The following is a 72,089-nucleotide window of genomic DNA, read 5'->3' on the forward strand; positions in this document are numbered from 1 at the left end:
CTGAAATATTCACTAATGGCTCCATTGTTCAAAATTGAAATCTGAGATGCAGATAAAACATTCAGAATCCAATCTCTGAATTGAATAGAGAAACCAAAAGCGTCCATCACGGCAAGTAAAAAATTCCAATTTAAAGTGTCAAAAGCTTTCCTGATGTCAACCTTCAAGGCTAAGTTCCCTCCAAAACACTTTTTACGAAGCATATTAGTGCCTTCAGAAGCAAGCGAAATGCATTGGTGAATACTTCATCCAGGAATAAATCCAAATTGATTCTGAGAAACAATGCGAGATGCAATAGAAGCGAGTCTATCAGCCAAAATTTTTGCAATTATTTTATAACTAAAGTTGCTCATTGCAATAGGCCTATACTGATCAAGAGATATCGCACCCTCCACCTTCGGGATAAGGACCATAATACTGGAGCACAGGCCAAGATGTATCATGCCACTCATAAAGAAGCTTTTGACAACAGCAAACACATTAGCACCAACAATATCCCAAAAAGACTGAAAAAGGCCCCAGAAAACCCATCAGGTCCAGGAGAACTACTGCTATCCATTGCAAAGGCTGCCATACGAACTTCATTCATATCCGGGAAACGAGTAAGCAAATCATTATCCAAGTCAGAGATAAGATGTGGAACAACCTCATAAACTAGATCATAATTTTGCGGTAAGACCTCATCATTTTTAAAAAGACTTGAATAAAATTCAGCAATATGTGTCCCAATTTGATTCGGATTAAAGACCAGCTCATCCTCAATTTGAAGCACTGAAATCCCAGAGGCAGCAGCTCGAATAGATGCCATACGATGGAAGAAGCTGGTATTTCGATCTCCCTCCTTAATCCATCTAACTCTGCTCTTGTCATGCAAAAAAGCCTCCTTTCTATGCAAAATATTATCCAAGTGTGCATGAGCATTCATCTCCTCATGATGTAGTTCAGGAGTAAACCCATTCTCAAAGATTTCTGCCTGCACACGGGCCAGATCCGTCTCAGCATCAGTAAGACACATATCAATGTTACCAAAAACCACTTTATTCCAGTGACGGAGCACCGGCCGAAGTCGCCTGAGTTTATCGCATAAAGCTTGCATAGGAGGTAAGCTAGGATGCATTCCATTCCAAAAATCAGCAATCACCTCCCTAATCCCCGGATGCAGAATCCACATAGACTAAAATCTGAATCTAGAGATAGGGCGATTCCCCTTGGAGCAGCTAAACATCAAAGGGCAATGGTCAGAGTGATGTCGCGGGAAAGCCAAACTGCAAATCGATTCCCAGAAGTCCGAGAATAAAGCAGATAATAAAACTCTATCCAGCCGACATTCAACCCGCGCAGAGCCAGACCTACCATTAGACCAAGTAAAGAAGGCCCCATGAGTAGGACCATCAACAAAAGAACCAGAATCAATAAAATCACGAAACTCCCTACATGGACGCAAAGTAGGAGCCCGTCCCGATTTCTCATGAGATCCAAGGACAGAATTAAAATCTCCAAGAAGCACCCAATGCCCATTCAACCTATTTTGATGAGCCAAAATATCATCAAACATAGTGACACGTCTATTTGCCCAAATGCTCCCGTAAACAAAGCAGACAAAAGTATTTAAATTAGACAAACTCAGAATAACAAATTGTTCATGTCTGAAACAAATATTGGTAACCATGGAAGAATTAATCTTTGCAAAAACCCATAGAGTTGGAAGCTCCTTATTGTTCATAGCAATTAAAGACAAATCAAGCCTTCTCCAGAAGGCCTCATTAACAGAACTGAACTCCACCATAGGCTCAGCTAAACAAAGAAAATCCGGTTTATGAAGAGAACACAAATGATGCAAGTAACCCTGAGTATCCCTATTAAGAATACCCCTACAATTCCAGTAAAGAAAGATCATTTAAAACGAACCGGAGGTTTACTGGCTCGTTTGTTTCGAGCTGGCAAATTCTCCGTTGTTGTCATAATTTTTTCCCTCCACCTTACTTTCTTAGTGCTAATTGTGCTCCAGCTATTGTCATCCTCCTCTGCCATATCAGCCCAGGATTTAGTACGGGATGATGATTCAGATGTTGAATCAGCACCCTCATATCTAGTGAGAATATTGTCCATTCCAGGTGAATCCGGCCTATCAGTTTTATCACAACTGAATTCATCCTCCTTCCTAAGTTGCGGGCTGCCAGGTAGAACAACCTCCACCACACAACCAGTATCAGCAGGAGGCCTAAGCTCAGAAACAATCCGTGAAGTGGCATGTTGAACAGGCACCTCGGTCTGAATTGCATTAGGCTTTTTCACAAACTTCCTCTCCTGTGAAACCATTGTACGTTTTCTTTCAATAACCGGAGCCTCTAGAACCTTTTCCAATGGTTTTTTATTTTTCCTGCAGTCATAAGCCATGTGGCCAATGTTTGAACAAACTTTACAGAAGCTTGGTAATCTCTCATACACCACATCAATCCAAATTTGTTTTCCTTCTCTCTCAATACCCATTTTAACAGGAAGCTCATTCATCAAATCCACATCAATTAACATTCTAGCATAATGACCAACCTCACCTTCAAGAGTGGTATTATCAAATCGTATAAGCCCTCCAATACCCTTTGAAATATATGAAAGAATTTGAGGATCCCAATACTCCCATGGAAGAGAATATAATCTAACCCAAACCTGAGCATTTGTAGACTTCTCAACATAAGGGTCAAAGTCCAGAACCCATGGTTGCAAACGGAAAGTACATGGCTTAGTATTGATAATGCCCCGCGCTAGCAACTGATTCTTGATCTCCTGGGATCCCAAAACCACGTGAAAAAAGCCTCTCCCGATAGATATCAGTCGCCAAGAATCCTTCAAACCCCAAACCTTTGTTAAAGTTTCCTTAAGAGAAAGAACCTTCCATGGGGGATCTCCTTTGTTTAAGATTAACCTGCCAATCAGAGATGAGGAGCAAAGGGCCGGACGCCTATCATAGGCAGATTGAGAAATTCTAACCGACCGAAGACCGCCAATATCAGAAATCACAGCAGACGAGCAAGGAGTCGGGTCCAGATTCCCAGCAAGGACCTTTGCAAATGACCTGCCCTGCACCGCCAAATTAGGCTTTCTCAAAGGATCCTGTGAAATCGAAGCAATCTGTGGTTGCGGGATACGCGATTGCGAATTATGAAAAAGGGCCTTTGGATTAAAGAGAACCTCTATACCGAGGTAGTTATCTAGATAATCCATGGTGGATCATAAAATTGGAGATTAATATTTATAAATTCGGTTAATTTTTTGAATTTTTTTTGTCCAATTCGTACAAAATACAGTATATTTTTTCTTATTTTTTTCACATCCCAACATATGTTTGTGATTTGTTACTGATAAAATAACTCATGTGTGAAGTGTAGATGACAAGATTCATGATCGAAAAGACAGTTTGATGAATTATTTCTCAAATTGACCCAATTTATCAATGTTAGGGATAAAATTGCTCTTGGCTTCCAACATTAGGGGTAAAATTGCTCCTGAGTATTTTTGCATCTTAACCCTTCTTTTTATATCAAAAACCCACAAGGCAAAACGACGTCGTTTTGGACTAAAAACAATTTTTTTTAATTTTATTTGGGATGAAGGGGGGCAAATGACCCCTTTGACCCCCTACATCCGCCCTTGATCTACACTTCGCATGTGCGTCAGGTTATCACTAATTAGTAACAAATCACAAACATATGATTAGACGTGTCAAAAAAAATTTAAAAAATGCATTCTATTTTCTACGACTTGGATAAAAATTTAAATATTTTACCAAATTTAAAAATATTAATCTTCAGTTCTATTACTAAATCAAAAAAAAAATGAATTTTTTTTTTAATAGCAACATACATACAATTGATACAGAATAAAGAACAAAATATATGTATTTTATAATAAATTTGAAATTTACCCAACTTATCAACTAGTGGTAAAATTGCTCCTGACTATAAATATTAGAGGTATATTTTTGCACGTTATCCCAAAAATAAAACAAGGACGTAAGTCGTGACTAGGAATTGAGAGAGACTCCTCAATAATAAAGAGAATATGAAGAGACTTTTAGTAATTTGATAAGTCACTAAAAGGTTGTTGAAATTGATTTTTAACCCTCTCTTTTCTAATTTTAACTTAAAAGTCAACTAAGAGACGGTTGGAAACATTCCGAGTTTAAGAATTGAGCTTCTGATCGATTAAGCCCTTGAAATTTCATAATTTTAAGGGATACGGTACCAAAATAGGCCTAAGGTTTTTGGGGAATTACCAATTTAGGCTCAACGTTCAAAATAGCACCAATATAGGTTTAACGTTTACAACATAATATCAATTTAGGCTTAATGTTTACAATATAGCATCAATTTAGTCCTCATGTATAAAATTGTACCAATATAGGCTTAACGTTTACAAAATAATACGAATTTAAGCTTAACGTTTTACAAAATATATACAATTTAAGCTAAACGTCATAATTAAATTAATCATATTATATTCTTTCTGTATTAACTTTATATGTTATCTTTTTATTTAGTTCTATATTCTTATTTATTATAATACAATTAATTAGTATTCTTGCCCATTAAAATCTTATATTTGTTTTTCATAAATGATTTCATGACTATTAAATTTCATTGCTCATGTAATATATGCAAACTAAAAGTAATTGAATATCAACAATATTTCGAACACTGACATGTATCATTATTATTTTAACTAATGTTCAAAATATTGTGGATATTCAATTACTTTTAGTTTGCATATATTACATGAGCCATGTAATTTCGGAGTCATGAAATGATTGATGAAAAACAAATATAAGGTTTTAATGGTTTATATTATAATAAATAAGAAAATAAAACAAAATAAAAAGATAACATATAAAGTTAATAGGAAAAAAATATAATATGGTTAATTTAATTATGATGTTTAGTTTAAATTGGATATATTTTGTAAACGTTAAGCTTAAATTCGTATTATTTTATAAACGTTAAGCCTATATTGGTGCTATTTTGTACGTGAGGCCTAAATTGATACTATATTCTAAACGTTAAGCCTAAATTGATATTATATTGTAAACGTTAAACCTATATTGGTTCTATTTTAAACATTGAGCCTAAATTGGTACTTCCCAAAAAACTTTAGATCTATTTTGGTACCTTATCCCTAATTTTAAGCATTAAGATCCCGATGTTTAATTTTTACAGGCTTTGACCTCCTCATCAACAACTCCATTAACTAAGCCGTTAGTGAAAATGCTCAACGAGTATAAAAATTAAAGATTAGTAGTTTAATCAAGAAAATTATAAAATCAAAGAGTTTAAATATATGAATTTTTACCTAAATACATAATGCAACGAATTTAACGTAATCCAAAGCATTTTGGGTTAATTGGCCTTCTAGGATGAGAAACGATTTGAATATCTACGCTCGATGGGAAAAATGTATATTATGAAACGTGTCTATCCTAGAGACCATAACCTCTATTTATAGTAAAATAGGCTTAAATCACTATTTGGTCCTTGGTCTATCCAAAATTTTATTATTTGACATCTGATCTATTATTTGGTCACGTTTTGCTCATGACTTATCCCAATTGGTGCAATTTCACCCAATTTAAATAGATACTTAACATAATTGTTATCATATTGACACACAACAATATTTTCACACTTAAATTTGATAAATTTTAGTTTAGAGATTTTTTTTTCTTTTTTAATCTAATTAATTATTTTCAAATAAGAGAGTTTATGTGGTAAATAAACTTTAAGACATGTGACATGCCAAGTTCGTATATGTCAAAATATCTATATATGAGAGAAAATAACGGTTTTTTCAAATCTCCATCTAAATTGGGTGAAATTTCACAAATTGTGATTGTTCATGAGCCAAATGTAACCGAATAATAGGTCAATGACCAAATGATAAAGTTTTGAATGGGTCGGTGGCTCAATAACACCTTAAGCCTAGTAAAACATAATGGGTGTAATTAATATTCCACTTATCATCAAATTAGATAATTACAACCAGATACCTAGACATAATAAATCCACATCCGTATATATGTATTCTCATAAACTAAATTAGATCACTTAAATAACTAATATAATAATAATAATTTATAATATTATACACGTACAACTTTATGAATTTTAATCCAACATAACTAATTTTACTGATATATATTTTTTTGTTGGTTCTTTTATATATTAGTTTTTAAGTAAAATTGTAAATTTAATTAAGATTAAATTTATATTTGATATTTGTGGTATCCAAAATTTTATCATTTGTCTCATGTGATAACATTTAGTAACATTTTCTCCTTAAAGTATTCTCATAGGTAACATTTTACTTATTTTGAATGGAAAACTAACCGATTTATTAAAAAATTTGCCACATTACACAATTTTGGACACGTGACATATACATGTGGCAATTAATTTGATTTTTTTCCATATTGATTTAATATATGGATAAATAAGCTTTATATATATATATATATATTAAAGACAATTAATCATTTATTATTTTTCAAAAAAAAAAAAACAAGATAATTAAGTAAATAAATCTCAAAATCTATAATTAAATTCTTCAAATTTTAAAGTTTTAAGGATTAGGTTATTAATCTTCAATTTTTGCCTATATAGAGTCATTCATTAATGATTTAGCTAATAAAACCATTAATAAGATGCTTAATAGAGAAGAAGGTGAATTAAACAATGTTGATTAAAAGGAGAATTTGGAGTTCTTTAATCTCCGCTGCTATTCAACGGATATGGGTCTTGTCATCTGACTAGTCTGGTTTTGTCTTGTCATTTGACAAGTTTCTTCTTTTCTTTTCAATTCTTGCATCAAAAGTTCTTTTTCCATCTATGACATCATCAAGTAATCACTCTGAAGAATGCATTCTAGCTAAGATGAGAGTTTTTCAAGAAAATCTCAGTCCTCAGCTAGCCGAGACCATGACTATTAAAAAAACTTTAAGTTTGACTAAAAAGCATTGCCCTAGTGAGAAAATTCAAATTCGGTCGGATTGTCTCATCATAGTTAGGCAATTTAAATGGGTTTAGAAGGTTTCTTCGTATTTAGTTGACATTATTTCCGATTGTATTAATTTATTACAAGATTTAGAGCTATGCTATATCTCCTTTATTAAGCGTTCAGCGAATTCGGTTGTCCATGCTCTAGCAAAAACGGTCAATTTTGTGTCTGTTCGGGATGAATGGACATGTCCACCACAATTTCTTAATAATATTCTTTCATCTGATCTATGTTAATAAAATTTAGCATTATTTAAAAAAAATGCTTAACATATGTACAAATTAATGATCAAATAATCCTTAAATATTTATAAATTTAATTTTATTTGAAAAAGAAATTATTAGAACCTCAATTTTTAAAACTACAACATTTTATGGGCTTCGGTATGAATACATATGTAAACCTTGATGAATATGATTATACTAACAAAAATTTAATTAATTATTTGGTTTCGTGCATATATAGGGTTATTTATTCTTCTAATTTGTTTTTTTTTTTAATTTTTTTTGGAGAATATGTAAATAATATTATAGTTCTTGACTTCAACCTAGAATAGTTATATATTGATATTTTAATAGTTAATAAACAAAGACTTTCCTGATCAAGTCAATGGACCAATCTATTTTTTTTTTAAACACAACACTTGATTAAATAGAAAGATTAGAGGCATCCCGGATTAGAATGCCTCGAATGAATATAGGACTAGACCAATGAATAAAAAAATTAACATAGGAACGAGCATTTCGTGCCATTGCATGAGCTGTCCCGTTCGCTAACCTTGACGCAAACTTCACCTTAAAACTCGGGTGAGAAAGAAGAAAATCTCTAATATCTCTAACAACCTGACCAAAATCAGTAAGGTCTCTATTTTGTGTTTGGATCGCGTCCAACACAGTTTTAACATCGCTTTCGATAATTACTGAGCTATAACCTAAAGACACAACCCACCCCATACTTTCCTTAATCGTCATTGCTTCCGCCATCTTCACTGAAACCGTTCCTGTCATGTGAGTGTTGTACCCTTGGATGAAGTTACCCGTACAGTTGCGTATTATAGCTCCTGCACTGATAGCATCATCACTTTGGAAAATCGCAGCATCTACATTGCACTTCACAAAACAACTAGGTGGCGGAGTCCATCGGGTAATATGTGGCTCTCTCATACTGCTGTCCGGATTAGTCTTACGTCCCACTTGAGTAAGTCGAATGGGGGATTCTTGAATGCTGTTGTGCGTGGTTGTTGTTGCTGTCACTCCGTCGCTTGGACACTCAGCCGTTCCGAAAATTTCGCCAAAGGCAACCTGCTCATGTTCGTCTTCAGTAATTCATGTTGCGGTTGTCACCGCATCGCTTAAAGGTGGCGGAACTGCAGAAATTCCGTCATATGGCCTGGAGCTGCTAGCGCCATTCGCTGAAGCGACTCCTCTACCTGGTTGTGCTAGGTCTCTGTCGACCGGCCCATGTGAAATAGAGTCAGCCGATGATCTTAAGGGGACAACAGCGCTGCTTTTGGTATTCGCCCCGCCACTGTCAGCTTCTTATTTGCCGATATTATTTCGTTGACGCTCTGGTGGACCTGCAAAAAAACAGCAGTTAGTTGAAAAATCCTCCCTCCCCAACACTTCAGTTCCATCTCATAATGGCTCCTCCCTAGCACCACTACCTCCAATATCGCCCCTCCCACTCTCCATCACGTCTCCTCCCACTCCAATCTCCGCCTGTCTATTTTTCTAGACTTCCTCCCATTCCTCAACAAGTCGAATAGCGGATCTGGTAACCATATCAGGCCTACTTCTCTCCTGCTCCCACAACAATCTATTTCTGGCCTGCCAGATGGCCCATAGAACCACAAAACATTTCTGAACAACACTTCTCTCAGAAACGGCACACAGGTTAAGTGCCCAATCCTCAATATACTCCCATTTCTCTCTAGGTGGTGTTAAATCCACAGCATGCCAACACAGTTTTGCAAAGCACAACCAGCAAACAGATGCCATCCATGCTCAATGTCATTAGGGCACAATAAACAGTTTGTTGCTATCGGAACTCTCCTATCTGCAAGTTTAGTCTGAATTGGAAAAATGCCTGACATTAGCTTCCATGCAAATAATTTAAACTTGGGAGGCACCTCAACCTTCCACAATGCCTTCCATCCATTCTTTCCCCTTTGATCGGTTCTAGCTGCTGCCTGTAGATTATATCCCGACTTTGAAGAATATACCCCATCAGCCTTATAATGCCATATCAACCTGTCATCATTAATATTTATGATTGAGGGTTTTGTTTAATCTATTTTTATACATTTGGCACCCAATCTACCTAGCTTTGTTTGACTACTATCACTAATATTTATAACATTTTATCTTTTATGCCTAGCAGTTATTTAATCAATGTAGGAATAAATGAAGTAAAAGGTCCTGATCCATTTATTATCCACCCATAACCTGATCTGTTAGGGTTAGGGTTAGCCTAGTTATAAATAGATAAACCTAATATACACTAGAGACAGAACATACTGCCTACACTAGTTTACCCTAAATTAAAATATCAGAGACTACACAAAGGCAATCTCTATGTTCTCTCTCTTTTAGCCGCCGCCACCCCTTTGTTCTCGGGTAGCGCTCTTAGTTCGTGGAACAACCGAGATTACTCATTGAGTGTAGTAACCTCCTAGATCGGTGATACGGAGCCAATATTGATTACTTCCGCTGTTGTACAACGGATTTGCACTACAAGTGATAAGCCTAAATCTGTTGATTTATTTATTGATAGATCCGGGTTCATTACTCGTCCCTTAGAGGTTAGAGAAACCCATTATGGCTCTTTAGAAAGTCTTCATATTAGAGCCCTTTTAGCTCTGTGTTCTATCTATTAGGAACCCTTTGTGCATGATTTATGATTCTATTAATTTGTTTGATTCGATGAATGCATGCTTGGTTGAGTCATGTCTCAAAAATATGTTTTTAATGTATCTCAGGATGTTTTTGATTTGTCGAAATCGCCCGTAGCTGCTGGAATTTTCTGGCGCGTTTAAGCGATTTTAGCGCGCGCCAATTAGAGTGTGTTTGTCATATTACGCCTATTTCCAGTCGCCAAAACCTGAAACTGACCACACCATCGAATTTAGAGACCCCGAAAACCTCCACCGCACAAAGTGAACTTAGTGTTGCATGTAGGCTTCAAAAAGATAGTTCTAGAAGGCATCACAACAAATGAACTTAATGTCGCATGTAGGCTTAAAAAATCTTTGTATGGCCTTAAGCAGGCAAGTAGACAATGGAATAGTAAATTGACAGAAGCATCACTTGAGTTACAGTTTAGGCAATCAGTTGCAGATCCAACCTTATTTGTAAAAGGTCATGGAAATGATTTCATTCCATTACTAGTTTATGTCGATGACATAATACTTGCTAGTAAGAATTGTTGGACAAACAATTACTTATGTCTTAAGAATGTTGGATGTGATTAACCAAAGAACAAAATGAACACAGAAAATAATATGAACAATAAAGTTCGAAATTAAAAGGAAAGAGTTAGACAAATCTGAGGCATGTATTGGCAGTTTCCTTAAGACAGATGTCGTCGCTATTGACGATCGTCTCCCAGGATATAACAGATTACGCAAGCGAACTCAAACCATGTGTAGCCTAGTAGTTATCACCGGAGTAGGAAAACAAGAACAATGTGAACAGACAAAGAGTATTTTGAAAAACTTCAACAACTTGTTATCAATTCATGAATTTGACAATCCATTCTATATAAATAGAACTCGAAAGGATGTCTTTTCACGAACGAATACGACTGTACACAGATAGATACGACTGTTTATGTATGAATACGAATGTTCACAAAGCCACGACTGTTCATGGAAGGAAGTATTTGTTATCATACATACATTCAACAAGTTAAAGATTATCATCATGAGAGATTTAGCATTAAAGCCTTTACTAATTTTGATTGGGCAGTGTGTAAAGAAACACGGAAGTCTATCACGGGGTACTTCATTTTCATTGGAAAATCCTTCAAAAAGAAAAGAAGAATACACTCGAATCATCTCTAGAGAAGCTGAGTATCATGCAATGGCTATACAAGTTGTGAGATTACTTGGCTTCTTTATCTGTTGAAGGATTTTCAAATTCAGCATTCCTAGCTAGGCAATTTATATTGTCACAATGTTTCGGCAATCTATTTGGCTAAAAATTTAGCGTTTCACAAGTGTACGATACATATTAAAATCTATTGTCACTTCATTCGATCGAAGGCTCAAGCTATCATTGTTCAATTACTTCTGATTCACACACAAAACCAACTTGCAGATTCTTTCACAAAGCCACTTCATGCTCCTCTATTTATTTCGTTTGTTCAACTATTAGGATTAGGGGTGAGCATCAATTCGGTTCGGTTACTAACCGAACCGATCTATTGATTAACCAAATCGAAATAAACTATATTTCAGAAACATAACCGATCCGAATAGAATCGGTAACTGAATATTAATTAATCAAAAATTTCGATTCAGTTCGGTTACCAACCGAATAACCGAAATATGTAAATTTTAATTTAAAATTATAAAATTTATACAAGAAAATATATTTTTTATGAAAAAAAACATTGTAATTTTTTCATAAATTTAAATTTAATGGAAGTTAACATTGATTTGACATATTCAAAACTAAATACATAAGTGCATATACTTAGATTTACGGAATATAAAATAAGATTATAATTTTTTTTGTATTATATAAACTTTGGTTCAGTTTCAGTTACCCTAATATATTTTATGAAATAACCGGATTAATAACTAATTACCAAACTTTGTGTAAATTAAAATCGAATAAAAATAACCAATTCAAATTAAAATTTTAATTCATTTATTAATTTGGTTATCGGTTATTTTTCTCACTCTAATTAGGATTGCTAGATGGTGGGATGTAAGAATAATTAATAATGTTGAATTAAGTTTTTCCATTGATTGAATTCTCAATCATAATTTAAGTCTTTTTAATAAATTATTGTAAAAATGACGTTATTTAGTGTTAGCTAGAAATCAGAATACAGACGTAACACACTTCACAAACCAACAAATATTAGGTAGAGAAGAAAAAATGAAGTCCATCTAATTAATTAGGAAAGAAACTTACTAATATTAATAAATCATGTACATTATCCAACTTGTACTACCTATATTATTGTATTTTTTTTTTGAAGTATATTTCAAGGAAAAAAGGGGCCAATTTTTTTTTTTTTTTTGTAAGAAGGGAAGAAAAAAAAAAAACAAACAAAAACCTAACCGGGATCAGTCTAGGAAGACTGACCCCAATCCTATCCTCAAGAAGAGAAGGTAACAGAAAAGAAGGAGGAACGGAAATGGTAGAAACACCTAACATCCCCCCATGCCCAGCAGCTGCCAAGCGATCCGCCACGCGGTTTTGCTCCCTATAAATATGGGAGAATGTAAGAGAATCGAAGGTAGGACGAAGCCTCAAGATGGCTTTAATAAGAAAAAAAAGGGGCCAATTAATAATTAATTAAAGGGCTTTTCAAAAAAAAAATAATTAATTAAAGGGAAGAAGAAAAAAAAGACTCAATGAGTCTTCTACCTAAAAACAAGGGAAATTTACAAAAATAAATAAATTTTGTAGTTTGGATTTTGTGAATTGAGATAAATGTTTAGTTCATGAATACTTGTAATTAATAAAAAAATATAAAGTATTTAATATTTTGACTATAGGTTTAGAGCATCTCCAAAAAAATTATTAATCGACTTTCTAACAATAATATAAGAATTTTACTCTTAGTGATTTGATAAGTGGCTAATATATATATGACCTGTTTGGTTTACCTACTGTTACAGTTTGTTGTTAGAAAAAGTTTTCCAAAAAGTAGAGATTCTTTACTTTTATAAAAAGCTATTTTTCGTATCCGTTTGTTTTCGATTTTCGAAACTGCTTTTTGTCTTTTAAGTTTAAATAGGAGATAAAAAAACGTTTGGTAAAATTCGAAACAACTGCTTTTTACAGAAAAATCAACTAATATCTACTATCTATCAGTAACAGCAAACAACAAACACGTGCATGTGAAACAAATGGATCATTTATGTATAAAAGGCAAACATGTGGTTCCTAACCAAACAACTAAAATTCTCATTTTTAGAGTGAAAAGACAAACATGAGGTAGAAAGTAGGTAAAGAAACATCCCCGTAATCTCCAACAATACTCCTCATGTTTATTCCTCATTTATTATTTTATTATTAAATTTATTAAGTATTATTATATTTGCGAATAGTGAAAGGAGAGAAACTCAAAAATAAATTATTAATAAAAAAATAAATAAGGAAGGACTATGAGTACAAAGAAGCTCATCAATAATGGGAGTTCTTATATTAAGCATCAGGTCTTCTATGTCACTCGGAGGACTTACAATTCACATTTGGACACGTGTATTGTGACCCTACATAATAAGTAAAATAGTAGGACTTTTTATAATATACGTGAGTCCATATTACACGTATCAAAATATATATGAAAGGTCTTCCATTTGATATGGAGAACCATGTGCTTCTAATAATTTGCCCAGTAATAGAGTGAATGAATATGCTCTTGGTGATTTTAGGAGTTACAAAGAGATTGTTGGAGTTGGTTTTTAACTTGCTCTTCTTAAAATTTAACTTAAAAGCCCAACTAATTGGAAATTATTAGAAGCACTCAGTTCTCCATGTCAAATGGATAACCTCTCATACATAATTTGTCATGTGTAATATGAACCAACGTATTATAAGAGACATACTATTTTATTTATTAAGTGAGGTTACACAATACATCTGTCCAAATGTGAGTTGGAGGTCCTCCAAGTGATATAGAAGGTACTTAATATAAGAACTTCCAACTAAGAGGATGTTCGATTGGAGATGCTCTAGTGCATCATTTGCCTATGAACTTATCCAAAAAGATTGATTAGCCTCTGAACTTTCAAAATATTCTGATAGATCTCTCAACTTGCTTAAAATATTCTGATAGCTCCCTCAACTTGCTTAAAATGAAATCAATTAATCAATCGGTTTCAAAAAAGTAAACTCCATATGGAAGAAATATTGCACATACCTTGGAAAAGTAAAACAACTAAAGTCTTGGAAAAGTAAAACGACTAAAGTCTGTGTACGAGGTTCTAATATGAGAGAGTATAAGTTTTACAATTGAACAAAATAAGAACTTCCTTTTTAATATGTTTAAATCTATTCTGTGAATTTATGCAATAATATTTCAAGGCGCGTGCAATATATTTTCTGCATGCAGCTTTTTTTTTTGCAACTAAATGCTTTATTGATTACACTTTAAGCAAGTTAAGAGGACAATCAAGACATTTCAAGCAAATTGAAAGAGCTACTTTAATCGAACCGAATCGAAATTTTTCGGTTTTATAATATTCGGTTATCAATTTTATTCTGTTCGGCTCCTAAAATATAGCATATTTCGATTTGGTTAACCAAACTGATGCTCACGCCTAGGCCTGATATCCCTCAAAGCCACTTGACCCGTAATTCTCGAGATTGGGCGTGATTATAGCAACGACTAAATTCTTAACTGAGTCTAGCGAGACTTCATGAGTCGGACATACCCTTCCAATTAATGGTGCGGTTTATATATTTTTACTAAGGATTCGTTAACTAAATTTCGCTAACAATACTTAATTTTTTAAAAATAGCGAATAAATACTTAATAAAAAATGGCTTAATACATAATTTATCTAAATATGACCAAAAAGTTTGATTAGCCCTTAATTTTTAAAGTGTTCTGATAGCTCATCAACTTATTTAAATATAGTGATAACCCTGTCAACTTGCTTAATATATAGTCCAGTAATCAGTTACAAAGAAGTAACATGCATGTGGAAAGTGGAATTCAAAGTAACCTGCATTGGAATATTATTACATAATTAACAAAATAGATGAAAAATATAAAAAATGCAGTTCTTACTTGCTCAATTATAAATCATGTCCTTTTTATTACTAGAACATCATACCCCACCTGGTTTGACTTTTTCAAAACGCATACAACACATTTTTCGTGTAGCTTACATTTTTGCAAACATGTGACTATAATTGACTATATTTTAAAGGTAAATTTCAAATAAAATCCATGTGGTTTCACTAATTTTCAGATAAAGGACTGTGGTTTACTTTTTGTCAAAACGAGGATTGAAGTTTCACACTTTTAAGAAAACAATGACCTTTTGGATTAATGCTATTAAAACCATTTTTAACGACCTCAAAATAAAAAATTTCAAGAATTAAAGTTGTTCAATGTCATATTTGCTGTGGAATTACATTTTCGATTTTCGAAAATCATATTTTTTAGAACTTTCTCTCTTTAAACATTAACTTTCCCTCTCTTTACCAAACATAATCTAAATAATCTCAAAATAAAAAAAAAAGTTGAAAAATTAAAGTTGCTTAGAATATTAGTATTTCTTAAAATATGTCATTTTGAAGTCGTCAAATGTGATTTTAATACTATCAATCGAAAAAATCCTTATTTTGTTAAAGTTGCAAAACCTCAGTTTTTATTTTGAAAAAAAAGTAAATTACAGTAATTTATCTGAAAATTAATGAAATCAGAAAGGTTTTATTTAAAATTTACCCTATTTTGATAGGGTTATTGAGACCTTTTAAATAAATTAATGTGGCTGTTGAGACACTTTAAAAGTTAAAGAGGTCAACCGAACTTTTTAGATAAATTCATGAATCAAATGATGCATTAAGCCATTAAAAATTAAAATCACAAGTTATAATTGGTCCCAAAAACTAAGTGTAGCAAAAGGAGACTCAACCTCGATTAGTCAAAACTTTATTTCCTATAGTACCTTGAAATAAATTGGGAAAAAAATAAAAAGGAAAAGTTATGTACTGCGTACGTCGGACCAATAATATATTTACACCTTATATATTTTAAAATTTAGAATTTTATATAATTAGTTAACTATAAAAAATGGTAATTAATTAAGTAATTTTTCTCAAATAAAAGATAGAGGTATATTTGAAAAGGGGAATAATTTTCTAAAGAAAAAGGGAAATATTAAAATTAATTAAAACTAGTTTGAGTCGGAGGGGGTTTAAGAGCTCATTTATTTTACCTGTTGCTGTTGGAAAAGATTGGTTTTTCAAAAAGTAAAATTCTATTTTTTAAGTGTAAAAGACAAATAGAAAGTTATTAACTAAACACCTAAAACTCTCTATTTTGAAATAAAAAGATAAACGGGAGTATGAAAATAAGCAACCAAATATACTTCTTTTTTTTTGAATCAGCAACCAAATATACTTCTAAGGTATTTAAGTTAAAATTTTTGAATTTAAATGTTAATATACGTAGCAAATTTTAATTAAAAAAATAATAATTTAATAAGTGCCTCAATAATTTTGGACCGATTGATCAAAGCTAAAAAAAAAAGATTAAAAGGAAAAATGTGTTTAATTAATTTTTCTTTGTTTCTATAAGAAATAGAGTCTAAAATGTGTTTAATTAATAATAAATAGTATTATTACTTAAGAAGGGTTAAGTAATCAAAAAAATAATAAATAGTATTATTACATCACAATAATAACGTCAAGATGCTTATGTCAATATAGGAAAATTTAGTATATACAATAGTGTCCATTTGATTAATTATTGATGTTTATCATTGTTATTATTAGTTGTTTATTATTGTTGATAATCGATAGATATAGATATTAATTGATTTTCTTTCAACATTAGTGATACGGTAGAATTTGTAAGACAGTGTTTTGACGTAAGAGAAAACTTAAGTTAGTAAAGTATAGGATGAGAAACTAAGCAATTGAGAGTAAATTGCAATAGATATATGTATGTACTTTGACTATGAAGTTACATTTTTATTTATACCGAGTCTAGCTAACCGTCAATCGGCATTGAAGCTTACCGTAGAATTCTCATAGGTCATGTTTAGTTTGTATTGGTGGACATATTTTAAGTAGTTAGTAATATATTTGAATTAACTCCGCCTGTGAGGGTCACTTGGTGGCCTTTACAGCCGGTCCCAAGCCCGGACAAAGGAGGAGGGTTGCAGTAGGTTTGTGGCGACCAGCGTAAAACTTAGCCACATCTTATGACATGAACCATACTATAAATACCGTTGAGGCGTTCCCTACTCAGCGACGCGCTGCACTTCCTAGACCCGGGTGTAGTGATAAATGCGCAAGGGTTGCTAGGTCGTCGCCCCGAAGCGGCGCGCCACCCCAAGACCCGGGGGTGGTGTCAAATATGCAAGGGTTGCGGGTAAATAAGATAGTCCACGGTAATGGTAGGGGTAGGGGTAGGGGTAAGGGTAGTAGGTTACGCTTTGGGACATGGAACATAGGTTTTTTGACAGGAAGATTAGCTGAATTATAGATGTTATGAAGAGGAGGAGAATAAATATAATGTGCCTACAAGAAACCAAGTGGGTTGGAGCCAAGGCTAGAGAGATAGCTCATTGGGGTTATAAGCTTTGGTACTCAGGAAAGGATAATGGTAGAAATGGAGTAGGTATTCTTATTGATAGGGAGTATATTGATGATGTAGTAGCGGTGTCTAGGAAGAGCGATAGAATTATGAGTGTCAAGCTAGTGATAGAGGATGAGGTTGTGAATGTCATTAGTGCATATGCGCCACAAATAGGATTAGATGTCTCTATAAGACAAGCTTTTTGGGAGGACTTAGAGGAAGTGGTGCAACAGGTTCCTAGGGATGAAAAAATGGTACTGGGGGGTGATCTCAATGGACACGTGGGTTCTAGGCGAGATGGGTTTGAGAGTGTTCATAGAGGGTATGGTTTTGGAGATAAGAATGAAGCAGGAAATGATATTTTGGAATTCGCATCAGCCTATGACTTGAGTATCATGAACACATGGTTTATGAAGAGAACATCCCACTTAGTGACTTATCGGAGTGGCGATAATGCGAGCCAAATTGACTTCTTCTTAGTAAGGAGTGCTTGGAGAAAGAGTTATATTGATTGTAAGGTGATCCCTGGTGAGAGTACGACAACCCAACATAGAGTAGTGGTGCTTGATTTTCGAAGTAGGAAATGTATAAGAAAACAAACACCACAAGTAGAGACTAAGATTAAGTGGTTGAAATTGCAAGGAGAGAATCAACAAAAATTTGTGGATGAGATGACCAAAAAAGATGTTTGGACTTGTAATATGGATTTAGATATAGATTCGATATGGACTAAGATTGAGCATAGTATAAGGGAAGTAGCGAAGGAAGTTCTGGGGGAATCTAAAGGTAGCATGCCACCGGGTAAGGACACATCTTGGTGGACAGAAGAAGTACGACAAGCAGTAAAGAGTAAGCGAGAATCCTATAAAATATTGGGGAAATGTAGGAGTGACGAGAACTATGAAAAATACAAAGAGGCTAAAAGGGAAGTAAAAAAGGTCATACGAGATGCTAGAGCAAAGGTGAATCGGGATCTATATACCAGATTGGATACGAAAGAAGGGGAAAGAGACATATATAGAATTGCTCGGATGAGAGATAGGAAGACGCGAGATCTCGGAAAAGTTAAATATGTGAAGGATGTGGACCAGCAAGTCCTAGTTGGAGATAAGGATATCAAGGAACGATGGAGGTCCTATTTTGATTACTTATTTAATGGAGATCGCAGACAAGATGTGGGAGATATAAGTATCCATCATGATTTGATAAATCATGAATGCATGCGGAGAATTCAAAAAGGTGAAGTCAAAATGGCATTAAGTAAGATGAAGTTGAAGAAAGCAGTAGGACCTGATGGCATCCCTATTGAGATTTGGAGATGTTTGGGAGAAAGAGGAATTGAATGGTTGACGACGTTCTTCAACAAAATTTGGAGAAACAATAAGATGCCATCAGAATGGAGGAAAAGTATCTTAATCCTTTTGTATAAGAACAAAGGCGATGTCCAAGATTGTGCCAACTATCGAGGAATCAAATTAATGAGTCACACTATGAAACTTTGGGAGCAAGTGATCGAACAAAGGCTAAGGATGATGGTGAAGATCTCGGAAAACTCTATTGGCTTTATGCCGGGAAGATTAACTATGGAAGCCATCCATCTAATGAGCCAATTAATGGAGCACTATCGAAATAAGAAGAAAGACTTGCATATGGTTTTCATTGACTTGGAGAAAGCATATGATAAGGTACCAAGGGAAGTACTTTGGTGGGCCTTGATAAGGAAAGGCATTTCGCGTAAATATATTGACATCATAAAGGACATATATGAGGGAGCATGCACGAGTGTACGTACTAGTGTTGGGAAGACTGAAGAGTTTCCTATTACGATTGGAGTGCATCAAGGTTCCGCACTAAGCCCATTTCTTTTTGCCATCGTTATGGATGAACTAACAAGTTCACTTCAAAATGGTATACCATGGTGCATACTGTTTGCAGATGATATTGTGTTGGTTGATGAGATGAAAGAAGGAGTGGAAAGGAAGTTGGAACTATGGAGACAAACTCTAGAATCTAGAGGCTTTAAGTTAAGCCGAAGTAAGACAGAATATTTGGAGTGTAAGTTTAGCGGCCATAGGAGTAGGGAGGCAGGGACAATCACCCTAGATGGGAGAGTTGTTCAGGTCTCGGATTGCTTTCGGTATTTAGGATCTATTATCCAAACGGATGGAGAAGTAGATGGAGATGTTGCTCATAGGATTAAAGCTAGTTGGTCGAAGTGGAAGAGTGCTACGGGTTTCCTTTGTGACCCCGACATGCCTAATAGATTGAAGGGGAAATTCTATCGACGGCAATTAGACCAGCATTGTTATATGGTACGGAGTGTTGGGCAGTGAAACACTGCCACATCCATAAGATGTCGGTGGCGGAGATGCGTATGTTGAGATGGATGTGTGGTCATACGATAAAGGATCGGGTGAGTAACGAAATAATTAGGACAAAAGTAGGGGTCACATCTATTGAGAATAAAATGAGAAAAAACCGACTAAGATGGTTTGGCCATGTGAGACGTAGAGTGCTTGATGCGCCGGTTAGGAGAACCGAAGAGTGGCAAAGGGATGTAGTGGTGAGGGGTAGGGGAAGACCTAAGCAAACTTGGAGGAGGGTGATCGAGAGTGATATGAGTTTACTGGGAATTGAGGAAAATATGGTAGTGGATAGGACGGAGTGGAGGGAGCGAATTTGTGTTGCTGACACGACTTGATTTCATGGTTTTATATGATGGTTCATGTTAGCCGACCCCGAATCATTTCGGGACTACGACTTTGTTGTTGTTGTAGTAGTAATATATTTGAATTAAGATTCCTTAATCTTATGCGTGATTTAAAGGTCCTAGCCCGAAAAGGATCCAGAGAGCATCATATTGGTCTGTGTGGCTTAATGATGTTTGTTCATGTTTGAAGAAATCCAGGTTAGCAGGATTTTATTGGCCCACAGCGGAACTTGATGCTCAAAAGTTAGTGGAGTCTTGCCATAATTGTCAGATTCATGCAAATGAATCACACACAGCTAAACACCTTCAAAGGCCCATCATCGAAGGTCGACCCTTTGCAGTCTGGGGAATTGATATCGTTGGACCCTTTCCTCCTACCAAAAGACAGAGGAAGTATGTGGTAGTGGCTGTGGATCATTTCACCAAATGGGTAGAGGCTGAAGCTGTCTCCTCTATCAATGCTGAACGAATGGTGGAGTTCATCAAAGATAACATCGTAGGAAGGTATGGAGTTCCCCACACGATTATCACTGACAATGGAACACAATTCAACTGTGGCGAGTTCAAAACTTTCTGTGAAAAATTGGGCATTCAGAACAGATTCGCCTCAATTTATTATCCTCAATCTAACGGCATGACCGAAGTTACAAATCGGACGATCGTTAAAGGGATAAAGAAAAGGTTGGGGGAGCATGACAAAAAGTGGGCGGATCAGCTAATGAGCGTCCTATGGGCGTATCGCACTACTCCCAGAACAGCCACGGGCGAGACACCCTTCGCTCTTTCTCATGGTGTGGAAGCTGTAATCCCAGTTGAAATACAGGTCCCAAGTGACAGAGTTGCATTCTATTGCGAGGATGAAAATGGTCAAAGGTTGAAGGAAAGTCTTGATCAAGTGGAGGCAAAGCGGGAAAAGGCATATATACGCATGGCGGCCTACAAGCAGCGGATCGCGGCTTATCATGACAAAAATGCAAAGCCCGTCAATCTGAATATGGGAGATCTCGTGCTCCGAAAAGCAGACAAAATCCAATCTATAGAGGGGAAAGGAAAGCTGGGGATCACCTGGACAGGGCCATACCGAATTGTCACCAAGATTGGATTTGCCACATTTAAAATCCAAGACATGGAGGGAAATACGCTGCCGCATACATGGAACATCCAGAACCTCCGCAAATACTTCACCGGAAAATAGAATGTAATCGCGGCCTTGAGTACTCTTTTTCCTTTGATAAGTTGTTATCCCATGAGGTTTTTCTTATCAAAGGTTTTAACGAGGCTCACATATAAGACCCACTTGCTGTAATAAGGCACATCGCCATTCAATAAGAAGCAATTTTTGTCCTATCATTCTTTTTTAAGTATTTGTTTTGTAGCAATATAAATATTCCAGATTTAAAAAGAAGGGGGGCCAACAAACGCATTCAACGCATTCAATGCTATCACGACACAACTACTTTCTTTATTTTCTCCTCAAAGATAGGAGAACAATCTCATGGGCGGATCAATTCTTAAATGATCACCATTAGAGATAGAGTTAAAACATTTCTCGGACGCGAGATCTTTACACTCTCTTACACCCTTTCCAAAGAAGGGTTCAAAGTCCTAAGGGCGGATCGATTCACCTCAAAGATAGGAAGAAAATCGATCACCTAAGGCAACTTAACTTCCTCTAAAGGAATAAAAGCTTCAAGCCTTCACAAAGGTTCACACCATGAGGTATGGCTGGCCACCTACTTCAAATCAATCCTAAAGCCTATAAATTTACTTGCTGAAATAATATAAGGCATAAAGTAAAGTAAACGGTTATCATAAGGATTAAAAATTGTACTTAGTTTTACAATGAAAACTAAACATTAGTAGGAGCATCCTCCTTAGCTTCTTTTTCACCAGATGCGCCCTCTAGTGGGGCTTCCTTCTCTATAGAAATAATTCCTCCTTGAGGAATAGTACAATCGATTATCTGCTCCTCACTCTGGTCACCCGCCTTCGGAGGCACTTTATCGGGGTCCTCTGGCTCAAGGTCGACAAGGGGTTTGCTTTCTTCGATGGATCTGTTCATCACCTTGCGAATGTGATCACGAATGTAGTCCTTGACTTCTGGAATTTTGCGATACTTAAGGACAACATCCACGTCGGGAACTACGAACTCCGGATCTATAAAATCAATCTCGGGATGCGCCAGTTGAACATACACCATGATCCACTCGCCATAGTAGTAAGCTTGCTCCCCTGCCAAGATCTCCATATCCTCTAAAACAGCTTCATGTTCTTTCGCATCCGCATCAATTTGCTTCTTCAATTTAAGGATCTCAGCATCCTTTAGGGCAATGGCGGACGCAGCGTTCGCATTGGCAACGACAATCTCCTTCTCCAACCTTTCTATAGTTGCCTTATCCGCCACTCCTTGAAGGAGATCCGCTTCCATAGCACGCATACGGGTGTATACCGATCAAAGAAAAAGCCAATTCAAGCGAAAGAACAACAAAACTCTCTCCAAAGGAGATCACTCTTTCATCCAAAAATGCGAAAAAAAGATAGAAGGAACTTACCGTAAGAAGCTCCGTTTTCCCCATCTGGACATGGGCTGATCCCGAGATCTTATTTTGGCTCTCCCGGACCTCCCCAAGTTGGCCAAAAGCTTAGTCCAAGTCATTGATGATGGATTCATTTCTCAAAGATCCTTTGTCACCATACTTGGCGGACCAGTAACCTCGCAGGTCCGGCTTCACCAACTATGCAAACATTAAAAAGTAAAAAGTAAGATTCAAGTAAGAGAAGAGAAAATAATACGGTCAACATACCTCTTCGAGTCTCGTCGTTGGTTTCACGGCACGCATGGCATCCGCCATTAGCTTTCCTCCACTAGCGGATACAGATTTCTTCTTCTTTGGAAGAGGAGGATCAACCATATCGCTAGCGGGGCGCTTCTCCGAGCTCTTAGGAGGATTCACTACCTGCCCCTTCTTTCGAGCTTCATCCTCCTTCAGTTTCTTGCGTATCTCTACAAGAGCGTGACTAGCCTTAGACAAACCCCTGACAAAAGAACCATAAAATAATCAAGGTTCAAGGAAAAACAAAGTTACCTCCATCAAGTTCTGTAAACTTCACATAAGAGATCTTGTCTCCTTCCTGGTGGATCAAGGGAATATCATTCATCATGAAGTCCAAGGCGTCAGCGTATCTCTAGGCCTCCACCTTGACACTTTTCATGATTTCCGCCACTTCCTCGTCACTGTCCGTTAGTATACGCATGTCTCCAGCCATATGCAAAGGTTTGGCATTCCAAACCGACGGAAAGCCTAGAGACTCTCCCTCCCTTATCTTTACATAGAAAAATTTCTCATCCCAGAGATGGACATTGGACATCTTGCCAGAAAACGGCGAATAGGTACCAAATTTAGCAAAGGTGTAAAAGGACTCGGCCTTTCGTTTCGTCGGTTTGTGAAGTGTTCGGAAGACTCGAGGGTTACAAACTATCCCTAAGTTTGAAGCTAAATAACAATCCAGGGCCAGATCTAACCAGCCATTGGGATGCAGCTGGCTGACAGTGATGTCAAAGTAAGCTAAGATATCTGCCATCATCTTAGGAAGAGGAAGCCGGAACCCTCTTTCTATGTGACAACTGTACACAGACAAATACCCAATTGGCGGACAGGCGGGTCGCTGATGAGCTTCCGCCAATTTAGTCTCGTATTCTTTTATCCAAGGAAAGCGATCCGCCAGATTCGCTAGATCCGCGGCGCTCATACGGGAGGAAGTGGATTCTTCACGAGGCGCCTTTTTCCTAGACGGGGCTGAAGAAGATGCCTCCATCCCCGAAAGTCGCCTAGAATCTATTGCCGGAGAAAAAACAAGTAACGGCGACGGGAAAGCTCTGAATCCTGCCTGAACGAGTTCGATTGCTATTACACGCTGAGTTACGCAACTCAGCTAAATCACAACTGACAGTATCTTCGGAAGAATCAGAATTTTCCGAAGAAGAAGAAGTCCAGCTAACTACGGTTTCGGAAGAAGTGGTCAAATTAAAAAGTTCGAATGTAGACTCGGAGGATGAGGAAGAACTCCTAAACATTCAGAAAAATAGAATGAAAAGATTCACTTACATGGGAGTTAAGGCTTTGAGGATTCTGAACTCCGGGAAACTCTGGGCAAAAAAACTCGAAGAAAGATGGAAGAGGAATGCAAATGGAGTGGAAAGAGAAAGAGAGGAAGGAAGAAGGCGTTTTCTCTTTCCTCGAGCGGCACGCCTACGACACGTGTCACCCATCGATTGGCATCGAACAGAGTGACCATCAATGCAAGTCATTATGACAGCGCGTGAAGAAGCTCAAAAGCCCTAAAGGACTTAAAGGAACTTTAGGGGGGCTTCTGATAACATTGAGATATTATCCAAATGATCATAGGAGATATTCGCCTAGATCGGCCGTGTATTGATCACCTGATACCGGGATGCCATGGCGTATCATTGTTGTTGTTGTTGTTGTAGTAGTAATATATTTGAATTAAGATTCCTTAATCTTATGCGTGATTTAAAGGTCCTAGCCCGAAAAGGATCCAGAGAGCATCATATTGGTCTGCGTGGCTTGATGATGTTTGTTCACGTTTTAGTTTAATCCGACAATCTTCCTTACTCTGAACGTCCCTATATACTTAGAATGAGGACACGTGAACCCTAATATTATTCGGATAATATCAAGTGATCATCAAAAATTAAAGTATTTTTGTTGGAAATATTTGATATAGGTCAAATATAATCCGCCCATAAGGCAAATAGTCGGATATAAGTGAAATGGATAATCAACATTAAATCTCAGTTACTGTCGATAAATAGATACCTATACTCATAACCTAACTCTAATGGAGAAACGTAGAGAAAGAGAGCTATGTAGCCTCCTTTCTCCTCCTTCCCGACGCCTCCCTCTCCTTAGTCTCAACGATTGCTCTTAATTAATGTATCTATGGTGTTTTCTCCTCTAGTTGATTCGTGACCGGTAATATAAAAATCGTAGTTTTCATTCTTTCCATAGTCTTTCGCTGCAATCAACTCAACAGATTTCTCTGACAACCCGTATTATATCAATTTTTAACTCTCACCAAACAACTCCATACCCACTAATTAGATCCAATTAAAAAAAACAAACAAAGAAAGAAAACTAAAAGTGTTATAATAACAAACATTTAATTACATCACACTATATGACATCAACATGCTTATGTCAACATATATAGGTCATAATAAACAACTTTTCTAACACATGGTTTTGATTTCTAACAAATTCTCATAGTGAGAACATAACTTAATTAAGACTAACTTCAACCTATTCTTGTCTGAATTTTCCAGTGGACAAAATAGCAGACATCAAATTTTTTTAATTTTCTTTATTTTTTTTGGTCATCTTATATCCTTTTATTTTTGGCTGCTAACGTGACAAATACGTACTCAAAATAAATAATTTTTTTTATTTTATCATCTATATATATATATGAGCACTTGTTCTTCTCTAATCATAAGTAAGGAAAAAGATTCAGAATTAGTTTGCATGGATTCTCTCTCTCCTACCCTCTACATACAACAGGTAAATGTATATATAATTATAAGAATAAAGTGTATCCCGGAATCCCGAATCTGGCGCGTTCCCAGACCATCTTTTCGGGTGGAGGGTCGCTTGGAACCATCCCTTATAGCGTGGATTCCGAGGGATATTGACACGGTTTTGGTCAATTCCTAAACAATTTCTCAATTTTATGTTGATTATAAATTGTTTCCCCTTTGTAGTTTTAGTTCACTATGTCTGTCGTAGCAGCGCGTGCCAATTTTTTTTATTAGGCATTCAAAGCACATGGTTGTTGTCTGATAGACGGACTATTTTATCTGATAGTCCACCTGTCTGACAGACGGACTGGTGCCTTGTCGCCTGTTTGATAGGCAGACTGATGGCTAGAGTTGCTCAAATAGTAGTAGAATCATGCAATAAGGGACTAATCTGTCTGTCTGACAAACAGGCTCTTACAGAAAACACACGGTTGTCTGATAGGCGGGCTATTTATTTGATAGTTCGCCTGTCTGACAGACGCACATGTGTCTTGTCATCTGTTTGATGGTAGACTAGTAAGTAGAGTTGCTCAAATAGTAGGAAATCTTAGGAGAAGCACGAATCCCTCAGTTTGACAAATAGGTTGTTAGAGAAAATAGTCCGCCTATTGACTACTTCCGATATCGGGACACAATACTGGTCGTCTATTCAGATGATGACATATCAGCAATTAGGTTGATCTGGCATCATCTCAATGGATGGAACCAATATTAGTCTCGTCTCATTGTAAAAAAATTCTTAACTATGTCTGTCAGTGTGCCAAAGAATTTTATTAGACATTCAAAGCACACCATTGTCTGATAGGCCGACTATTTTATCTGATAGTCCGCCTCTTTGATAGACGGATTGCCTGTTTGACAGGTAGACTGGTGACTAGAGTTGCTCAAATAGTAGGAAAATCTCGCGACAAGGCACCAGTCCATCTGTTTGACAAACAGGTTGTTAGAGAAAGTAGTCCGCCTATGAGATAGGCGGACTACTTCCATACCGGTAACACTATTTTAATTGGCTGAGTGAACTAAAAAATCTTAAAATCAAAAATAGTTTCAAATTCACCGTAAATAGAGAAATAGTTTAAGAATTGACTACATGATATGACAATACCCTAAATTCTAGCGGCCGGCCTTTGCACCCCTGGGTCCGCCGTTTAATTTTGATTTATAATTAGGGTTTTGTTTTTAAACATCTGTTAATTAATGAAGGTGGAGAAGCTACAAACCGAATTGGAAAGAACAAGAAAAGAGAATGAGAAGCTAAGGTTTATGGTTGAAGTTATGAGAAAACATTTGGGAATTGTTGAAGAAAAAAAGCTACAAGAAATCGGTAGCAACCCATCAGAGTATTATCAAGTGCTGTGTGAACCCAACAAGCGGCCGAGGATTGAGATTCCGATGAGAAAGCCGTCGCAAATTTTCGTCAGAACGGACTCCAGAGACAAGACTTTGGTAAGTATTTTATGTTCATATGTAGTTTTATATTTAATTATTTGTCCTCCATACACTGTTCAAACGAATGCCGCCTAGACCATCTAGGCCCGTTTAGGCGCTCGAAGTCGAGAATCTGTCCTGATGTTCTACAATTTGTCCCTCTAGGCGTTTTATTGACTCCTATATGATTTTCAACGGCTTGGGCTCTGCCTAGTCTGCCTTGACACCGCCTAAACGACAGTGAACAAAAGCATTTTTAATTGTGAATTTATTTTTTTGTTTAATCATAATTCACTTTTAAATTGTTTCAATGATATTATTATTGAAATGTTGATTTTTTTGCACAATTTTAAAGATATATAATACAAATATACGTGTTTTTTATATAAAATAATTTTATATTATTATTGGTAGATAGTATAATATATTGTTTTTTACACCCGCTCCCTCCACTACTATATATATATATATATATATAGGGGTGGACCGATATTATGCCCCTCCCAGTCAGCCTAAAAATACCTTTTAGTATGGTGGGTGAAGTATTTTGGTCTCAGTCAAAATCTTCAACTGGCTCTCCAACCCAGCCAACAACTCCGTTTAAAATTTTGTTCCCCTCTAACTTTATCCTGCATTCGCAGCAGGGAAAAGGGTCTGGGGTGCAATCGCAGCACTTCCTATCCTTTTTCCAGATGTAGGGCAGCCTGAAATCATCCCTACTAGGGGTAAATTTCGGAGGCCCGAAGCACAACGGACCCGTGCATCCCCCATCGCCGGTGGCTAATTAAATATATAAATAATTAGAGGTTCCTTAATAGAGTGTATGTTTTTACAGAGTGTGAGAGATGGATATCAATGGAGAAAGTATGGGCAGAAGGTTACAAAAGATAACCCATCACCAAGAGCTTACTTCAGGTGTTCCATGGCTCCAAGTTGCCCTGTCAAAAAGAAGGTAATTCAATGAATACTTTTCTTTTTAATTTAATGCTTAAATTACATCTTGAATTTCAATTTCAATCAATATTATTATTATTATTATTATTTTGAAGAAATTTCAATCAATATTATTTATGTATAGTTGTTTAGGTATTTTTAGGTGTAAAGCTAAATGAGATTTAGGCAATTAAGTTTTTTTTATATATATGTTTATGTACGTTGTTGTGAGTCGATATTAGCTGATTTTCTTTGTAAATTATAAACAATTGTTTTCAATTTTAATCAAACACTTTATATCTATTGTTTAGTTTTTATTGACATGTTTGCTTAATGAGATGCACGCGTTGTTGGCAAGAGTCTATATAATAGAGAGGCTGAGGACCACATATATATTGTATGTTTTGTCCAAATTTTAACTATTTACCGTCACGACTTTAAACGTGTTTACATGTATTAGAAACTCGTTTTATTAATTAATATACTCAAATCACTCCAGATATCACTCCTTTAAGACTGGGTAATACATGTCCACCATCTTCTACCTAATTTTTCTGCAAATCAACATATCTTACGTGGAGAGTATTTTGAAATACCAAGTTTAACAGTACGATCCAACACCATGTAGATATTCTTCATTTTGACCCAAATTCCACTTTCTATACCTCCCGGATTTAAAACGCGTATACATATATTAGAAACTCACTTACTAATATAGTTCAGTCACTCCCTCTCTATTTATGATGTCGGGTTAAGTTTACTCATATCCCATCATCTTTCTTTAAAGCCAATCCTTGCTCTCACCTTTCTTTGTTCTTGATTGCAACCGTATTTGTTGATGAGTCAAATGGGGCTGGCCACTGTGGTTTTTGCTTAAAAATGCTCATTCCAAACCCACTGTTAATCTAAGCGGCTTGGGTCAAGCTAGGCTTGAGCTTAAAAAATCAAATCTCATGTACAATCCAAATAAATCAATCTAAGAAAATATATGTTTTTTAACAATAAAAACTAACATATATATACTTAAAAATAAATATTTAATATAAAAAACTATAAATTTAATAATTAATATTAATAGGATATCCTGGCATGTCCTATTTCTATCAAATCCAAGCCCCTTTTAGAAATAAACGACCGAAATGGATCTTATATAAATTTTCTTTGTCCAAAACCGTTCCATTATACACGGGCTGGACAAACCAGATGAGTACACGAATCTGTTAACAAGTCTAGTTACTACTAGATTCGCTTGCACCAAATAGACTACAAGAAAATCATTAGTTAGAGACTGAAATATGGGTTACTAATTTCACTTTTATGTTGTACTTATTCGGATTCAGGTTCAAAGATGTGTAGAGGACAAGACTTTGCTAGTTGCGACATATGATGGTGAACACAATCATGAACCAAACAACATTAATAATTCTTCGCTTGAATCACAAATAGTTGAATCTCTATATTCACCAGTAGATACCTCATCAAGAAGTTCAAGAACAACAAATAATAACAATTTTTCTCCAACTCTCGATCTTACCCTTTCAAGTCCCACCGATCAAGATAACAAAAAACCTACTCCAAGATTTGAGAAAGATTCTTACATCACCAGTAACAGTGACAGAGTCAGGATTTCAAATCTAAAAATGCAACTACAACATCTCCAAACTCTCTTTTCAGATAGAGATTCGCCTGCAACCACTCCTCACAGGGTGGATTCTAGTGAGATTTCAAATTTAAGAGTGCAAATGCAGCATCTTCATACTCTCTTTCCAGATAGAGATTCACATGTAACCACCCCTCCTAGGGTAGATTCTAATAGCGATGGGGTTAGGATTTCAAATCTAAGAATGCAATTACAAAGTATCGAAACTCTCTTTCCAGAGGGAGAGTCGCCTGTAACCACTACCCCGAAGGGTGGATTTTGGTAGCCAGAGATGCAACGGTTCCCCTGTATGCCGTCCGCAAGTGAATAGTAATGATAGTAAGGTTGAAGAGTATGTGGCTTCACTTACTAAAGATCCCAATTTCACCATTGCTTTAGCTGCCGTCGTTGCTCGTTCTATTACTTCCCAATTACATTCACCATGAGTATTGTGATATTAGCTAGCTAGAGTGATTTGTAATCGATCAAATCAAGCTTAAAGTGTAAATGAAATTGAAATGTTCAATTGGGGTAAATGTCAATTTTGCATCAAAGGTTATCGGGGAAGACGTTACGGTCATAGTACAAAAACTAGCTCAAGTTCAACGCTATGTTTTTATCATTATTTTCTTAAAAAGGGTTAAATTGAATTAGTTTTCTAATCGGGAGGAATAAAATTGAACACAACTTTTTACTATAATTGTAAAATTAAATTATTTTGTACGATAAGAGTAAAATTGATATTTCCCTTTAATTTTAAGGAATTTTTTTTAACCTTTATCCTTTATTTTATTATAATACAATAGCTTAGCCTTTAGTCTATGTATGGAAGGAGTAGAAAAACATGACTAAAAAACTATATAAGGAGGGTTGAATTTGGATCTCAAAATTGAGAGATTATTGTACAAATGTTGTAAGACTTGGAACGGACCGGTAATGAATTAGGTCTTCGGTCTGAGTTATACTGAATTACTAATCTATAAAAATCTTGTAAGAATTGGAGTTAACCTGAGATTCAGATGTCCAATTAGAACTGATTTCATCTCATTTTTTTTTAAATAATTAAAAAAAAGTACAAAATTAAAATAAACTTTTGTTTTTGGAAAGTTTTGAATTTTGATTTTTATTACTTTCATGAAGAGGGTTAGCCTTGGCGCAAAGGTAAACGTTGTTGTTGTGTGACCAAGAGGTCACGGGTTCGAGTATTAGGAGCGGTCTCTTGCCAAATAAATTGGCAAGGGAAGGCTTGCCCCCAGTACACCCTTGTGGTGGGACCCCTCCCTGGACACTCGCTTAGTGGGGACGCGTAGTGCGACAGGACGGCCCCTTTACTACTTTCATGAAACATGGTGATGAGACTTATTAGGTTATACTTGAAAAAAAATTAATTTTTCATTGCCTAATTTATAATTTTAAATTAAATATATGTAACGAATATAAAGAAAGAAAATTTTTAAAAGAAGACCCAATAACAAGAGCCCATTTTCTAATCTATTTTGGGCCTTTAGCCCATCACTGCCAGATGGACTGAATCCAACCACAAAACTTAGCAATTGAGGGAAAAGGCCCACAATAGAATAGATTACATAAGGGAAATTTACACAGAAATTTAGATTACGTGCAAAAAAAAATTATTTACAACTATGTCAAGTACTAATGTAAATAATATCAAATAAAGAAAATAATTATTTTTTTTTATATTTTAAGAACTAGGTGTTATGAAGTAGGGGTCTAAGATATTTATTTTAAGGTATATGATTTATGAATTGAGATATAAAATTTATAAATTAGGGTATAAAATAATACATATATAGAAAATAGTGACATATTGAAAATTAAATTTTGTAATATGATTTAATTATAATTTTATAATTAGATATGATTTTTATGTAAAAATCCTATAATAATATTGTTAATATTAGAGATTGGATTGTAATCAAATTGAGTCAAGCTTTAGCCCGATCATGCTCGATTTGTTAGAAAATTGATTAGTTTGAACTCGAGTTCAACATCATGTTCATGAGCCACTTGTTTATTTGTTTACAAGTTTTGCTTACGAGTAGTTCATTAATTTACTTTGCTCGCGAAATGCTTGTTAATTATATTTATTAATTATGGTGATTTGAAATTTCTTTTACACAAAAGTACATAGGTTTGAAACCTACAAAATTAAAATTCACGTAAAACTATGTAGTAGTTTTACATTTTTCCCTTCATAGAAGTACTATCATTAAAAAAATCGAACTAAGCTTGCTCACGAGCGTGTTCATGGACATTATATTCGAACTTGTTCATGAACCTATAATCGAGCTTGCTCATGAGCTTTCGACTCTTTTATAAATCGAGTACTCAACCTCGACTCTTTTATAAATCGAGTAGAACACGGTCAAGCTTTTATCAAGCTGAACGTCGACCCACTCATCAACGATGGCTCATTTACAACCCTAGTTAAAGATGATGTACAAAAATATCTCTATCTTGTCATCCAAAAGCAATTTGATCCCTTGACATTATAAATGGTGATCTAATACCCTTTGTTAAAAAAAAAAAAACAAGGCCACTTATACTGTCTAGACGCTTGAAATCGAGAAAACGTCCTGATTTTCTTCGATTAGGCCTTTTGAGCATTAGCTCAAAGGAGATTTTTAGCCATCTATATTCCGGCTAGATCACCTAGGCGCTGCCTATGTGAATAAAAGAGTTTTATTATTGAATTTTTTTGCTTTATTATATTCACTTCTGAACTTTGTTGCATTGTTATTCGTGAATTGTGTTTATTATTTCAAAATTATGTTCTATATTTGTTTTCATTGTATGATTTAAAACTTTAAGGACATTGTTTCATAGCTTTTGCTGAATTATATCACTTGTGAACACTAATTCAGTTAAAAGTGTACTGTTTATTTAATCTATATTTTAGATTATATTTATATAGGTTTAAAATAAAGTCTTTATAATTTCTTACCGTGTTCTTATAGTCACATTAGGTTTAAAATAAAGTCTTTATAATTTCTTACCGTTTTCTTATAGTCACATTATACACATATAAAAAAATTACTCTCAAACTATGAAAAATACAAATTGTAAACGTATGTGAAATGAATAATACTTGTTTAACCGAGTTTTAAATTCAAAGCTGATTTTTTTGTATCACCGGGTGTAATGTATCGAAATAAAAAATTAAAAGAAATGTGGAATGTTTGGCCCATAGGTTTGCTATTATTTAAACCAAGGTGGCCCAAAGGCTCAATGATGGGCCTAATTGCAACAATTTCTTATTCTTTACTTCATTCTAAATCTAACAATATACATGGTATCTATATTACGAAGTTTATTAGAATGATAAGTTTTTTTTTTTTTTTTTTTTGAGAGTAGAATGATAAGTTTATAAAAAAAAGTTTAAAAGATATATGATTTAGGAGGTCACGGATGGTCCGTTGAGCGTTAAATCCCAATTACATAGAAAATTTTTAAAATTTATTTACGGGCGAAATTTTTTGTAGCAATTAAAATTCATGAGAAAAATATGGTCGAGTGATTGCAGAAGTTCATTTTCACTTAATGAACCAATATAGTTCGTAAACTATTTAAATTCGGTTTTGTTAAAGTTCGGCCAAAGTTCGATTTGAATAGTCTCGGCTCGAGTTCGGATTAGATCGGCTTGAAACATTAACGAACCGAACTTGAATTTAAATTCGATTCGAAAGCTCACGAACAAACTTGATTGTTTTTTTATTATTAAATACATATATCAGTGATCTCTAATTCAAAATAAAATAATAAATGAACATGGACAAAAAATTAGTTTTTTACTTCAAACTCTTAAGTAGTACAACTCACAAGGCTAATAACAAAAATACTTACTGAGTTTTTGGTTACCTATTTTTCACTTCTTATTTTCCTTTTCACTTTAAAATATAGAGTTTTAAGTGTTTGGTTAGATGTTTGACTTTTATAGCTGAAAAGTAGTTTAAGAAAAATGGAGTCTCTGCTTTTTGAAAAAGCAGCTTCAATAGCAAACAACAATAACAAACAACGGGTAACCAAGCGGGCCTTTACCAGATGCTTCATAAATTTGGCTAAAATTTAGGAATTCAAAATTGAAAATACAAACTCGACTAATTAGCTTCTCCCTCACTAAGAGCCCGTTTGTTTTACCTACTGTTTGCTGTTGCTGTTTGCTGTTTACTGTTACGGTTTGCTGTTTGCTGTTACGGTTTGCTGTTGATGTTTGCTGTTGCTGTTACGGTTTGCTGTTTGCTTTTGGAAAAAGCTGCTTTTCCAAAAAGCAGAGATTCTCTGCTTTTGTAAAAGGCAAACAGGAGACCATTAACCAAATACCTAATACTGCTTTTCAATTGTAAAAGGCAAACAGGAGGTCACTAACCAAACACCTAAAACTCTCCATTTTGAAGTGAAAATGCAAAAGGAGCCTGAAAATGAGCAACCAAACACCCCCTAAGTTCTCTCTATTATATTACCCACATTAGTAGCACTATCATTTATACGCACCCACGTTTATGTGATATGTGACTTTAGATAACTACTATTCTTGAAACTCGGTCATAAGATTTTTTTTTTTAATCTTTTAAACCTAAGTGGAGAATGTTAGAATTTATTTTTTTTATCTTCTATACTACTTATTCATTGCAGCTATGATAAAAATAATTAAAGCTCGTCAAAATACGGTAAAAACTCGGTTCGAGACATTAACGAATCAATACCGAACAAGCCTAGGTTCGCTATCGATAACACCTGAAGGTAGAAGAATGAAGGAATAAAAGTTTACCGTCTCTCATCTATTATATTGCTCTCATTTTATTTTAGGGATAAAGTGTAAAAATACCCCTAACGTTTATAGCCAAGAGCAATTTTACATGTAACGTCTAAAATTGTGTAATTGTACCCTTTACATTGGCAGTCAAGAGCAATTTTACCCCAAATGTTGGCAAGTTGGGTCAATTTTGGACATTATTATAAAACACATATATTTTTGTTCCTTATTCTGCACTAATTAATATCAGCTCGTTAAAAAAATTCATATTTTATGTGATTTAATCATAGAATTGAAAATTAATATTTATAAATTCGGTTAAATTTTTTAAATATTTTTTGTCCAATTTGTACAATAGATAATATATTTTTTTTATTTTTTTACGAATAATATCACATATATGACATATTACTAGTGAATCATCACATGTGAAGTGTAGATGACAAGAATCATGACCGAAAAGACAGTTTGATAAATTATTTCTTAAATTGATCTAACTTGACAACGTTAGAGATAAAATTGCTCTTGATTGCCAACATTATGAGTAAAATTATACCATTTTATATGTTAAATATAAAATTGCTTCTAGCTGTAAACGTTAAAGGTATTTTTACACATTATTTCTTTATATTTTATTGTGTATTCTTGTTTTATTATGTATCTTCATTTTATTTTTTCGTTATGATTACAATTTTGTTCACTTACATGTGCGACACAATATAATTCGTTGAACAATACAGAAAAATTCAAGTCCCTTGGAAATTAATTATTCAACATTTAATTTTAATTTAGGTCCACACAACATTTTGCGTCGTCTCATTTGCTTTGCTTTTTCTGAACTAACATGTACACATGCACATATACATAAATTATTATTATTTTTATGATTTTTTTTTTGTTCATTTGTCTTGTTTCTCTTTTCATATAATTGAGAGTATAATTAATTAGTTTATTTAAATGGAATTATTTAACAATATGAGTTTGGGATGTTAGTCATGTAGCTTATAAACTATTCAAACTCGACTCGATTAAAATACGATAAAAAAAAATCTTAAAGATGAAATTTAATTTGTTGAAATAATGCATACGCTATGCATTTCAACAAATTAAATAGAAACAGAAATAACTGAATTATAAAAGAAAATAGAAAGACGAAGTTACGAGTTACAGTAATGAGAGTAGGATAAAGGAAAGTTAGATAATCGTATTAACTGAATTAACTGATTATACTATCAATCCTTTAACTATCAACATTTTTCACCTTCAATCCCTTAGTAACTCCAATAGCAAGGAAAATCCTCAAACAAGCATGTCCAAGTATAAAATTATGATATTTAGATAATTTGGAGATTCTTAAATGTTGATTGTGATATTTTTATGTCACGCCGGATACCAATTGAGGTTGTTTCGGAGTGGGTGTGACAACAACAACATAGAATATGCCTTGTTTGGACTAGGAAATATATTCATCAAACTGGTTTTTAATATGATCATATTGACCATTTAATCCTATTAAAAATGTATGAGTTTATCTTCCTCATTTATATTAGCTAGCCTTCTAAAAGCATTATGGACACACGATTTAGCTACCCAATATTTACAAGCAGGCATGGATCTCAACAGTGATGGATCCAGGATTCACTGTCTATCGTGATTTATGGGTGTTAAATTGATGTTTTTGATGTTTTTATATAAAAAAATTAAAAACTCGTACACAATTTCCATAGAATTTTTAGTATTTTCTGGTGACTAGTAGATGCTCAAGCCCCCCTCTAGTAGATATAAATTACTACATCCGTTTCATATTATATGTCTTTCTAGAGACTCTTTTTTATTTCATTATACATATCATTTTATATGACCAGTATACGTTAAGTCATCTTTTTTCTTGCTATAAAATGTGGCTGTATGAAAATTAATTAGAATAATGGACTTATTATAGAATAAATAAATAGTAGAATCAATTAATAAGGGGGCAACAATGTCCTTTCTTTAATATCCTTAATTTCTATACAACTTTCTAAAACGGCATGTAATATGAAACGGATAATATTTATCTTATTTACACTTGAAACAAACAGAGTGTTAGGGCTTATTTGATAACAAATTTCAACAATTAAAATTAATACATAGCGCTTATTGCTTTTAGCTTATTGATAACACTACATAAAATTTTGAGTTAAGTAAAAAAAATAACTTATTTTGTAAATCAGAATATTTAATTTAAAATTTAAGTTCAACACTATCCACTAATATTTGTGATGCAGTTTAGCATCTATCTCCCTTTTGAAGCGGAATTATAGGGTGTAATGGACTCTGTTCATATGGCTTGGGATAAAGGTTGAAAGAAACTTTGGATTGAATCAGATTCAAGCTATGTAGTTAATCTGTTAAAATCAAGATCCAAGTTAGTTTCTTGGCTTTTCCGACAAGAGTGGATGCTTCACCTTTTCCCTTGTGTTCCAAATGACAATTTTTGTTTCGCATATTTTTAGAGAAGGAAATATGGTGGCAGATTCCTTAGCTAACCATGGTCGAACTGCTTCTTCGTTGCTTTCATGGAATTCCTCGCCTTCCTTCTGCTCTTATCTTGTGTCTGATGACTCGGTGGGACTGCCCCACTTTCAATTCCACTAGTTTGATTGTATTTTATTACGCTTTTTTATTTGTCCTTTATTATTTATTTTGTACTGATCTTCTCTTCTCTTTTAATAATATTTTAGACTCGGCTCCATCTGATTCGAAGTGTGCTAACTAGTTAGGATGCTTTTGACCTCCAAACTTTCAATTAAAAAAAACATATTTACACCATTTAATACTTTTGACATTGTAACGGTACATAATTTTCACTTTTATTAAACAATATCTTTAACTTTTTAGTATTTAAAAAAAAAAACTGAATAATTTCGGTATAGAAAGATCCAACTTTTAGATTCAAGTAATCTAACAATTATAGATTGGCATAAATTGATATATCCTCTAATTACGAAATTATTTGTTTTTAGGTATTTTATTATTAGTCAAATAAATAGAATATTCAAAGTGCTCTAATTAATAATAAAAAAATAAAAAATAGAATGTAATTAGTCTTTACGCGGTTTTATTAGCATAATAGAAAATGTTATGTTAGGATGGAGTCATTTCAAGTTAACTCTTCCGCAGTCTAGGGGATTTGCACACCATGTCATGTTCCCTTGAATTTTGCTACCATAGGGATGTAAATGGATCGGGGATTTCCCATTTTTATCTATAACCCGCTCCGATAGGGATGGGGGAATTCCTTGATAACGATAAGGATGTCCATGGGATGAGGATGAGGATGAGGATAATTTTATCCTTCGTGATGGGGATGGGGAAAGGTATCCCCGCTAATTGATTTTTTTGGATGATTTAAGTACATTTTTAATTAGGTTCAATTTTTAGTTTTTTGTGATTTGAAAAATTTGAGAATGATTGTTAATACTTTGTATTATTAGCCACTGTTTCTTAAACGTTTTTGTCTTTACTGCCTTTTAAAAAATATAAACGGTGATTCCCCATGGAGAATGGGGAATTGAAATCATGGATAACGTTTTTGAAATATCTATAAACGGGGAATGAGAATTCCTGTGGGGACAGAGATGGTGATAAGTTTGTTCCTGTTTACCTCGTGGGGATGGGGATTGGAAATGCATTCCCTCGCCGTCCCGTTTACATCCCTAGCTCTAAATAAGAAACAATATGTCTTTAATAAAAAAAATTGTACCCATTTTAGACCTATAATTTTATATTATTGGATCCTTTTTGGTCCTGGCCGTAGGCGGCCACACTCCTAGTGTATACCTAAGGCCGACCCTGATTATACCCTTATTATTATAATTAGCCCAAATCTACAATTTATAATATGATATTATGGGTGTCAAATTGGGTTGTGGTTTTATATAAAATTTAAAATACTATTAGACTCTGATCTATTTAAAATATTGGTTTTGTTCTAGTTATTATTTGCTAATGTGATTAAATACTGAAATTCTACTTGAAAGCCTACAATTGAATAGACATAAGATCAAATAGAGGCTGTTTTTCAGCTAACCCGCTCCGACGCATAGATAAGATTTGATGATGAACACAATAATAAATCAAAGCTTAATGAACGAATGAAGTCTTCTACCTTAAGTTGATGTTACTGTATTTATACAGTGATCAAGTTGTAGAAGACGAATATGAGCTTAGGAGCGGGGGTGTACTATGTGTCACCTGTTGGTATGTGAACGTGCGTCCGGATATCGGGGTCTGATATTCCTCAAACACACTAGGCATGTGATTCACGAGATCGGACGTGATTGTTGTAATGGATGAATCCTTGACTGTGTCTTTTGGGAGTTTCCGAGTCGAGATCTCTAATATGGAGTCGTATTGTTCAATATGGAAGCGTCATATGTTCTCTTTTGGGTGATGGTTTGTGTATCATTGGTGCCACATGGCGAGTTTATATCTGTCTAATATTAGTAACATTTGACTTATAGTTTATTTAAAATATTGGTATTTATCTTCTGATCTATCAAAATAGGCGAAATCTCAATCAATATAGATTTTTATGGATGGGTTTATGTTAGGTAGGTTAAAGTTTTTTTTATCAAAATTGTTAATTTGGCATCCACATGGTTCAAATTTCACCAATTTTGATATGCCAAAATCAAATGTTACTAAATAATAGGTCAGGGTCAAAGACCAATATTTTGGACAGATAAATAGCAAATAGTGTTTTAAGCCTTTAATATAATTGTGAGGCTGTGTATATTATGGGCCTCCTAAATTTAGAAAAAAGAAAAAAGAAATATTGATTAGCTTTCTTGACTTTTGAAGATGTCTCACCAGTCTACTGAATTTCCTTAACGTGACATGTTGGGGTTTAGTGTCCTATAGACAATTGTTCCATGATATAAACCTAATGTAAATGAATTGTTCTTTATATCATTTATTTTAATAAGATATGGTTTTATAACTATATAAAGGCAACCTCTTTTAAAGAACTAAATAAGTCTAATAAAAGAAAACCCCTAAGTTTATTTAAAGTGATTACAAAGTGTTCATACAAGCATGAAGTGAGACGAAATATTATAATAAACTAATAAACTTAAAACCACCCCAAGTCAAGTAATATGTTTTGAATAGGATTGACATATCACTGTTGAGACTTGCATGTAACAATGTCTTCTGTCGAGACAGAGAGCTGATCTCACAAGCTTCAGATATACAGATATCTGGACAGTTACATGGATCCAATGAAAGGGGTTCATTAGGATTGGGGACCCGACTTGAGATAACAGGATGGGTAGATTTATCCTTGTCACATGTTCATCTCATTGGTATTAATAGGTATAAGTAATCCTAAGACTCAAAGGAATGTTAATTAGTGATTCTGGATTATGGAATGCGATGCTTTGATCCTGTTGTAACACGATCCATAACAGGGATGACTCTGGGGTGTGTACGGCAGACGTTGGGTATCACATGAAGAAATTGCAGGATAGTTATACATTGGATTGAGCATTTGTCACTCCTGATAAAATGGGAGATACGTCCAAGGATCGCTCAGCATACCGAGAAAGACGAGACCACCCTTTTTTCCTCCAAACCCGGAAACCCCAGTTTTCTTATTCCCCCTAGGATTTGTAACGGTTACAAAGGTATTTTTTATTGCGGATCGGTGGTAAATGTTGAAACACCTTTCCACATAATTTTGATTTGACAAAATTGTTTAAGTATAATTTAAAATACATATTCTAAACACACTAAGTTTAAATGCTTTGATTTATTCTACTAATGTGTTTGTTCAATGTTGAGTTAAAATTGTTATAAGACATAAGAATTAAAAGGCCCAAGCCCAATACGGAAGCCAAGGCCCAAGTCAAACAACTCAGTACAACTCGGCCCGCGTATGTCAAGACGTTGCCGTTTTGAACAAAACGCAACTCAGCATAAGGAAGGATCTAGAAGACCTTCGGGAACAACTTCAAGATGAAGCTGCTGAGTAGTCTCGACAAAGCGTACAAGACAGCAGCTGGCAAAGGAAAACTTCCAGACAAAGTATTTCCCCTTTGGGCAAAGTTCAGATGACACAGTATGCTGTCCAGTTGACTTTACCATAAAAGGAGAGACAGTCTGCTGAGCTGACCGAGGACAGAAGATACACAATTCTGATTGGCCGAGAGCTCTGAGCAAGTCAGGATGACAACGACATGTAGCCGTTTCCCTCCAACGGTTATTTCGAAATTCGAAATGACCGATGCCCAGACGTCTCTATAAATAGTGCCATCAGAAGCTTCACTCAATATAGAACTTGATCAAGCCATTACGCTGACCAAATTTCTACAAGTTCTGCAAGCAAAGAAGCAAAGCAAAATCTTACACTACAATTCTTATATCTGTGTAAAAGTCTAGAGTGATTGTTTCAATCGTCTATAGTGTCTTAGCAAATCTTTGTATAGGACAAAATACTTATCATTTCTAGAGATAGAAATGAGAGGCTGAGTACTCGGTTTTAGTACTCAGCGAGAGATTAGGATTGAGTAGAGGTATAGAGGAAGGTACTCTTGTCATACTCAGTTGCTGATATTGTAAAAGGTTTGAGGCTCTACCTTTAAAGAGCTCAGTAGAGGATTCGAAATCTCGGAACGTGTTCCGGGGACAGGACGTAGGCTTAGAAGAAGCCGAACCTGGATAAATCTGCTGAGTGAAGTATTTCTTACCTTTAACTCCTTATTTATATTGCTTGCTTAAAATAACCAAAAACTGACCAAGTAAAGAGGTCAAGTTGAGTTGTGCGCGTTGAACGTCTGAGCTCAGGAATAGACTCTAAGTGCTATCTCTTGACTCAAGCTAAGAAACTGACCTAGTCACCAGTTGACTAAGCCAGTATCTTGCTGTTTACTCAGCGCCGCTGTTAAAACCTTTTTCCTTAGAAAAAGAAGTCTGCCCTAATTGCAAAAAGTTTAAATAGTTCCTAACCCCCCCTTGGAACTATACTTGCAACCTTTCAAGGGACCACCAAGTGGTATCAGAGCTTAAAAGCTCACTTTAAAAGGTCTAACAACCTTGAGCTGATCCCTACCATGGGCGAAAACAGCACTCGGTTTCTCCCTGGAAACCAAACAACTCAAATACTGCCTGAGGGGTTGTCCATTACTAGGCCTCCCCTATTCTTCGGGTCAAACTATACCTTCTGGAAGAATAGGATGAAAAACTTCATTCAGGCTACAAACATGAGTGCCTGGCTATCTATAGTCCAAGGCCGATTTGTACCTGTCGAGGTTGTGGCTGGCCAAACAGTTGTAAAAGCTGAGGCCAAATGGACAGAGGATGATCTTAAGAAGCTCCAAAACCATGCTTCGGCTATCAATATGCTTCACTGTGCGCTCGATGCTGCAGAATATAATAAAATCTCAGGTTGTGAGTCGGCAGAAGAGATCTGGAGAAAGCTGGAAGTCACCTACGAGGGAACCAATAAAGTAAAGGAGTCCAAGGTGAATCAGCAGATGAGACTGTACGAGCTGTTCGAGATGAACAATGATGAGGGCATTTCAGACATGAATGCAAGGTTTACCAACATCATTAATAAGCTCAAGAGACTTGGGAAAATCTTCACTGAGGAAGAACAAGTCAAAAAGATACTCAGGAGTTTTCCTAAAGACTGGCAAGCAAAGAAGACAGCAGTTGAGGAAGCTCAGGATTTAACCACCTACAAATATGACGAACTCATCGGTTCATTGCTGACCCATGAGATATCCATGAAAAACTTTGAGGTGAAGCAAAAATCTGAAGACAAGAAGCAGAAATCCCTTGTCATGAAAGCTGACTCCACTGACGGGAGTTCAACTAACGATGAGGAGATGGCTATGTTCACAAGGAAGATGAAAAGGCTATTCAGGAAGAGTGATAAATACTCTAAAAAGCCTTACAGAAAGTTTGATAAGTATAAGGCTGACTCAAGTGACAACAAATACAGAAAGGACAGCTCAAAGCCCATTACATGCTTTGAGTGCCATCAAACTGGCCATATTAAGTCAAACTGCCCCACGCTGAGGAAAGACAAGAAAAGTGGGAAGAAGGCAATGGTGGCTACTTGGAGCGACAACGATGAGTCTTCATCTACAGAAACTGAGGCCACCGAGTCAGCGAAGATATGCTTCATGGCTGACGAACTTGCTGAGCCATACGTCTCTGAGCATGCTGACCTATCAGATGACGAGGAGCAATCAAATGAGGTAATTTCTCTTCCCCAGCTCAGAAACGATATGGTTAATGCCCTAAGTGATCTCTATACACTTGTCAAGAAGTGTAATAAGAAAGTTAGAGCACTCAGCAGGCACTGTGACGAAGTGGAAGAGGTCAAACTGAGTGACCTCAGATACCTTCTTCAGGACAATACAACTCTGCATGATAACATGAAGATCATACATGAGTCTGTCTCTGAAGTCCAGTCAGTTTCAAAGAAACTGAGTAAGGACGTCACAACTATCCAGAACCAACTAAAGGTTCCAAATAAAAGAAACAGTCCTCTGAGAACTCAGTACCAAGGTACTAAGCAGAGATGGAATCCCCAGCGAAAAGTCCAGTGTGACTTTTGTGGGAAGTTAGGACACACCACTAAAGTGTGCTGGCACGCTCAGCACTGGGGTGCTGACAAGTCAGTGAAACATCCTAAACAGAAGGTCAGTTGTGACTTCTGTGGAAAGAATGGCCATACTGTCCATGTATGTCACCATAAAATAAAATATGATGCTATACCTGTTGCACCTAACAAGTCAGGACCCAAAAAGAATTGGGTACCTAAAAGTAACTAGTTACAATGCAGGTAAGCCTAAGATGTGCCGAGAAGTCAAAGATGTGGTATATTGACAGCGCATGCTCAAGGCATATGATGGGTGATGAAACTCAGTTCATCACGTTTGAGCGTAAACGAGGAGGGAGCGTAAGTTTTGGAGACAATAAGAAGGGTAAGATAGTAGGGTCAGGAACCATCGGAGGTAATCCTACTATTGAATCTGTCTCCCTAGTCAGCGGACTCAAATATAACTTACTCAGCGTAGCTCAGTTATGTGACAATGGGAGAAAAGTTATATTTGATGCTACTGGATGTAAAATATACGAGGGTAAAACAAATGAGTTAATTTTAACTGCCCCTCGGATAGATAATGTCTTTATGCTAGACCTAGAGAAAAAGTTTTCAAAAACTGTGTGCTTAGTATCAAGGGAAGAAAATTCCTAGCTATGGCACAGGAGACTTGGTCATGTAAGCATGGACCTCCTGGCCAAACTAGCAAGAAAGCAATTGGTTGAGGGACTGCCTGAACTTAAATTTCAAAAAGATCAATTATGCCACGCTTGCCAAGCTGGAAAACAAACCAAACAATCTTTTCATAGCAAAAATATCGTCTCAACTAAACGTCCGTTAGAGTTACTACACTTGGATCTCTTCGGTCCAGTCCAGCCGCTGAGTCTGGGTGGAAGAAGATTTTCCTTGGTCATTGTAGATGACTTCTCTCGGTATACGTGGGTTATCTTGCTGACCAGCAAGGATGAGACCTTTGAGACATTTTTAAATTTGGTTAGAAAAATTGAAAATGAAAAAGACCTAAAATTAGCTCACATCCGTAGTGATAACGGTGGAGAATTCAAAAACCAAAAGTTTTTTGAATTCTGTGAAGCCAGCGGCATTGACCACAATTTTTATGCTCCTAGAACACCTCAGCAAAATGGGGTTGTAGAAAGGAAGAACATAACTCTGGTTGAAATAGCCAGGACAATGCTGGATGAGCATAGGCTTCCAAAGTATTTTTGGGGAGAAGCTGTTAACACAGCATGCTATATTCTTAATAGGGCTCTAGTTAGACCTATACTCAAGAAAACCCCCTATGAACTTTGGAAAGGACGAAAGACAAATATTGGATACTTTCGTGCCTTTTGCTGTAGATGTTTTATTTTAAATACCAAAGATAGCTTAGGCAAAGTTTGATTCAAAAGCTGATGAGGCTATCTTTTTGGGCTACTCAACAAACAGCAAAGCATACAGAGTTTTTAATAAGCGAACTCAAGTTTTAGAAGAGTCAGTACATGTAGAGTTCGACAAAACTGACCCTGCAGGTAGATACCAGCCGCTGACCGAAGATGATACACACTCAGTAACCACCGCTGACCAAGAACCAGCTACTGAGTCATTCACGAAAAGGCTGACCAAGAGTAAGAGTGAACCTAAGATTACTTTTACTGACCCATCTACTTCTGCAGAGATTGTTGAAACAGAGACAGCACAAGACATAAATCTACCTAAAGAGATAAGGATTCCAAGAGGGCACTCAGAAAGTGCAATCCTTGATTCTGCTGGGAATACCCTGATGATGAGGAATCAACTCAGGAAGTACCTCAGCAATGTTGCCTTCGTCTCAGTACAAGAACTGAAGAATTTCGCTGAAGCTGAGTATGATGAATTCTGGATGATCGCAATGCAAGAGGAGCTCGATCAATTTAGAAGAAACTATGTATGGGAGTTAGTGCCTCATCCAAAGAGTCAAAAGACCATCGGAACAAGATGGGTCTTCAGGAACAAGATGGATGAACAAGGAAACGTAGTCAGGAACAAAGCAAGGCTTGTAGCTCAGGGCTACAGTCAGCAAGAAGGTATTGACTACGGTGAGACCTTTGCCTCAGTGGCAAAGCTAGAGGCAATTAGAATTCTATGTGCATATGCATCTTACATGAACTTTAAATTATTTCAAATGGATGTCAAAAGTGCATTTCTTAATGGAGTTATAAACGAGGAGGTTTATGTAAATCAACCTCCAGGTTTTGAGGACCCTAAGTTCCCAAACCATGTTTACAAACTCAAAAAGGCTCTGTACGGCCTCAAGCAAGCACCACGTGCTTGGTATGAGAGGCTGACCAGTTTCCTGCTGACTAGAAATTACGTCAGGGGCAAAGCTGATACAACCTTATTCATTAAGAAAAAGGGTAAAGATACCTTGCTGGCCCTAATTTATGTTGATGATATAATATTTGGTGCAACTAACGAATCAATGTGCAAGGAGATTAGCAAACAAATGCAGACTGAGTTTGAAATGTCCATGATGGGAGAACTCAACTTCTTCCTCGGTCTTCAAATTAAACAAGGAAAGAATGGCATCTTCATCAGTCAAGCCAAATATGCCAAGGAGATATTAAAGAAATATGACTTGGAGAATTGCAAGCCAATATCCACTCCTATGGGCACTGACACTGTCCTCTGCGCTGACGAGAATGGTAAGTCAGTAGACAGCAAATTATATCGAGGTATGATAGGCTCTCTACTTTACTTAACAGCCAGTAGACCGGACATTCAGTTTTCAGTATGCTACTGTGCTAGATATCAATCTAACCCTAAGGAATCTCATTACATTACTGTAAAAAGAATCCTTAGATATTTGCAAAGCTCAGTGAACGCAGGTCTATGGTATCCAAATACTCATGATTTTACACTCATCGGATACACTGACCCTGACTATGGACGGGATAAGCTAGAATGTAAAAGCACCTCTAGAGGTTGTCACTTCTTAGGAAGCTGTCTTGTATCCTAGTTCAGCAAAAAGCAGGCGTCAGTAGCCTTGTCTACCACTGAAGTTGAGTATATTGCTGCTGGTCATTGTGTTGCTCAACTCCTATGGATTAAGCAACAGCTTGAAGACTATAGTGTTCAAACGAAGACAATTGAAGTCAAATGTGACAACAAAAGTGCAATTGATCTCTCAAAGAACCCAATTCAACACAGTAGAATGAAGCATGTCAGCATCAGACATCACTTCATTAGAGACCATGTACTCAAGGGTGAGATCAAGCTGACCTTTGTCCCAACGGACGAACAGCTTGCGGATATCTTCACGAAGCCACTGGCCCGTGAGCAGTTCAGCATACTGAGAGAAGCAATTGGTATGTTTAATCCTCTTCAGTAAATTCCTGTGCTAAATGAATTTGAATGCTGAGTGAATTACTATGCTGAATGACTGATTGTTTGCTGAGTAACTCATCGAAACTGACTGAACATCAAATACTGAGTAAACTTGCACACTGAGTAAATTAGTTTAAAGTTAAACTTAAAAATCATCCCTTTATGCAATGCTGACCACTCAGAATATCAAACGCTTAGTATTCTACACGCTGAGTGTTAGATCCGTTAGAATGAATGCAAAAGCACGCGTATAGCCCTAGGATGACGTATTCGCCGTATGTGTCATAAATGCCAGGATCTTTGTCGGTACACAATCCCAAGGCAAAACTGACACATGGACTTGATTAAATCCACACCGCTCATTCCATCTATAAATAATGGGTAATTCCCCATTTTTTATTCTTTACGCTTAATCAAATTCTAAGGCAAAGAAACTTTCTCTCTCAAGATCCTTCTAAACCTTCCCCATCCTCGAAAATGACTAAGGTTTCTTACAATACCTCCGGTGCCGGCCACCAAAAGTCCAACTCCGATGAACCTACTGGAAATCCTCCTACGCCGAGCAAGGGAAAAACTGGCCAAACCTCTGGTCATGGAAAGACTGTGAAAGTTCGCACCTACTCCAAAGTTTTTGAGAACGTACGAGAATGGAAAGTTGAGCCGTCTAGATGGGTATCAGAACACTTCGTACAGAACGAATAACCTTTCTGCGAATGGATTTCACAAAACGGATGGACGGAGCTGTTTTCGGTTAGGGATGAAACCTATCCTGACCTAGTGAGGGAGTTTTACCACAACCTCAAAGTTGCCAATGACAACACTGACTACCTGTGCACAGAGGTGAAAGGCAAAACCATCTTCATCAACCCTCTCTACATAGGAAATCTTCTCAAGCTAAAAACTGAGGGAGCAAGGCTGAGAAGATCGGGAGATCAGAATAAAATTGACTATGCACACAACTTTTGCAAACCTGAGGGTCACTCAGGAGAAGTCTCAGCTTCATCAATGGGTCAGCACCAGAAGATGGCTCACTACTTGCTGACCTACTTCATCTACCCGAAGATCAACTGCACTACATCAGCAACAAATTTCGAGCAGTGCTTTATATGGCACATGCTGACGTACACCCCCATCAACATGCCGGTCTTTCTCGTTGTTGGGTTCCTTCGAAGCACTGGCACGATGCGGCTTGGATCACTCATCACCAGAATCCTCATTGACCATAAGGTTGATCTTGAAGGTGATGAGAAAAATCGAGGATCTGAGATAACAGCTGCCTCACTGAGGGCATTAAAGTTTGGACAGCCCTTGAAGAAAGGTAAAGCTGCTGCTGCTGGCCAAGGTGAGGGAACTACTGAGCCTAAGAAAGGGCGAAGGACTAAGGCCCCAGCTTCCCGCAAGAGGAAAACTGCTGAGACTCCTACCAAAAACGTTGAGTCTCCATCAAAGAGGCAGAAGTCAGCTGGTAAGTCAGCTGAGAAAAGAAGCAGGCAAGGTGAGCCTAGAACTGAGGAAGCTACTGGGCAACCTCAGAAGAAGCAGAAGTCTTCCACACTGGCTCCACTGAACGCCATACTTACTGATTTCATTGTACCGGGTGACTCTCACTTCACCCAGTGTCAAGGTACAGAAGCTGAGCATGATGAACATGAGGTTCAACTAGATGATCACTTCATCTCTCAAGTTGAGGAAGAACTTGATGGTGACAGTACTGAAGAAGAAGAAGAAGAAGCCAGCGGTCAGGATGACGCTGAGGACTCTGAGGAAACAGCCAGTGATATTGAGGTTGAGCATACCGATACTGAGTTGGCTGCTGGAGTTGAGCACGTACTCGACCAACACACTGATGATCCTGCTGAAGAGCAAGCTGACCAGCCTCATACTGAGCAACAAGAATCTTCCCCTTCTCACTCAGGAGAACCTGATCATACTGACACTCCACCTCGTAGAAGGCGAAAGTTGGTCAAGGCCGGTGAGAAGCTAGACAGTGAACTTTCTGTGCAACTACCAACTCTTCCTGACTTTATCGTCTCAAAGACAACTAAGGACCCTTCTGCCGTCAAACTCAAGTTTTTCAAACGCCAATCCACTTCCACTACATCGGCAGCATTAGAAAAGCAAGCCTCTGTTTCTTCTCAACAGGAACATGCCGACCCCAATGCTTCTGCAACATCAACCAGTCAGGTTGAGCCGTCTACTGTTCATGCTATTTCCTCAAGCATGGTGCTGACTCCACACACCTCTTCCGTTAGCACAGACAGTATTCGCATTACACCTTCCGTAACTCAACTCTCTGCCGATCAATCAACTATCCCTAAAACTCAAGTGCAGATTGAGAATACTATTCCAGTCACTGACCTGGTAACTCCTTTCACTCCTCTTCCTTCCGGTCATACAAATATCCCTGAAGGTTCCCAAAGCCATCTGAATGCCACTGAGTCCGGCAAAAAGATCATTGACTCAGTACAAGCATTAATCAGAGACCTTCAACATTCCACTTCTCCTGCTGCTGGCTCTTCAATTCTTGAGACCACCTAGCTTTCCCAGGTCACTCAGCTTCTCAACGAAGTTAAGGGACTCAAGGATCTGCTGAACGTCGTCTTATCCTTCCAAGCACAGCAAGCTAAGCAGGATTCAATTGCCAAGCTGGCTGAGATCCAGCTGACAACCGTGCAACACCTGAACTCTCTCCATCAACAAGTCCAGAAATTGTCAGCTGTGAACACTGACTATGCCACTTCATCTGAAATCAAAATGCTCTTTGCTCAGCTTCATACTGAGCAACTTAAGACCAACGAGCAAATGGTGTCATATAGTCAGTGCTCAGTAGAGCAAATTGGTGAGGCTATAAGGTTGCTTAATCTGAATAAGCAAGAGATGGATACTGACGCAATGAAGCAGAACGAGATGATGACTCTCGCACAACAAACTTTCAACCACATTCATCATAACAACATTCAACGTCAGTATTACGACACAGCTCTCTTAAAAACCTTCCACCAAATCTTTGCTGGCCTTACTGAAGCTCTTATTTGGCAAGGCAAAGCTCAAGCGTTCAGCGTAAATATGCTCAGTGCTGCTGATCTCAAAGTACCCGACGAGGTCTCAGTTGATGGAGTTGCCATTTTTGATGGCGTAAATGAAAGCGCTGAGAAGCTTAAGGAGCTATCCCAAGAACTGACTCGCGCTGTATTAACTGATGCTTTCAGACTCCCTGAAGTTGACAAAACGGGGGAGAAAGAACATGCAGCAAGAGCTCAACATGAGCGAAGTCAGTCATCGCATCACAAGAAAAAGAAATAGATAGGCTAGCCCAGTTTTAGACTGAGTCACTTGTAATCTAATTCTATTTGCCTTATCTATAAAAAAATTTCTGTGTAATTACTGACTTCTATCTATATATCATATTTGCATCTCTTATTCAAATCCTGAGTTATGATATATGTTATTAAGTACTGAGTCATTATGTATCTTCAATTAAATCAGCTATGTTTAATACTTGTAACATTCATTGACTAAATGATATGCTGATAACATGTTTGACATTGACCTATGTGTTTATAAAACATTCTAATAAGAACTCATTGAACGACAAATTACTCAGCGCGCTCTATATGACTAAAACTTCCACTTAATACTGAGTAAATAGAATATGTTGATATAGCTGACCTATATCTGAAAACTGACCTTAGACTTACTCATTTAAACCTTTAAATGTTTTGAGTAAACCTAAGTCAGTAGCTCAACCCTTACGGGGGAGTTTGCTCAATTATACTAGGTCAACTATTATGGGGGAGCTCATACTGAGTTCCTCGCTGAATAGTTTTGCCAACATCAAAATGGGGGAGTTTGTTGAAACACCTTTCCACATAATTTTGATTTGACAAAATTGTTTAAGTATAATTTAAAATACATATTCTAAACACACTAAGTTTAAATGCTTTGATTTATTCTACTAATGTGTTTGTTCAATGTTGAGTTAAAATTGTTATAAGACATAAGAATTAAAAGGCCCAAGCCCAATACGGAAGCCAAGGCCCAAGTCAAACAACTCAGTACAACTCGACCCGCGTATGTCAAGACGTTGCCGTTTTGAACAAAACGCAACTCAGCATAAGGAAGGATCTAGAAGACCTTCGGGAACAACTTCAAGATGAAGCTGCTGAGTAGTCTCGACAAAGCGTACAAGACAGCAGCTGGCAAAGGAAAACTTCCAGACAAAGTATTTCCCCTTTGGGCAAAGTTCAGACGACACAGTATGCTGTCCAGTTGACTTTACCATAAAAGGAGAGACAGTCTGCTGAGCTGACCGAGGACAGAAGATACACAATTCTGATTGGCCGAGAGCTCTGAGCAAGTCAGGATGACAACGACATGTAGCCGTTTCCCTCCAACGGTTATTTCGAAATTCGAAATGACCGATGCCCAGACGTCTCTATAAATAGTGCCATCAGAAGCTTCACTCAATATAGAACTTGATCAAGCCATTACGCTGACCAAATTTCCACAAGTTCTGCAAGCAAAGAAGCAAAGCAAAATCTTACACTACAATTCTTATATCTGTGTAAAAGTCTAGAGTGATTGTTTCAATCGTCTATAGTGTCTTAGCAAATCTTTGTATAGGACAAAACACTTATCATTTCTAGAGATAGAAATGAGAGGCTGAGTACTCGGTTTTAGTACTCAGCGAGAGATTAGGATTGAGTAGAGGTATAGAGGAAGGTACTCTTGTCATACTCAGTTGCTGATATTGTAAAAGGTTTGAGGCTCTACCTTTAAAGAGCTCAGTAGAGGATTCGAAATCTCGGAACGTGTTCCAGGGACAGGACGTAGGCTTAGAAGAAGCCGAACCTGGATAAATCTGCTGAGTGAAGTATTTCTTACCTTTAACTCCTTATTTATATTGCTTGCTTAAAATAACCAAAAACTGACCAAGTAAAGAGGTCAAGTTGAGTTGTGCGCGTTGAACGTCTGAGCTGAGGAATAGACTCTAAGTGCTATCTCCTGACTCAAGCTAAGAAACTGACCTAGTCACCAGTTGACTAAGCCAGTATCTTGCTGTTTACTCAGCGCCGCTGTTAAAACCTTTTTCCTTAGAAAAAGAAGTCTGCCCTAATTGCAAAAAGTTTAAATAGTTCCTAACCCCCCCTTGGAACTATACTTGCAACCTTTCAAGGGACCAACAGTAAATGGAAAAAATTTTAGTTTTTCCGCTCCAATGGAAGACTTAACTCTAAATCCTTGCAAGGTGATAGCTTAAGACTTGAAATTCAGATTTCACTTAACCTATCTAATTGGAGTTAACTCGGCCTGTACAAGTAAAACGAACGTCTCGATATATATGACTTGACATTATCCATAGTCATAAGATTCAGTTCAAGGATGTAGTTGATGAAGGATCGAATTATACTGTAACTAATACGGTAAGGTCAAACGACAGAATCAACCTGTCTTCTTATAGCTCTGGGGGAATGTTTCGGATCTGCCAATCACAGTTCGCGTACTCATTCCGTTGTGCAAAGATTAGATATAATTCTGAGAAAATTAATTTAATAGTTGCATACGGCTAGAAGCAATAAGAACCTAATGGGTCACACATAAGACTTGGAACCCAAAAGAGAAACAGATGTTAATTAATTGACGGAAGCTCAACTGAGTCCACTAAGGCTCAGTAGTATAGGGGGGCGAATTGTGTATTAAAATACACAAAGGAATTAATTCAATTTAACAATTATAATTAGATTATGATTATGAATTAAATTAATTGTGGGATAAATAAGTTAGGAGCTTTAATGAGATTAAATTGCTCCTATTATTATCCTATTAATAGGTTATTATTATCTTTGTAATTAAATATAATTATAGATAATAACAATAAGAATTTTATTCCGAATTAAATTCTTATTCAGTAACCTAATTCTATCTGACTAGGGTTTAGATGGAAGATAATATATATACCCTCCTCATGTGAATTTCGGCCAAGCATAGCAATCCCGGGAGAGAGAAAATTCGACCCCCTACTATAGTGGATCGATTCTTCACCGCTTGCTTCCGTTCAATTGATTTTTCATCTCTTTCTCTTATCCTTGATCTTGTGTTGATTTATTAGAGGCAATCTGCTTTGGTTGCTTTTATACGGTTGAGTTCTAATCATCTTTTGAATTGTGTCTTTTGTTTTGTGCTCGGGAACTCGGAGTAAGAGTTGTGGGCACTACGATTGCAACAGTAGATAGAACTACAAAAGGTATTTCATTATATCCCTCTTTATATGAAATAACGGTTAACGGATCTTGGTTAAAGGAAAAAAGGTTAAAATTTTTATATTTTCGCTGCCAAACGTTTGCCTATTTTCCTTCAGTGGTATCAGAGTCTGCGTTAAATCCGTTATTTCATATATGAAAATTAAAAGATTTTTTCAATCAGATTGAATAAATATTTATTGTTAGGTTAATTAACAAAACTGTTTTGATTAATTAATTCTAAAGATAAATAAGTTTTAATTAATTGTTAATTAAAATTGATTATGCATATGTTCCTAGTTATTTTGGTTGATAATCATTGTGACAAAATCTATTAGTTTTATAGTTAGATTGATAAAAGTTAGTTTTATTAATTCTAAAGATAAAACAGAAAATCTTTAAAATGTTTTCTTATTTTCTGAAAATCGTTTTAAAACCGTTTTAAAACTAATATATATATATATATATATATATATATATATATATTATATTTTAAAAAAAACGGAACACTAGTCCGGGTTGCGCCGGGAGGCAGCAACCCGAACTACTGTTCACGGTTGCTGCCTCGCGGCAGCAACCGTCTGCGACTGGACGACACTGCCGTAAGGCAGCGGCAGCCAGCCGCGGTGCTACTACCAGACGACAGCGGCATTTTAGTTTTCGGGCCCCTTTGCGGGCCCGACACGAGTAGATGCCTATTTGTTTTAAAACCGTTTTAAAATAAAATAGTTTTAAATATATTTATATATATAAGTTTTAGAAATAAATAGTTTTTTGTTTTGATTATCAAATAAAAGAATTTATTTGAAAATTGTTTTACTTGTTGTAAATTAAAGATGTTAAATGAATTAAAACAAAATAACCAGGATATGCATAACAAAATGTTTTGTATAGTTGTATTAATCTAATATGTAATTGTTACATTTTTAATTAGATTAAATATAGAAGATACGAAACTGAAAGAATTAAAATTGGATGAAAGTTAATTTGATAAGTTAATGTGATTAACCTAAATATTACATAAACATTTTATGTAATCAACTAATTAAATTTATTTAATTGAATCTATGTATGTATGGAGTTATGGACATATTTGGACCCTCTATTTAGTCTTTTGGTATTTTTGAAATAGGGCCTGCGTGTCCTGCCTATCTACTATCTATTATAATTTCTCCTCTCATCTAATTCCCTTCAACTTAATTGAAGTTTTCTTTAGTAGTATAGAAATTCATATTGATGTAATTTCAAGGCGCCATGGAGAAGACGGATGACCTAAAGAGAAATATGTAATAGTTAGTATTTCCCCAGGTTTGGCCTTTTATTCCGTTTCTGGCTCAACGGAATAATTTAGATAATATGTCCATAACGCCAATGTATGTGTCTGATATATGCTAAAGCAAATCAAGACTAGGTTAGATTATGAGACTTAAAATAAAAATTCCTCACTAATTAAAAGTTAAGTAAATAAGCAAGTTATTAAAATCGGTTGCCCCTCCCTAATATTATAATTCAGCCGGCAGTACTGGGGGCCTTTGGGTTGTTGAGTAAACTCAAGCTCGGGGTCTTATGGTAACACCTGAATTATCGAAAATCGTTTTCATGAATATGGGGTAATACTTAAATTAGATTATGATAATTGGATGGGTAAACTCATGTTGTCATAAACTAATGGGCAATATGGTTGAGATTAATATGAATAACATATTAGTTACTAATGTGCTTAGTAACCCAATAACCTAAGAATCACATTGTTGATGTGATTGATTGTATGAATCTACCTAACAAATGAGACTAGCTTGTTGAGTAAACTCAAGGTGAAATTTCAGGAGTTAGGATCCTAGCTCACTAAAGGATTTGTGAAATTCTTCGAATTAATATGGAGGGCTATTAATTTGGCAAAATAGTGGGAGCAATTTAAAATGAATTAAAAGACCTATAATTTTAGATTGATGTACTTTAAGGCAAATGAATAACATACGTTTACTCTTTCTCACTCTCAGGTTAAATTAAAACACTCCTAAAATCATGACTAAAACCAAAATCGCAACCTCAAAATCGTTTTGAAGTTCGATAAGATAGGGTATGTACTTGATACATCGATACCCCCTACCCCGGCTGATGATGCTCCCATCGAAGAGATTGATGCTTATGAGAAGCATAAGGCTGATGACGATCATGCGGGATGCATCATACTTGCATCGATGACACCGGAATTGCAGAGGCAACATGAGGAGATGGATGCATATTCCATCATCATGCACCTGAAAGAGTTGTTTGGGAAACAAACTCGGTGCGAACGCTACGAGATATCAAAACTGCTATATCGTTTCAGGATATAAGAGGGCACATCTGTAATGACACATTGTGTCAAGATGATAGGCTTTATTACCAAGCTTTCTAGTATTGGATTCGCGATGGATCATGAGCTAAGTGTGGACTTACTCCTTCAATCCCTCCCAGAGAGTTATTCACAGTTCATCATGAACTACCAGATGAATGACTTGCATACCTCTCTTGAAGAGCTTGCAAATATGCTCAAGACAGTTGAGCCCAATATGAAGAAAGACAAGGCAATATCGGCTCTTGTTATAGAGGGGTCAAAGAAGAGGAAGGGGAATTTTCCCAATCCTAAACATCCCAAGAAAGGCAAGAGGGCCATGCCCACTAAGGGGAAGCAAGTGAAAAAGCCCAAAGGAGAGTGCCACTTCTATGGTAAAGACGGTCATTGAAGAAGGAACTGCAAGGAGTACCTAGCCTCCCTCAAGAAGGGAAAAGACGGTGCTTCAACATCTGGTATGTTTTATATTGAAATAAATACAATTTCACAGTCTGAATCTTGGGTACTTGATACCGGATGTGGATCTCATATTTGTACGAATATGCAGGAACTAAATTGGACTAAGGAATTGAAGAAGGGAAGCATAAACTTGCGAGTAGGAAATGGAGCAAGAGTTGTCGCCCTCGTGATTGGAGATTATGCTTTGAGTTTGCCCTCTAGGCTTCTAATAGAATTAAGGAACTGTTTGTATGTTCCAGAAATGACCAGAAACATTATTTCTATTAGTTGTCTTGTTGACGACGGCTTTAATATTTCAATAAAGAACAAACATTACGAGTTTTATAAAGATGGGATTTTCTATTTTTCTGGAATATCACTAAATGGGATTTATGTGTTAGATGAAAAAATTTTAGTATTCGCAATTGATACTAAAAGACATAAGCTAGATAATTCGACTTACTTGTGGCATTGTCGTTTAGGCCATATAAACAAAAGACGCATGCTTAAGCTACATCAAGATGGTCTTATAGATTCAATCGATTCTGAATCATTGGAAACGTGTGAAGCCTGTTTAAAAGGAAAAATGACAAAGACACCTTTTGTTGACAATGAGATGAATCTAAAATGTATGTATTCAATCATGAAAACATATATGAATGTGGAAAGACTCATATGTTAGGGTTTTGGGGATGTTACACCTTTTAGCAATAAAGGTGAACGTGTATCAGACACTCTAGGATTAATACATTCAGATGTATGCGGTCCTATGTCAGTCCAAGCAAGAGGAGGATTCAGATACTTCATAAGCTTCATAGACGACCATACCAGATATGTTTATGTTTACTTGATGAAGCAAAAGTCCGAAGCTTTTGAGAAATTCAAATGCTTCAAGAACGAAGTAGAAAATCAAATGGGAAAGAAAATAAAGATACTTTGATCCGATCGAGGTGGTGAATATCTTTCAGATGATTTTCTGAATTATCTAACTGAATGTGGGATATGCTCACAATGGACACCCCGTTATACACCACAGCACAATGGTGTATCCGAAAGGAGGAACCGTACCCTACTAGATATGGTACGATCTATGATGAGTATAGCATTACTTCCAAAGAAGTTCTGGGGCTATGCCTTAGAAACTGCCCTCTTCACCCTAAATCGAGTACCAACTAAATCCACCAGTTCCACGCCATATGAACTGTTCATTGGTAGGAAACCCACTTACTCATTTATGAGAATATGGGGTTGTTCAGCATTTGTAAAACGAATAACATCAGATAAATTAGATTCTAAATCTGATAAATGTTTCTTCATAGGATACCCTAAGGAAACTATTGGGTATTACTTCTATCATCCAGATGATCAGAAAGTAATAGTATCCAAGCACGCAACCTTCTTAGAGAAAGAGTTTCTCGAAAAAACAGAAAAGGGAAGCACAATTGAGCTTGATGAAGTTCAAGAAGAAGAAACACCTGCTGAAACAACATAGGCGGTTGAGGAACCCGAAGTAGTCCCATTAGATGAGACTCAGGTGCCACCACCTACTCGTAGATCACAAAGAGTTCGTGAACTCCCGGTTAGATATGGTTTTCTAGTGGGAGATGATGATGAGGTTCCCGTGTTAGACGACGAACCCGAAAACTACGAAGAGGCTACCAGTCCAGATTCTAAAGCATGGCTTGAGGCCATGAATTCTGAAATGGATTCCATGTACACTAACCAAGTGTGGACTTTGGTTGATCCACCCGAGGGGATAAAACCCATTGGGTGCAGGTGGATCTTCAAGAAGAAGACCGACATGGATGGAAAGGTTAGTACCTACAAAGCTAGGTTAGTAGCGAAAGGATATCGTCAGAAGCAAGGGATTGATTATGACGAAACTTTCTCTCTTGTAGCTGTTGAGCGATTTCCGCAAGTGCACGGTATACGCTTGTAGTAATAAAAGATATCGAACCCACAGGGAACGCTTTTTAATTAAAACTTAGTGGATCCTCAAGACCTGGCGAGACCCTAGTCAAAAGGTTGAATTTCAGAAAGCACTTACTTTGGCCAAAACTTCACACAACACAACTTTCTTATGATGCGTTCGAATTGGGCCCGATCAGTTGCACTTGGATGCTTTTATATGTATGTGACACATTTCGTGAATATTTTTGTCCAAATTCAAATCAGATCAATAGTTGTGAATTCTAGATTTAATCACGGTGGACCGACCTCTAGAATTCAAAGACTTTTCTTCCTTGAATGTTATCTCGAACTTCCATAGTGACCGATATAAGGTTTTTATCATTGAGACCTAGGTTCCAGTATCTGCAACTTGTTGGGATTTCAACAATATTGATAAATTATCAGGTAAATGCTACCAAATAATAAGTCAAGAGGTAAAAAAATAACATTTTGGATAGATAAAAAAAAGGTAAAGACCAACATTTTGAATAAGTTAAGGGGCAAATAGTGTTTTAAACCTACGTTCAAGAGGTTAATGATATATATCCAACGTTCAGGGGGAATAAGTTTTTTCGGCCAAGTTCAGGAGGCCTTTGATATATTTAGCCATTGTATTGTATTAGTAATTTATATATTTCTCCTTTTAGTTTTGCGAATGTACTAGAAATTTAGTATCTACTTAGTTTTATTTTCTGAAATTACTTTTTGTTTTTCAATTTTAAATAGAAGATAAAAAAAAATGTTTTCTGAGGACTGGAAACAACTGTTTGTAGTAGAAAAATCAACTAATATCTATTACCTATGATTAATAATAAATAATAAACGGTTAATTGTAACGTCAAACAGTAACAGAATCAAATATGTCCTTAATTGGTATAAGTTGAGAAAGAAATTTTTGTAATTATTTTTCAATATATTTTTTTGAAAGGATTATTCAATATTCTTATACATTGGATATAAGCTTAAATGCTAAATTGCACAAGCACACCACATGTTTGGTAAACTATAGAAGTGCCTTGACTAAATGGGAATTCAACAAGGTATTCATGTGACCATTAATTAATTCTCCATTTTATTAATTATCTTATGATTGTGACAATTTCTTTATCTTATATATATTCATGACATAAGTCATTTTCTGTCCATGTGCAGACCAAAATTGAAGTATTGAATATTTGATGTTTATTTTGTTTTTAGGGATAAAAAGAAAAAAAAATAGAAAAATCAAAACCGTGTTGTGTGTTGTATGCTATTAGATTGTTTTCTAAGAGCTTTTTTCTAAATGTATATTTATCTATAAGATAATTTGTTAAATACTTTATTAAATCTTAACTCTATCGTATGTATTTAAGGTTAGGATGATTTGTGTATTCGGTATAAATAGAGACAACCTAATGGATATTATTTTACACGATACAATTGTCTAATTTAATTATACTCTCTCAATTAACATGCGTCAATACGGTATCAGAGACAAACCAGATCATATCTGCCAACTCAAGAAAAGTCTCTATGCTCTCAAACAAACCCTGCGTAAGTGGTTCACTCGCCTTCGGAGATTTCTAGTCAAACTTTGATTCTGAATGTCCTAGGCTGATCACTCCTTATTCATTCGGTAGGATGGTGTTGAAAAGACGTACATCTTATGCTATGTTGATGACATTCTGGTCACTAGGACTACACCTGCAAGAATTTATAACACAATTGCGAACATCAAACATAAGTTCCACATTCGTAATCTGGGTCGTGTATCGTTTTTTCTAGGTATTGAAATCACATACACATCAACAGGAATTCATCTTTGTCAAGCCAAGTACGTCAATAATATACTTGACAGAGTCAAAATGATTGATGCTCACTCCAATGGCAACTACACCGATAATTTCCAAGGAATATGGCAATCCGCTCCCATCTGGTGACGAGTATCACAACATTGTTAGTGCACTACAATATCTCACCTTCACACGGCTAGACATTATGTTTACGGTGAACAGATTGTGTCAGTTTCTTCATAGTCCACTATGAGCATTGGAAGTGTACTAAATGTGTACTTCGGTACACTCAAGGCACTCCGGACTATGGTACTACACTTTCTTCCTCTCACTACTACTTAGATAGTGACTAGGGAGGATGTTCGAATGACAGACAATCTACGGGTGCGTTTTGCGTTTTTCTGGATCACAATTTATACCCTAGCACACTAGAAAACAACCCATCAGAGCTTGCTCCTCAACATAAAGTGAATACAATGACATTGCAAATGCTACCGTCGAGCTTCTCTAGCTTTGCTCTCTTCTTGGGGATCTTGAGTATCCAATATGCCCAGTTCAACTCTAGTGTGATAATGTCAGAGTCATTTATCTCATGGTAAATCTAGTCTTTCATGCCAGGACAAAGCACATAAAGCTTGATTTTATTTGTTCGGAAACAAGTTCAACCGAGATTCTTACATATTCACTTCATACCGATGGATGATCCAGTAGCAGAAGCTCTTACCAAGCTTTTGGCTAGTGCACGATTCTAGACACTGCATTCTCGATTAACCTCCCAACCTCGCCATTGGCTTGTAGGGGGTGTTTGATGCTCGTAAAGTATATAGCAATAAATAGGACAAGTGTATCCTATCGCAACAAGTAATATTGTGCTAAGCAAAGATCGAACCACAAAGACTATTTGTTATAATTAGTAAATCTACCTAGAGTGATCTAATTGTTTAGAGGGTTTAATGATAGTTTGGGTTTTTGATAATTAACTAATTGAATTAAATGAATTGAAATAACAAATTAAAGTGAACAATTGACAGGGTAGAAGGTGGATTAACGGATGGCACAATCTAGGATGAGGAATCCTTTGATTAAATCCTATGTATGAGTTCAGGGAGCTTAGATTTATGTTTTACCAGTGATTGACGGTAATCGCCCTAATAAGAAAGACAAATGTGATCAAGATCCATCTAACCTATTCACATGCATTCAGGTGACGGCTTGATTAGGCATATACCCTAGGTCATGCAAAGCATTAGGTTCTTTGGCAACTAAGGCTAAAGTCGTAGCCCAGCCACGAAGCCGCACTCCTAATGGTCTCTAGCGAGGTTAGGTTTACACAAGTTCAGCATAGATAATTCCATGGTCAGGTTCTTATCTATCTATAATCCTATCTTTGTCAGGTTTATAGGCATTAGGCACAATATATACATAAAGCAGGCTAGTTGATCGTCATCGAGTCTCATTCTAGCAATAATCCTATTTCTGACAATTTCAAGGCATTAAGCATGCATAAACTGATCAATCAAAAGGCCCTATATCCCTAATCATACATAATCATATAATCAATTTAATCCCCATCCCAAATTGAATGGGGATCAGTTCATAGACAAACTAATCGTAGCAAAAGGACAATAGGAATAATGGAAAAAGCTTCTAGAACCCGTTTGTCGATTCCAATCACAAAAATAGAAGATGAAGAACTTCTCCCATTAATTGTTCTTCAACAAAAGAAAGTAAAAACTAAACTAAACCTAATCTAGAAAGCAGAAAAATAAAACTAAACTAAAAAGCTAAAATTCTACATTGTAACGGCTAAAAGAAAATAATGAATTCCCCCTTAAAGATTATGATTAGCTCCCTATTTATAGAGTTAGGGAGGAAACCTTAATGCATCGAGGGTAAAAATGGCAATTACAAAGTGTTTTTAATTGGCTTTAGGGCCCGATCCACGGATTTCAGCAAGGGGGAAGGCGCTGGTGCGCCTTTTCCCGCCTCGTCTCGTCGAGACAAGGAGTGTCTCGACGAGACGAGGGCCTGTCTCGACGAGACATGTAATGTCTCGACGAGACAGGTCCTAAATGGGGCAATTTTGCTCCGGCTTTTATTTGTTTAGGTCCTTGGGCTTCCGAAATATGTTATAATGGTCCCTGACGAATCCCAAAAGTGCTCCGACGGTCCCTGAATAATCCGAAAATGCTCCAATAGGCTTGGGTCTGGTTCGGAAATGCTCGAATAGTCCCTGAAAATCCCTGAAAACACCGAAAATGCCATAAATAACGGAAAATACTAATTTTAACTAAAAACTATCAAATTAATACAAAAGCTTAACTAAAAGCTAATTAAAACAAACTAAATTAATTCTAAAAACACTATACAATTGGGAGCTATCAGTGTTAGAGATAAATAGTATATTTATCTCTCGGATAATTAGTGAAATACTTTTAAATTATCATAGATAATATTTGTTAAATCTTATCTCTATCTTGTGTATCTAGGGTTAGGGGTATCTGTGTATTCTATATAAATAGACACTTAGTATAAACCCTAATCCAATGGATATTATTTTACACAATACAATTGTCTAACCTAATTATATACTCTCTCAATTAACCAGCTTCAACAAGCATGAGGTACTCGCAATCTGTACTCGTTATCATCCCTAGTTATGGGTCAAACTATTCATGAATTGGAAAGATTAAGGTTAATGATAGCTTAGTTCAAGTTGTTATAAATTTATCTATAAAAAAATTTTAGGCAAACTCGGATCTAAAAATTAAATTTAGATGAATATATTAGGAGTTTTTTAAACTTAGCTAAAAAAGCCGAATGGTTACCTCTATATAGAAAATATCTTGTTATCTTTCTAAACTTTCTAAACTTTTTAAAGTGATATGATTAGTTTTATAAGTTCATGTGAGAAAAAAAATAATTTAGATAAATTAAAATGCGTAACACTTTAAGATATAGTGTTAAAATTCCTAGATGTTGGTCGGATTAGTTCCAAATTCGAACTCTAAGAGTTTCGAAATTGAGTCATAATCAGATACATCTAGTGAAACTTTGTTTTCCGTTTCACCGATTAATTGCATACTTGTCCGATCGATCTGAAATCTAGAACTTTAAATAGAACTTTTTAAATATTTTTAAGGGTCTTGGAGGTTTGTTTTGATATGCTTGAACATCTTTAATTTAACATATAGATTGATTTACCAATATCGTACCAAATGTAGATTTACCAATAACATATGAAATGGTAAAAATGTATCCATAACGTTTTAAAGCAAGATCAATTTTACCAATGCGTAATTGGATATTTGACCGGAATGGTTTCCCAATTATTTGATTGTCCTTGGATCTTCCAAAAATTTATTTTAGATAAGGGGAAGCGTACATTTTTTTTGTTGGTTATTTGTAACTATATTAATAACACATTAAACATTTTAGATACTTTGACCTTTTTGTGATTAATTTATATGTGACAAACTTAGTTGTTGATGTTTTAGTGAATTTTTGTAACCGTGCTAGTAATGCAATAAATATTATTAACATAATTGATGTTTGGATGATTTGGTGTAACAATTAATAACGGTCAAACCATATTTTCAAATTTTCGATAACGTATGGATAAAATTGATTATTAGATTTATTCGGATTTGGGCTGAATAAATAGTCCGACCATAGATGAAATGAGTCTAATCCAATAAAGAGAAAATGGGGCTACAACTTGTGGATAGCAGATACTCTTGAATGGTAACTTCTCCTTATAAATAGATATTTAGCTGTCTAACCATAATACTAGGGATGTAAATGGGGCGAGGATTCCTCATCCCCATTGGTGACCCAACCCGATGCGGACAGGGAATCTCCGATAAGGATCCCCATGAGACGGAGATGGGGATAGTTTTGTCCCCCATGGCGGGGATGGGAAAGGTATCCCCGTCCCTGCCCCATTAATCCCCGAAAGGGGATCCCCGACTATTCCTCGTGATAAGTGATTTTTTTGGATGATCTAAATACATTTTAATTAGGTCATTTGTTGTTTTTAATTTTTAATTTTTTTGTGGTTTGAAAAATTTGAGAATGATTCTTGATGTTTGGTATCATTAGCTACTGCTTCTTAAAAGTTTTAGGTCTTATTATTTTTTTAAACATAAACGGTGATTCCTTGCGGAGAATTGAGAAATAGGTTTTGAAACATCTGTAAACGGTGAATGAGGATTCCCGCGAGGACGAGGATTCCCCACGAGATAGGGATGAGGACAAATATATCCTTGTTTAACTCGCAGGGACGGGGATGAGAAATCTCCAACTAGTTGGGGACAGAGATGGGAAATGCATCCCCCGTCCCGTCCTGTTTACATCCCTATATAATACATAGAAATAAAAAAAAAACGGTGAAACGCTGCTTCCTCTCCTTCCTATTGTGTCACCCCTCTCTCTTTCTCAAATACTGTCGCTCTTAGTTTTTGAATCAGTTGTCTCTTCTCCCGATTAACCTCGGTATAAGTTGAAATGCGACTAGTAATACAAATGGCATAGTGATCCACCCGTTACAAATTATATAAGAGATTATTCGTACTACAAGCGGTAATATGATAATCCGTATAACCTTGTTAGAATCGTGTGAGAGGAATAGTGTCAAAAATACTTTCCATTACACATATGACAAATTAATTTTAGACATTTTATTGAAGACCGTAGGAGGTTGAGTTCTAAACACTCTCGTACAAGAAATTAATTTAGCTATCATCACCCATGTTATTTCTTGGGTCCCACCTCACGCGTTTAATTTTTGGTGGGTCCATTTCAATATTTTCATATTTATCTTTATTTATTTATTTATTTATGTATGTATTAAGGTTAAATGCACCATTGGTCACTGGACTTACATGGTTATCTCAAAATAGCCACTCAACTTCAATTTGTCTCAATAAAATCACTCAACTTTGAGTTTTGTCTCAATTAGGTCACTATGATGATTTCTGTGATTAAAAAACATCGGAATCATGACATAAGTAATACGTCAATATAAGACAACTCATATTTCTAACCGAAATGACACATGACATCTACATATGCGCCACCTGGCTATCACGTGTCGATTATTTTTATGAAAAAAAACTAAAATTTAGTTTTTTTCATAAAAATACCGGACATGTGGCTGTCACATTTCGTTTCGGTCAGAGATTTGAGTTAACTCGTGTTGACGTGTCACCCATGTCATCATTCCGATGTGTTTTCACCACTAAAATCGACGGAGTAACCTAATTGAGACAAAACTCAAAGTTGAGTGCTTTTATTGAGATAAATTGAAGTTAAGTGACCATTTTGAGACAATCATGTTAGTTCAGTGACCAATGATGCATTTAACCCGTATGTATTATTATTTTTATTAAGTTTTATCTAATTATGTAATTAAGTTAAGTGTGATGTTTTACAGCTGCAAACCAAGACTGGGACAAAAGTTTTAAAGTGAATTATGATTGTCTAATCTCTTTTATTTATTAATTAAATGCTTCTTAATTCTTATTCTCTCTTTTAGACTGTTTACCCTTTCCATATTTGTTTTCCCCTCTAAATATTTAACGGTAAAAATCTAGAAACTTGCCCCAATTTGATATCCTTGATTAACTAGGAATATTAAAATATTGATATTGGGTTTGTGTTGGATATTTCACTATATTTAATAGGATAATGTATATATAATGTGGTAGTAAAGTTAGAATTTTATTACGTAACTATCTGGTATCATAGACCGACAGTCCAGACTAATCCAGATTCGAACCAGATATATCTTTCTTGGAAAGCAAAGCTCTCCTATAAAGTATTTTAATCGCAGTTGCATTCTTACTTTCAGGTTTCGATCTCTTATTGGATGGTAAAGCTGATCCAACACCTTAACTTACTTGGATCACGTGTTTGGTAGTGGCTTATTAGAATATTAGGATGAAAATTAAAATTATCCTAAGATGAGATTCTAATTGATGTGAGGAATTCTGAGCTGAACTTGTTGAGTTCACCGAGTGTTTGAGATTAGACAGAGAAGTGGTTAAAGAAGGGTCAAGAACCGACGCACCCACTTCTATGCGTAAGTTAGTGATAGAAATGATACTGGAGAGTATGTAAATTTAGGTGAGTAAGTAGAATGAATAGAAGAATATCGTTTGTGTAATGCATACCTTATATATAAGAGATATAGGTTGTATGCGCTAAATGTAAGTAGAGGACTACATGGCAGTCAATGAATGGGGGTTATAATAATTGCATTTGTAATTCCGCTAATCTCGATCGGCATGAGATATGGCCCAAAATATGCTTGACCTTTAAGACTATTTTTTATTGGTCCAAGTAGCTCCAACAGTTACATTTGAGAGCACAAGAGTTTCATTGGTCCATGTGTATTCGTATAGAATACGGTAGTATTACTAATAAACTAACATTGAATGGTGACTGACCAAATTTATTTAGAAAGTTACTAATCAAATCAACACTACTGAAGATATATATGGATATGGTTGTCAAACAAAAAAAAAATTAATTCTTAATGTCATGACGATTAAGGTTTTAACTTTGACAAATTGAATCAATTTAAAAATTACTATAAAAAAGTGAAAATTAGAAGTTTTACATTTTTTATGACATGTTCGGGAATAAAATGCCTTTAAGTTCAACAAATATTTGATTTTTTTTTTTTGTGTGTCCAACACGTTATAAGAATCAAGACAAGATAAGACTCACACAATATCGCGTATACGTCTTTTTTTCTTTCTAAACTACATGTATCCTCATTTAGATATATAACAATGTTCAGAGTTTAGTCACAGTTAAGACTTTTCACCACTTCATATTTATGTATTGCGGGAATTATAATATATTTTCTCTACAAACTCAAACTGCATTGTTAATTGAGCTATAATTCGTAGGCTGTGTATATATGTTTTCAATCTTTTACCGATGAGTGCTATCATAACATAATTCATATCCGAGGAGAGAGCTTCACTAATGATGTATGAAATTGGTCTAGCTTGTCAATGTTAGACTCTCAATTGTACTATTTATGACGTTACAGATACAATTGCTTTTGATAGTGTTTGGTTCTTTTGTTAAAAATGCGGATGTGCCAGATAGTTGTAATATTCTCGAAATGTGAAATTGATTTGAGTGAGTTTTCTGGCTTCTAAATATCAAACGACTGTAAGAAATAAAGAGACCTAAAATCCGTATTCGATTATCAAGACGATACAATGCCCACCTTAAAGAAGTGATTGTAGAACAAACAAAATAAAAATTGTACTGGAAAATTTGAATGAAACTGAACTTGAAAATTAAAACTAAGAAAATAACTGAGAAATCTAAAATATTGAAGTCTAAAGAAAATTTGTTAGAGTTTTGTTCGAGGCGTGTTGAGTTGGGTTTACATCATGATTTCTTATTTTTATAGATGTTGGGAGTAACTTCATGTTTGTTTCCATTAATCCACGCTCTCCGCCATCTTGAGTAACGTTTCCATTTGTGAGTTCCATGATGGAGTAATTCTGATATTTTTTACTTCCCTGCTTAAGAATTGGCTCACATGTGTAAAACATTTTTTGGCATCCTGAGATGATTTTCTGATGGGTTTACTTTAGGTCTCCCTTTATATGTTTTCCCTAGTTTCCTTCAATATGTTTTCTACGGGGGTCTCCTCAAGATGTTTCCCCTGGTTTCCCACGAGATGTTTCTCCTAGAAGACGAGTTTTTTTTTTCATTGTCATAAGATGTACAATTTCAAGCATTTTTTAGTAGTCAAAACGCTACAAGTTGAAAGGTAGCCATAACATGAAATTATACATTAAAAAAAAACTCATCTTACATTAATGAGTTTTAAAATTGCACTGTCTAGTAAATACTATTAGGCTTAAAATTGCAATGTTTTGTACGTAGAAGTTAAATTTGTTCTCGTTGCTCATCATGGAATGAATTCACTTCGGCTTACTTTCATCTTACGCGCATATCTTCAATCATGCTTTTCACAAGTTCAGTAGACTTGTTGAAGTAGTTCAACACATTGTTGTACGTAGAAAAGATTGTGGCACTACCCGAGGGATCCCTGTGAGTCCTCGACATGTATCATAAACTAAATTCGTACCATATCCCACAACAATATACTGGAGAAGTTATACTATCGACCGCAACCAATACTAGTCTTTCCACTCAGATGATGTCACATCAACAGTTAGGATGATCAGGCATTATCAGAGTAGATAGAACCAGTAATAATCCTTCCACTAAGATGATGACACATCAACATTTGGAATGACGTGACATTATCTGAATGGATGGAACCAATACTAATCTCGATCCATTATATCTACTTCACTTTCTATACAAGACCTTTAAAATACTGGAGCCGCCCTGCAAATACACATGTAAGGTCAAAGTTTTGAGCAAAAGATTGTTATGCACACGCAAAGGAATATAGATTGCAATGCATGTGGGCATATAGTATGGGCATGTTGATTTGCTTGTTAGGGAAACATATCATATCTCAACTATATGACTGTGCCACGTGACCACTTAACCAAACCAAACATATGTTGTGATCAACTTGGATAAGTCCCTTTCTCTTCTCAACATCTCTATATTATATTATTTTTAAGGTTAATTTCAAATAGACCTTGGCATGGGCCGGGCTGGGCCGGGTTCGGGCCGAGCCTGTCGGGCTTGTGATCAAATCTGATAAGCCCACACTAATATAGTCGGGCTCGGGCGGGCTCGGGCCTAAAAAAGGAATCCCAAGCCCGCCCGCCCAAGCCCATATCTAAATTAAAAAAAATCAATTAAAATAAAATACCAACTTTTTTTAATAAAAAATAATAAACATAATAGTTAATAAGTCTTAGAAAAATATAACAAACTAATTGTAGGTTTTTAGGCAAACTAATTGTAAATTGTAAATACTGATTACTTATATAATTATCTATAAATTTTAAAATTTATATATGTAGGGTTTTTATGGACTCATTTAATTTATATAATTAAATTTATATATACATATATATATATATATAACGGGCCGGGTCCGCCGGGTATTTACATAGCCCAGGCCCGCCCATTTAATAGGCGTGCTTAATCGGGCTTGGGCCGGGCCGGACCTGACACTAATTTTATGTGTCCAGGCCAGGCTAAATGGGCCTGGGCTCGGGCCGGATGGGCGGGCTCACCGGCCCATGGCGAGGTCTAATTTCAAATCTATAGTGGTTTTGTTTTTTTTGCATATGAGTAATTTTTTGGGTTTTTTTTGTGTTACAACCCGAATCTTTGTAGAATCTTGCCGTTTGTAAAATTTTCATTTTTTATTGACTTTATTAAATTTGACTGATAATAACCTTAAAATTAAAATTTTTAAAAATTAAAATTATTTAGTATTATATTTACTATGGAACCACATTTCTCTCTAAAAATAGTAGTTAACGTACTGTATGTTGTATATATATATATATTTATATATAGGAGTATTAGGAATCCTGATGAGTTGAAGATATTTATGTCTCTTCAAGAATCTAAATCCTGAGAGTAATCATTTGTCATGTCAAATTTTCGAAGGTTCCTCCGTATAAAGAGACTGGGGCTCTTATCGCTATCCTTAGATAAAAAATTTCACACATATCTTTTAATCTCTAAAGGATGATTTCATTTTGCATGATATCATAATGTGATGTAGATTAAGTCGATGTGAACGGTTTTAATCGTAAACCGATAAAGAATACTATCTTCTCAAGCAAAACTTGAAGGTTGAGTAAACCCAAGGATGAAAATCTCAAGCTCCAATGAAGGCTAAAATGTTTGATTCAATAAAAGTTGTTCTTCAATACAAAATAAGAGGTATTTATACCCTCTCTAAATAAGGGAGTAAAGACAAGTAAACCCCTTCTAAGGTTATAATTAAGGAAGTATCTCTAGGGGTAAATTAGAAGTAAAAACAAATAATGGCAGTAGTGTAAATACTGGGCAGTGGCAAGACAGTAATTAAGTGAAGATCAGCCCTTGTCTCCTTCATCAAATACTTGAGGAAGAAGTTGGATCGCGGCATCCACGCTCTGCGTGACCTGAGACACGCTCCGCGTGGATGACCTCCTGTGTTTGGTCCCCTTTGCACAGGTCTCCTTCTCTCCCTCAAACTAGACATCCATGCTCTGCATGAGTGAGGTTCTGGACTCGGTTCTCCTTGGCTTGATTTCTCCCTCTCCTTCACGAACAATGAACCCACGCTCCGCGTGACTTGGCTCCTGATTCCTCGAACAAGAGAGATGCACTCATCATAATGTTTTAGATTAAATTATCATGTTATCTTGAAGTTATTCCAAGTTGAATTTGGGTTGGATTGAACATCCAAAACCATGTACAATGTTTGTCTTCTCCTGGTACGTGACACATGCTAATGTTTCCAAATTCAGCAGCCATGATGTCTGCCATATCTAAATCATATGCCCTATACCTTCCAGAAACTTCACTATTTCCTCCATTTATCCCCATACTATTGATTTCATCACCACCATGCATAATTTTCACAAAAAGAAAACTATTATTATATATATGAACTTTGATTAAAAAAACTGATTACTTCAAATTTATAGTGTTATTGAATTTACTTAAAACGATTTATTAATCACATGAATTTATTTAAAGTGGTATATTGTCTTTTAAAGTTGGATAAATTTCAAATAAAATCCTGTGGTTTCATTAATTTTCAGATAAAGAACTGTGGTTTACTTTTTGTCAAAACGAGGATTGAGGTTTCGTATTTTTAAGAAAACAAGGACCTTTTGGATTAATGCTATTAAAACCATCTTTAACGACCTGAAAATGAAAATTTTCAAGAATTAAAGTTGTTCAATGTCATATTTTCTATGGAACTACATTTTCGATTTTCGATTTTCGAAAATCATCTTTTTTGGAACTTTCTCTCTCTAAACATTAACTTTCTCCCTCTTTACCAAACATCATCTAAATAATCTCAAAATAAAAAAGTGGAAGAATTAAAGTTGCTTAGAATATTAGTAGTTCTTAAAATATGTCATTTTTGAAGTCGTCAATGGTGATTTTAATAGTATCAATCGAAAAAGTCCTTATTTTGCTAAAGTTGAAAACCTAAGTCCTTACTTTGAAAAAAAAGTAAATCACAGTCCTTTATCTGAAAATTAGTGAAACCACATGGGTTTTATTTCAAATTTACCCTTTAAATTTTGATTACAGTGACGTATTGACTCTCTTGAACTTGTTTAAAGTTAGGGATGCAAGTGGGGCGGGGATTCCCCATGGGACGGGGATGTGGATCATTTTATCCCCGTGATGGGGATGGGGAATGGTATCCCCGACCCCGCCCCGTTAATCCCCGACGGATTCCCAATTATAATTAAAATTATACTTTAAATATTATAATTTATAACATTTAACTTAAATTAAATAGACTTATTTTCAAATAAAAAATTAAATGGGATAAATAAAATATTAATCGATCAATGACTAAATTGATATTTTTCCTAACTTAAACTAAACTAAAGTCATAGTATCTGTGCTATTTTTTCGAACAAAACCTAGAATTAGAAAGGAGAAGAGAAAAGAAATATATATTGCTTTACAAAAATATATAAATGGTGATTCCCTGCGAGGATGGGGATGTGGAAATAAGGAAAAACATGTTTAAACGGGGATGGGATCCCCGCGATAGGGGACAAATTTGTCCCCATCTAACTCGCGGTGATGGGGATGGGGAATCCCCGACTAGTCGGGGACGGGGATGGAAAATGCATTTCCCATCCCGCCCCGCCCAGTTTGCATCCCTATTTAAAGTGATATACGTTGAAATTGATCTAAATTCATTTTTTTGCTCGCCACGTGGGTTTAAGGAGTTAATCTCGCCACTTTAAACAAGTTCAAAGGGTAACGAGACACACTGTAAGTTCGAAGATCGATTGCGTGGACCAAGTTCAGTGGACTCCTAAAGAGCATTTTGAAGATTTTTTATCATTTTGTTGATTAAACGTTTAATTCTAGGTTTAAAATTTGGCTAATAGAACGTTAATTCATTTTATTTACATTCAAAATTTATATTTTTAATATTTCAAATGTAGTTTTTTGTTTGTCTAATGTATCTTTTAAAAAAATTGTAAAAACCTTATTTCGAACTGTAAAAGCAGACACAGATGAAATGAATAACGTCTCACAGCTAACTAATTTGGTAATTAGAGACTTAACGTGCACGATTATATTCGATGAAGGGCTTAATATTTCCAATTGAAAAGAATAAGAGGCTCAATCAATAAAAAAATAAAAAATAAACCAAAGAGCTTAAAAATACTTTTTTTTTATTGAAATACGGACCTAGCCCAACGGGAATCCCAACCAGGTTGGCAGTCCCGAAAAGGCAAAGAACCAAATATATAAATGAAGAGATGAAACCAGTACAAAGAATGTTTTAAGAAAATCTAAACATATCCCTACCAAGGGCATTATCTCTAGCAAGAAGGGAGCAGAAGTCTGGAAGGGTATTCCACATTTGTAAATCTGAGGCCAGACGTCCGTAATTAGCAAGAGCGTCCGCCACTTGATTTCCCTCACGGAACACATGGGAGACAACCACCTGAATATGCGTCATTGAATCTAAATAATTTAACCAATCCACACGCATTGTCCAGGGAATGATCTGCGCACGGGCACGGAAAATTCAAATAACGTAAGTCGAGTCACTTTCAATCTAGAGACGAGTCCATCCACGTGACCTCGCAATCGAAACTGC

At 35.8% G+C, this 72,089-nt stretch overlaps 1 protein-coding gene across 1 annotated transcript; it reads left to right on the forward strand.

The window, feature by feature from the left end:
• Nucleotides 1-25,687: 25,687 nt before the first annotated feature.
• On the forward strand, nt 25,688-30,272 carry LOC136203765 (probable WRKY transcription factor 40). Its single transcript, XM_065994988.1, has 4 exons — nt 25,688-25,830; nt 27,051-27,293; nt 28,111-28,227; nt 29,549-30,272. Exons 1-4 carry the CDS (start codon nt 25,738-25,740, stop codon nt 30,131-30,133), a joined length of 1,038 nt encoding a protein of 345 aa, XP_065851060.1. The 5' UTR covers nt 25,688-25,737; the 3' UTR covers nt 30,134-30,272.
• The last annotated feature ends 41,817 nt before the right edge of the window (nt 30,273-72,089 follow it).

The sequence above is a fragment of the Euphorbia lathyris genome, chromosome 8, assembly GCF_963576675.1.
Source record: "Euphorbia lathyris chromosome 8, ddEupLath1.1, whole genome shotgun sequence".
Taxonomy (NCBI): Eukaryota; Viridiplantae; Streptophyta; class Magnoliopsida; order Malpighiales; family Euphorbiaceae; genus Euphorbia; species Euphorbia lathyris.

Coding starts and splice junctions, on each gene's coding strand:
- LOC136203765 (XM_065994988.1), top strand. CDS start 25,738: ATGAGCACTTGTTCTTCTCTAATCATAAGTAAGGAAAAAGATTCAGAA. Junction 25,831..27,050: donor CTACCCTCTACATACAACAG/GTAAATGTATAT, acceptor TAATTAATGAAG/GTGGAGAAGCTACAAACCGA. Junction 27,294..28,110: donor ACTCCAGAGACAAGACTTTG/GTAAGTATTTTA, acceptor ATGTTTTTACAG/AGTGTGAGAGATGGATATCA.